Below are 58,330 nucleotides of genomic sequence, written 5' to 3' on the forward strand. Positions count from 1 at the left end.
CCAACTGTGCCGTCCGAGACACTGAATGGCCGGCAATTTTACGTGAACCTAACGCCATCTGCGTCCGACGCAAAATAACATCCCCAAAAAACATTCAGGAGAAAGGAATATTAGTCTCCGCGGGGCCATAATCGAAGCCAATCGGCTCACCGAGAGGTACGACACTTTTATTTATACGGAATGTCATTATATCAGTCACGCGCGTGACTTTTTTATCCAACTTCATGCAAGCATGTCGAATGACGATCCTCAATGGTTAATAGATGTATAGACTAAGATAACGCGGCTAAAATAGCAATAAAAGTTTATGTTCCTAATTATTCATCACTAGGAACATGAACTAGCTTTTCTGCGGTTCCGCGCGCTCTCATATTCACAGGAAACTTCGATTAGAATGAGATGTAATACCACGGTAAAAAGCCTTAATCATATTAAAGAATAACAAACAACAAAATACTTTCGCATTTATACTTTACAAATTAGTAAGCATCAAACGTAATTATAGTCGCTCATACCATATTAAGACATTAATTCTTATTCTCCGACTCTACTTTCTTATCTCTATTTCCATAATCCATATATTATAAATGCGAAAGTAACTCTGTCTGTCTGTTACTCAATCACGCCTAAACTACTGAACCAATTTGCATGAAATTTGGTATGGAGATATTTTGATACCTGAGAAAGGACATAGGCTACCTTTTATTGCGAACTATGTACCACGGGCGAAGCCGGGGCGGACCTCTAGTAAAACATAAAACTACTACGAGTATGTACATCGCCCTTAATCAGTTTGAAACAGTTTGCAATGACAATGACACAATGCACGTAAAATTCGTCTCGTATTTACCAATTTCTCCCTTCATTTCCCCCAAATTTTTTCAATACGCGTTCAGGATCATTTAACATTTTTATGTGTAATCTTGCTCGGTGGCGATAAGACAAGGAGATTTTTGCGCTTCTCACTTTATTTTATCGGCGACGTTTTACGGGCAAATCTAAACAGATTAAATCTAAGAGAGGGTGGGTGTCATATTCGGTGCACTTTTATGGCTTTGTATTTTGGCTTTGTAAGATCAGCTATAGCTTATCAAACTATACACAAGTGATTGTTTCTCGCATTCCAGATCTGCCAAGCTAACATTACCTAGATTCTATTAGTCCATGCCTATACTAAGGGCGCTTGTGCACTACAAGGAATTTTACTGTCCGGCATTCCGATTTTTTACGGTCCGGTTTGGCATGAAAAAACCGATGAATTGCTTGTGCACCTGTCCGTCTTTACTCGGATCAGTGCGGTACAGTTCAAGGAAGTATGGCGGTATAATGCTATCATAAATGATTGTTTTTGCATTTTACAAGTTAACGAGTAAAAATATAGAAGGTGAAATATTATATTACTTCGTTATAATAAAAAGTAAAGTTCCGTAAGAGATTTAAAATGCGTGTTTCACTTATTTATTTTAATCGGTGACGAGGAGCTAAAGCTATTCCCACTTGAACTTTAACTTACCAACACTTACTTAGATAATAATTATAGGTCAATGCTTAGTCAATGTATATAAAATAACAATACCGACTTCTCAAATCTCATTGCCAGCTAAAAGAAAGTAAAACAAGAGCTTGCTTTCAATTGGCATATGCAATAAAAAGAGTAAAATCCAAGCAAGTGGGCACTCGAAAACAATTATACCTACAGCGACTCGTAAACTCAAAAAACCATCCGGAATAGGGAAAAGTAAAATGTCGGACAGTAAAATTACGTATAGTGCACAAGCTAGTATTTAGATTAATTGCGTGCCATACCGGACCGTAAAAAATCGGAATGCCGGACCGTAAAATTCCTTGTAGTGGACAAACGCCCTAATCCGACTAGTTCTAATCACGGATAGATAAATTTTTTTTTCACGCGAAATTACTGAATTTATTATACTTACACGTTACCTACTGGTTATTTACAGGACATTAAACAAATGAATAAACCCAAAGACGCAGCTTAATATCTCTTTTCTATTTATCTTATTTATTATCTACACACATACAAGTATCTACACCTTCATGTTGCCTAAATAAGTTACCTAATTGTTACTTACTAATAAAAATAGTATGTGATAGTAGTATAGAACAAAGCTCGCATACGTCTGTGTTTATAAAGAACCTCACAATAAATCCCATAAAACACGAATCATAAAAGCAAAAATGGGCATCAAAAACTTCCTTTTAAATTATGCAACATTTGTATGGAAATACAAGCGTCACCCCAGGCCCTCTTCGCCTCTTTAAAAATACATCCCGAGTTATATTTTGTTGTGTCGGTTTGACGGTTGTTTGTGATTTGATTGCTTTTTCATGTAGATTATAATATAACGGCCTATCTCGTGCGATGCACTAAATTGTCTTTTTATGTTCCAGAATAAATATTTGTTTTAAATGATATCCTTGACACATAAAGTATCCATGGAATAAATAAAATATCTATTTATTCAAACAGAAGTGTAAAAAAGTTAAGTAACTAGGTACATATTATAATAAATTGTTAGTAAGATATGAGCATTGAGCATGCTCCATTACTATCACGCGGTGTAAGATGTTACATTGAAATATAATTATAATGTTAATTGTAAACTTGGCGGGGTTAAAAATATTTATCCCTTCAACTTTCTATCTAAATAAACATCCGGCTTGTTAATTAATCCTATTAGGTTCTTCCGCAAGTGACAATTTTGCGTGCGCTACCATCGTAATAATAGAATAGAATAAATCATAAAATATATTATTATGTATATCTAATTTAGTACCTAGGTAATATAAAATATTGCTATTTTTAATAAAAAATGTTTAGAATGTTTTTGCATAAGCGGCGTAAGAGTACCTAAAACATCTTTAAATAGTGATAATATATGCAAGGAAAAACGTGGATTCAACGTTTGATTTTAATGGTAAAAAAAGAAAAATTGTACCTATTTACAAAGTTAAAAAATAAACAAGACAAAAGTCAAGTAACCTCGAACCCCTTAATTTAAATTTTATAGTATCGAAGTGTGAAAGAAAAAAACATGTTGTCATGTTTATATCATATTTTCCACCCGGCGGAGCTTATTATTTTAAAGCGGAACCCATTTGAAAGATTTTGAACTTTAACCCATAGGCTTTGATATCAATTTACCTTGTCCCCCTCCCGTTATAGGTGAGCTCGCCATTCATACTGGGCTAACCTTATTCCTCGAAGAATTGTTGGTAAATTTTCAATACCCACTTTATTAAGGGCGAAGCGGAAGGAGGGTGAACGAAACTGCCTTTATTAGATTTTCTAGAAACGTGAGCATACAGCCAATTGCCATAGGCTGTGAGTTGCTATTGACACGTTTATATCGAAAATTTTAAATTAAATTGAACCGTCAATTCCAAGCGATGAGGATAAACAACAGGCTCAGTACTTATATTTGCAGTGTTTACCGTTTAAACGTCTGATACCTAGGTATTACGTTGAAAATATACATTCCTGAATTTATTATTTTACCCATAAAATAGGCACTGCTTGAGATGCCTACCGACTCAACGGAAAACTAGAGCAAGCTAAGTTTCTTCAAAATACAATAAATAAATAAGTTTTAAAATGTTTCATGTAGCTTAACAAAACGATTAAATTGGAACGATTGAAAAAATATTTCCTCAACACATCAAAGAATATTGTTTGCCGCGCGCGACGTCTTAGACCTTGTATTATGAAACAAAACCAAAACCTATTAGGTACATATTTACTTACGTTACTTACCTATTAAACTACCTCATTTAACGACGTCATTGCATCAATTATATAATCGTTAGGCACTTTCAGTTTCAGGTTTATTTGAAGGAAAGGTAGGCAACACGTAGGCAAAGATTTCAACGCTGCAGCTATTTCACCTTTTACCTAGAAAGTCACATTTATTTTAAAAATTTATTCAAGAAAAACTGACTTCGGCAATTAATAAAAATGTTTATTATACATACACACTGTATCCCAATTTGATAGATCATTGATGATTGATAAAGGTAAGTATTTTGTTATTTTATGTACCTTCATTAACACACAAATTTAAAACCTAATCAAACCAAAACAAATGGAAATGGATTTAATAAACTAAAAATTAAAAAGCAATAGCTATAACAGTTGCATGTATTAATTTTATTGATTAGACATTATGTAACAGAAAATTATATTTATATCTACACAGAAAAACCGCCAAAAGCGTATTTTATTATCGTTTTAATTTTTATTAGTCAGTTCTTTAAAGAAACGAATCTTCAATGGCGGCGCTTATCATTCCCTCTCGCTCACACACGGCCGTACGGTATGCAAAAAAAAATGGAAAAATAAAATCACTAAAATGTATTTGATTTTCCCTATAATAGTTTTTATCATAAATTTACAATGACAATTATGCATTTGCGAAAGTAAATAATGTTTTCTTGGAATTTGACAAAATATGTTCTTTGGGAAAAGTTGTTCAGTTTTATGGGCTTATTACAAGTATTATGGGGATTTTATTACATTCTGTATACGTAAATATGATAATTCATATAAATACACAAATACAATAACAAAAAAGTTTGTCAACAAACAATTTGAAATAATTAATAAAATAATTATCAATTTACGTTATTTTTATTTTCTTCTTTGATGATCCTACCATCTGTCAAAGTCAGCTTTGGCCGCCATTGAAGATTCGTTTCTTTATTGAACTAGCTAATACACTTTTTTTTTTAATTCTTATATTTTTTAACTGCCATCTAACGACTGAAATGAAATCTTCATCAACTTGCATACTATACCGATATACTAGTTTTCTATAGAATCTACAGATGTCGCTGTATTTATGATACTTTGATGTTAAAAATATTTTTGTATTATTATTTATTATTAATATTATCTTACTTTAACTGTAAAATATAATTTTATTATAGACTCCACATTATATAAATTATAAACACATTTTTTTTCAAAATTTTAAATATGGCAATGTGGACTGCAGACAAAAATGTCAAACCGTTGTCAATGTCAAACATTCAAATAGGTTATAATTGAAGCTTTGTGATGTGTCTGATTTTTAAAACCTTTTGCAATAATTAAACGCTTTATGATTTACACGTATAAAGTTAAAAATAATGGCAGTAGTAATAGAAACTACGCTTGGTGACATCACTGTGGATCTTTACTTAGATCAAAGACCTGTCACTTGTTTGAACTTTTTAAAACTATGCAAAATGAAATACTACAATTACAATCTATTTCATTCCATACGAAGTGGATTTATTGCTCAAACTGGTGATCCGACGGGGGAAGGATCTGGTGGAGAATCTATTTGGGGTATACTAGAAGGGCGAAGCAAAAGATTTTTTTCTGGAGAGAAAAGGCCTAAAATTCGTCACACAGAAGCTGGTTTGCTATCCATGGTTTGTACTGACGATATGATGGTGGGCTCACAATTTTTTTTCACTCTTGCCCCGGATCTGGACTCGTTAGACGGCACACATTGTGTGATTGGGGAAGTAACAGAAGGACATGAAGTTCTAGGAAAATTAAACGAAGTTATCTGCGATGAAGCTCATCGGCCATACCGTGATGTGCGTATTACACATACAGTTGTTCTAGAAGATCCCTTTAGTGATCCCCCTGGCTTGAGAGCACCATCCCGGTCACCATCACCAAATCCTGAGCGACTAAAGGGTGGTAGAATTGCGCCAGATGAAGAAATTGATGAAACTGAAGGTAAAACTGCTGAAGAAATACAAGAAATGATAGAGGAGAAAGAAGCTAAAGCCAGAGCTACTATCCTTGAAATAGTTGGTGATTTACCCGATGCTGATATTGCGCCACCTGAAAATGTACTATTTGTTTGTAAGCTCAATCCTGTCACAACAGACGATGACTTGGAAATTATTTTTAGTCGCTTTGGAAAGATTGTAAGCTGTGAAGTTATTAGAGATAAGAAGACTGGTAACTCCTTACAATATGCCTTCATTGAGTTTGATAATAAAAAATCTTGTGAGGATGCTTATTTCAAAATGGACAATGTATTAATAGATGACCGAAGAATTCATGTGGACTTCTCACAATCAGTTTCAAAAATGAGATGGTTAGGTAAAGGGAGAGGTGTTCAATATTTTAATGACGATCAATCAGAAGTATCTTTTGACAAAATAGAAAAGTCCAATAGAACTTCAAGTAGAGATACAAATAAAAATAGCCATAGAGAGCATAACACAAAGCATGAGGATAGGAAACATGAAAGAAATGAAAGTAGTTATAGGGATAGAAAAAATAGAGAAGATAGACACCAAAATAATAGGTCACAAAGAGATAGAAGTAGGAGTAGATCTAGACAAAAAGATTCAAGATCTCATAGAAGTGAAAGAGAAAGCAAGAGACAAAGCAAAGACCGTGATAATGGTATCAGTAGAAACTCTCATAGACACAGAAGTGAATACAATGGCACTGAAAGATCTCACAAATCTAACGTTTCCAACACTGAACGAAGGAACAATGATTCCTTTCCAAGAAGAAGTGATAAAGAATCTTACGACAAACATGATCGTAGTAAAGACCGTGATAAGAGAGACAAAAGCAAAAATGAAGAAAGGAGAAGTGAAAATAGTGTAACTAGTAAAACTAAAAAGATACCTAGTAATGAGGAACCTAAAACTCCATCCCCCATTTTAGATAGAAAGAAACATGAAAAGGACGGTAAATCAAAGAATAAGCAAGCAAAAGACAGTAAATCTAATAAAAAGAAACGAAAGGTATCTACATCATCATCAGAGAGTTCTACAGAAAGTAGCTCTAGTACAGAATCATCAAGTTCAAGTGATTCTGATAGAAAGAAAAAGAGAAGAAAAAAGAGGAAAGTATCCACATCCAGTAGTTCGAGTAGTTCTTCCAGTAGTTCAGAAAGTAGTAGCGATTCTTCAACATCTAGCTCTGATAGTGAAAAAGATAAGAAAAAACGTAAAAAGAAGGTTCATTCAAAAAAGCCTACAAAGAAATCTAAAAAATAAATCAATTATTAAGTATTAGACTGGGTTGTTTCTATCTGTAATCATTAATCTTAAAACAAATACGTACAAATGGTACAAATTGTTCGCTTTTGATATAACAAAGTATTACAAATAAAATTTAATTAAAAATTATGTACTTTGTATTTTTATACTTAATATTGAATGAACTACACTGCAATAATTAAAAATGAAATTGTTTTCCTTTGATATAAAATTGAACTCTAATTAGAATCACTTTCAATATTAGTTAAGACATGTTTCTTTAATTTATTTGTTTTAAAAAATATCACAATAAAGCTTATTTTTTAATCGTTTTTTTATTTATTTTTCCTTCATTAAATCATTATGTTTGTCTATGATTAAATTCACAATAATTTTCCTGATAAATAATTTAACTTAACATAAATATGTATGTATATTTTATTATAGACTGTACATTACAAAACTTAATAACTTTGATACTTAAGTAGTAGTTACTGAAGAGAGGAAGATTCAATGTTATATTTGTTATAGATGAACCGATAGACCGACCGCGACGTTGAAATTAAATAAATGCATATACCTACCTAGGCATGATTAAGGCTTTACAATTTACTACCAAATTTTGAAACTTACCTACATCATGGACCCAATAAATATCTAGATATTTGTCCATGCCCACATATAGTTATTATCAGCCCATTATGTAAGCACATGGCCCTCCTACGAGGGTACAGGCCATCAAATGCAGGTTGGTAGAAGTGTGGGTAGAAGCATAGAATATAATACCTACCTATATATTATATAGGTACTATAGCGCCGTAGAACTAAAGCTGTAGAGCATTATACATATTTTGTTCAAAGATTAACAAAATGATTTTATTGCTTAGAAGTCTGCAAACTTTGCAGTGCAAAGTCTAGTAAGCTGGTTATAAAATAGTTGTAACTATGTATTAGATAATTTAATGTCACTTAATTTATGTGATTATTCTTTAGAAATCGTCCTCAAAGCAGATAAGTAATGGCTGGCGTCCACTAGTGACTAGGCGGATCGGGTCGGGCCGCATCGCAACGCAAAAATACGCCGGCCTATGTTTTGTATGAAACATCGTCCATTAGCGACGTATCGGAGCGCGGCCGCGGCGGGCCGCAACGCATTGGCGGATCGCTTTGCAGGCGTATTTCTCCCGGCGGTGCGCTGCGACCCGCCCCGATCCGTCTAGTGGACACAGGCAGACGGATTTTAGCGCACGTGCCGTGCTAAAAAATAAACGAAAATGAACGAAGAACTGCTTATTTCTATAGTGCAAAAGTATAGAGAACTGTATGATCTAGGAGACCCTAGATATCATGATGAGCAGCGGCGCATGAATATATATGGCAAGAAATAGCACAGATTTTGAATGAAACATGTAAGTTATAAATTTATAATTAATATAAAAAGCATTTGAATGCCATAAAGAAATGTTGTGTGGTTTTATGAAACCACGGTAAAAGTGAAACTGTTCGAACGGTTCGGCAGCAGACCGTCACGCGACATGCGCTACACAGACCAAAAAGTTTGAGACGATGTCATAAAACTTTCACTTTAAAAACCAAAAATATCAATAAAATTTCAACACGTGTAAGTTAGTTAATTAAAGGCCCTGCGCAGACAGCACACTTTTTGTGCGATCGAGTCTGCGGCGCACAAAAAGTCCGCATGGCGCGCAAAAAGTCGGTCGCGGATTTTTCACAGACTCAATGCACACGACGCACATGTTCCATCATTTTGTCGGCAGATCTGTAGGGATGTAGACGCTATGGAAATCGTGCAGGGATCGCGAAGTATTATTTTGTACATGAAGTTCAGAAAAAGAAGAAGAAATAGAGAATTTTGGGTACATCCTATACTTTCGGAAAGATTACTGAAGGGGCAGTTCCATACTTAACATTCAATTCTGAAACAACATCCGGCAATTTTTTTCAAATTTTATAAAATGTCTGTTACTACATTTGATGAGTTGCTATTTATTTTGAGACCTGCTTTGACTCATTCAGAAACAACAATGAGGAGGTGCATTGGTCTAGATAATAGATCTCTGGCGCAATGATAATAGTAAATTCTTGTAAATAAATGAAATTTGAATTTGAATTTGAATTTGAATTTTAGATCGCGTGCGTTACGTCCACCCCTAGCAAATGCAGATTGCCGACTAAAGTGTGCGCCGTCTGCGTTAGCGCGCGTTGAAGCAAACGTTCAATTCTTTTCACACACTTTTTGTGCGGAGCGGCGCGGTGCGGTCTGCCCGAATCACGGATTTTTTGTGCGCCGGACTTTTTGCGCGTCGTGTGCGTTACTGCATATAATTGCATAGGTTCTATTTTCACAGACTAAAATGTGCGTCACGGATAGTCTGTCGTCTGCGCAGGGCCAAATAATTCATTTAAATTCTAGGTTTTTAACTGACTTCAAAACGGAGGTTATCAATACGATCCGTATTTAGGTATGTATTATTGTATATTTCCAGAAATGCCCAGTTTTTGGATATGTTAATCTATATCAGCTTCTAATAAAGACCTGTGCCAAATTTCAAAAGTGTTTGTATATTTGTCCACGCATATCTCCAAAAGTATAAGTAAGTCCGATTTAAATAATTCTTTTTTTTTTGTTGTACCAGATATTGTTGTATTGATTTGAAGTCGTAAAATCTCTTCTTCGGAGCTGTCCATGGTAGCGCGATGTCAATTCAAGCACGAAAACACGTCTGTTAGATAAAATTCGCTTAGGCGGTCCGCCGCGCCCCGTACAGATGGACGCAAGAGCATAAGGCCGGCCACATACATCAGTTTTCCTGATTCGGAAACCGTATCACGAAAAATTCTGTATAACTACCACACACATCCTTTTTTTTCCGTTCGGAATATCGAGATTAGTCTTGGAGTAGCTTCAGTGGAGTGCACACGTTTGGAAGAAGCATGAATTTTGTACTTATATAAAAGTTGTTCCTCGAAATACAATCTACAAAAATGATCTGATATCATTTCTTCGTAAAATGATAAAAAAAAAGTTTTATAGAAAAATATAAATTACTCTAATTAATGAACATTTTCTATTTTTGATGGCACCCCACAAATCACCCCACAAACTTGGTTTTAGCTTCACACTGACCCCCCCCCCCCCCTACATATCAAAAAAATAAAATTACGTCCTCTAAAAAACGCAAGATTAGGCCTAAAAAATGTAACATTTCAATGGACTATACAGGGTGTAATCGTTAAGTGTGCGCAGGCGATTTTTCCGTAAGTATTACAGATAACAAAAAACTTTAAACTGATATCGAAAGTACTTAACCTAATGAGTAAAATGGCCGTAATAAATTTTTAAAAATAAATCGAGAAATATAAAAAAAATTATCTTTAAACCCTCCCATACATTAAGTATGAAATATGAATATCCCATATACATTTAATATGAAAGATTTTAGCTTTCTTTTTCTTTTTTGGTTTTCTGCTTTAATTACTTCGCAAATTTGAAGTGGCATTTTCCACGCTTTTTCCGGACATTTTCACGCATTTTCTAGATATTTTCCGGGGATTTTCCGAGCATTTTCCGGGCATTTTCCACGCTTTTTTCCGGATATTTTCCAGATATTTTCCAGGCATTACCCATTCATATTCCAGAGATTTTCCAGGCATTTTCCAGACATTTCCCTGGCATTTTCCGGTAATTTCCCAAGCATTTTCCGGGAATTTCCCAGGCATTTTCCGGGGATTTTCCGAGCATTTCCCGGGGATTTTCCGGATGTTTTCCAGACATTTTCCGGACATTTCCCTGGCATTTCCCGGGAATTTTCCAGGCATTTTCCACGCATTTCCCAGACATTTTCCGGACATTTGTCAGGCATTTTCCGGGGATTTTCCAGGCATTTTCCGGATATTTTCCAGGCATTTTCCAGGGATTTTCCAGACATTTTCCACGGTTTTTTCGGAAATTTCCACGCATTTTCCGGATATTTTCCAGACATTTTCCGGATATTTCTCAGGCATTTTCCGGGGATTTTCCAGGCATTTTTCGGATATTTTCCGGACATTTTCACGCATTTTCCGGATATTTTCCAGGCATTTTCCAGGGATTTTCCACGGTTTTTTTCGGAAATTTCCACGCATTTTCCGGATATTTCCAGACATTTTCCGGACATTTCCCAAGCATTTTCCGGGGATTTTCCAGGCATTTTTCGGATATTTTCCGGTCATTTTCACACATTTTGACATTTTCATTTTCCGGGGATTTTCCGAGCATTTCCCGGGGATTTTCCAGGCATTTTTCGGATATTTTCCGGACATTTTCACGCATTTTCCGGATAGTTTCCAGGCATTTTCCAGGGATTTTCCAGACATTTTCCACGGGTTTTCCGGAAATTTCCACGCATTTTCCGGATATTTCCAGACATTTTCCGGACATTTCTCAAGCATTTTCCGGGGATTTTCCAAGCATTTTTCGGATATTTTCCGGACATTTTCACGCATTTTCCGGATATTTTCCAGGCATTTTCCAGGGATTTTCCAGACATTTTCCACGGTTTTTCCGGAAATTTCCACGCATTTTCCGGATATTTTCCAGGCATTTCCCATGCATTTTCCGGTTATTTTCCGGGAATTTCCCAGGCATTTTCCGAGCATTTCCCGGGGATTTTCCAGACATTTTCGAAACATTTACAGGCTATGTCAGGGAAATGTCCGGAAAATGTCTGGAAAATATCCGGAAAATGCGTGGAAATTTCCGGAAACCCCGTGGAAAATCCCTGGAAAATGCCTGGAAAATATGCGTGAAAATGTCCGGAAAATATCCGGAAAATGCGTGAAAATATCCGGAAAATGTCTGGAAAACATCCGGAAAATCCCCGGGAAATGCTCGGAAAATCCCCGGAAAATGTCTGGAAAACATCCGGAAAATCCCCGGAAAATGCCTGGCAAATTCCCGGAAAATGCTTGGGAAATTACCGGAAAATGCCAGGGAAATGTACTTTCGATATCAGTTTAAAGTTTTTTGTTATCTGTAATACTTACGGAAAAATCGCCTGTGCACACTTAACGATTACACCCTGTATAAGTGTGTAATAACAATAGTTATGAAATAAATAATTATGTTTATTTTGTAAAAAGTTTTATCATGTTCATTTTATCGCCTAGAGAATTTTGTTGCCAAGCAAGATCTTTCATATCCCTGTTATGATAATCATCGTTATTAAGGTCCCACAGGCATGGGTACCCCTCTACACCAATTAACTGTTATTAATTATTAATTATTAACTGTTCAATGTCACTCATCGTGAATAATAATTAAATATTACGTATTCGTGGGTGTCCCAACAATAACTACGGTACGGGTCCGCTCAGCTCGATCGCGCTGCGCTGACTGATGTTCCGTTCGGAATTTCGAATGTGTGTGGCGGGCCATACAAAATGTATGTAAGCTTTGCATCCGTTTCGTTTTTTTTCCGTCAGGAATTCCTGATGCATGGGCTTGCATTTGGAAAGAACGGACGGAGAAAAAACCGTACGGAAAGTTATCGAATGTGTGTGACATTCATTGCTTTTGTATGAATTTACTGCGTTCGGAGGCCCTGATTCGGAAAACGGATCAGGAAAACTGATGTATGTGGCCGGCCTAACAGTGCCGCGGCCCGTTCCGATGCGATCCGCCCCGATCCTTCCCTAATGGACGCCTAGCTTAACGAAACGCACATATATTACATTACGCGGATTGGAGGTTTTTAATTTTTTTAATCGACATTCCCAAAAACGATGGAGATCTCATATTAACGGTTATATTTTATAAGGAGTTTATATTGGAGTTTATTTAATTATTTTTGAAACGAGTTTATTTTATTCTCCATACAAAATTCGTTGGTCCCACTAACACATCTCGTACTTTAAAGACACTATAATTTTTTCTTTGAACCTGTTTTTGTTGGTATTTCTAAATTATTTTATCAATAATATGTGACGCTATGGTGACGCTAAATTAATTTGAATATTATAACCACAGACTAATAATAATATACTACGTTATAACGTAAAATACCTATGTCTCATTTTTGTTTCCCGAATGAAACCTCACGTAAGTTACCATAAAATAACAAGTATTATGAAGAGATTCCCGGTCCGTCAAACATAATTTTTGATATATAGCAACACCATGGTACAAGTTGGCCAACCTAAGGAAAGAAATCGCCAGTTTGTTTCCTGTCAAAGTGTTGTTGAAGGTGATCGTCATTTTTGTCTCGGAAGTTTTTAATGTTTTTATGCGAGGATATCCACGGTAAGAATGAAAGTTTTACATATTATTTCAAAGTTTGTGTGTATATTTGCAATTCCTTTTACGAATTGAACTTAAGGGCGTCCTACTACATCAAAAGTCGTATATTATGTCCACGAGTATTTTGATTCACGAATGATTCCATGTGTTACCATATTGGTACGGGAGCTAGTAACGTTTTAAAAAAAGTCATTTTAGTATAGTTGGGTTTTTGGTATACTGTTTCTCTTGCTATTTCGGTTAGAGTCCGGGCTGTCTGGCTAATTTCACTTATTTCGATGACATTTTAATTATTTTGAAATAAAAAATTGCGTATGGCATCTATTTAACAACGAAAAAAACGTCTTGCAATAAAAAAATTTATGTCTGATGGATCTATCTAAAGGCAAAAGATCAAAAATTACGCGTTAATAAATGACTTTAAATTACGTATATTTTCCTGTGCAGATAAGATGCGCACTAATAAACGCAACCACTGCGGCCAGCCAGATAGCCCGGACTCTAACCGAAATAGGAAGAGAAACAGTATATCAAAGAACCAACTATACTAAAATTCTCTCTTGTCAACGTTGCTAGCTCCTATACGATATGCGTTACGTAACATTCGTGAACAGTTGTAAAGAGTACCTAGTACACACTATCAAATTGACAATTGAAAATATTTCAAAATTTTAAGCTACTTATTTTTTTATTTTAATGAAAACTAGATCAAAAATTATGATACATGTATTTTTTGCTTGTTCTAAATATGGAAGTTTTCATTCATCTTTTTGAGTTTTAAAATCATCTAATTCTAAAATTTCGTAAGCGCTAAATGACGTCATACATACGGAGGAATCTTGGGAGGAATACATTTTTTCCTTTGCCACATACCTAGTTTACACTTTAAAAAAATCTTGACAGTTGACATTTTGGCACATTTGTCACTTTGATTCGTCAAGCTTTATAAATATTGTTATTTATTATTTGCTGATCCAAATTTTAAACAAAAGAAACTTATTCACAAGTACTGATGATGATGACTTTATGCAGGATTTGTTAAGGGGCGCTGAAAATTTCTGGGAAACAAATATACTATCCCAAAAACGTTGGAAAGTGTTAAATAAATACAACTTTTAGTAAGTAAACAAAGTCATAATATATCAAGAACATTATTAACACTATAGGCACTGCATTTTTATTCCTCCGTATGTTCATACATGTATGACGTCATCGTCATCATCACATTTATCGTTTTTATTTAATTTCTCTTAAAATATGCGATTAAAAAATGAAATTTTTTTTTCTGTAATCGCAAGAGCAAAATAAAGAAACGGTTTTTTTCTTTCATGGCCTTATAAAAAATGAAATGTTGTCAATTATTATCAAAAGCACTACCAGTAGTTTTGTGACAAATATTGACACTTTTTACCAGTCAATGTCAAGGAAGGGTTGTTTTTCGCGCGTATCTTATATGTATGTATGCATGTATATGTATATGTACTGATATTTCTTTATTACCTCGTAAGTACCTACGTTGCGTGTAATCCAATAAAGTCGAAATTTACATTATTATTTTTAAATTATTTATTTACCTTTTAGATGGCACTTACGGCGGCAGAAAAACAAAAACGGTATAGGGAGCGAATGCGAACCAACAATCCTGAAAAGTTTCAAGAAGCTAAACGAAAAAATTCGGCGCGGAATAAAGAAAGAAAAAAAATTAGCGAATGTACAGAGGATGAAAAGAAGAAACTACGGAAACAGTGGCGAGATAGGAAAAATAGGCAAAAAATTAAACTTGAAAATTGTGAAGAAATCAAAGGAAATGAAAGCGAGACCATTGATGATAAAATTAAGAAAGCACGATTAGCAGAACGAAAAAAAAATTTGAGGCGGTTTGCTATTGAAAAGGAAAGTTTTCACACCAAAATAAATAACTTGTCAAATACTATTAAAACACTTAAAAAAAAATGTTGTCGCTTGATAAAAAATCAAAAATCATTACTTGAATGTATAGAAGAACTCAAGGCAAAAAATACAACCACTGAAAAAGTTCCAACAACTGTGTTAAATATATTTTTGTAATTTTGAACTTTGCGCCTTGCAACGCCAGCTTACGCTTGCTCTGTGGTTTTTCTCTCTGCTCTGTGACATTATAGTGACTGTATAATATGTTCCCGGTATTTTTATTTAGAAATAAAGTTAATATTGAAATAATCAGTATTTGTGTCTCATTAACCCATCAAACTGAAAACACAGCCAGTATGGTTCCAATAACTGAAATGACACCACTATCGAAAACAGAAAATTACATAGAAAACAACTTACCCAACATAACGACGCCCAAAAAACAAAAAGTTAAAAAGCAACTACTGACCTTCAACGTTTTAACTACTGCTTTGCAGGATACATATGCAAACACAAGGAATAATAAAGACCGCAATATTTTCAAAACTGTAGTTGAGAATGAAATAACAAAGAAATACAAAGTGAAAAGCGCAACTGCAGCTGCATTGGGTTTAAAAGGTAGTGCTCGTCGCAGAAAAAACATTTTGAAGAAAAATAACATAATTATAAACGAAATCAAACAGTTAACAATAAAAACATAATTTAACAAGAAAACATTAATATGATAAGTGCACAAAAGGCGGCCTTATTGCTTAAAGCAATCTCTTCCAGGCAACCACAAAAATAAAGGACATGTACGATGCTGGTTCAACGCGAAGACGCAATCATAAAGAAAATAACTAAAATCAAGGTTATGAAAACAAAATCAAAAACTATGGGAAATAAACAATATACAGGGATATAATTATAACATAAATAATTATGTACACAAAACTCAATAATATCAATATTAAATACACACATACATCAATACTTAAAAAATTGATAATAATAAATACAATTAAATAAATATAAGACATAAATATGCTAATACATAAAATATAAAATATTAAACATGGTATATACAAATACAAATTCATATAAATATATACATATACATAAGATAAAAAAAGGAAACTAAATAGTGGAAAAAAGTGCTCTTTGACAAGTGCTTTGAACATAATTATGCGGTGATTTGGCGCGTCTGATGGTCTCAGGGAGAGAATTCCACAGTCGAATTGCTAGGACAGTATAGGATGAGTTAAAAAAATTGGAATGGTGAATAGGGGTGGATAGGAGAAGGAGATCAGAAGAACGAAGGGAAAGGGAACTATTGGAATGTAAATATTGGAACTGATTCTTAAGATAGATAGGAGTTTTCGGGTCAAACAGGATAGAGTACAAGAGTTGAAGGATGTGAATACTCACGACCGGCGAAGACGAATAGGGAGCCAGTGAAGTCTTTTACGAAAATCAGAAACATGATCGAACTTGCGTAAGCCGAAGATGAATCTGATGCAAAAGTTTTGCAGCCTACTCAGTACACGATACCTCAGATGACGAAATTTTCATACCCGATTATGACTCTTTTTTGGATGATACCCAAGAAATTGAAGAGAACACTGAAAACAAAAAAAGCATGACTAATGACAGTGAAAAGTAATCCCGGCTGCGAACAGAAAAAGGTTGAAGAAAGAACTGAAAGAGAACAATTTATTAAGACTAAAATAAAAAATACTGAAGACCCCAAAATCGCAGATACCATAGAAAACAGACAGTTTAGTGTGGATGACAGCGTAAAAGTACCCGGAAATGACATTTTTGTAGAATATCCAGAAGAAAATAGTACAGAAAGCAATGAAAATATGCAAATAAAAAGAAACAGTGATAGTTAAAGATAAAGCAGGAAATGACAAAGTACAATTTGAAAAGACTGAAATAAAAGAAAAGACTGACAACAATGACACAGAAATCCCAGATATCGATAAAGAAAGATTTATCTGTCTAGGTGATAGCGTATTAGTAAGGTATTTTCAAAGACAATCTGGGAAATATTATGTAGGGTTCATAGATAGTATAAAAGAAGATGAAACCCTAAGATATTCTGTTCGGTTTTTAAAAACGACTCATAAACCAACACTTAGGTTTGTACCTACAAAAAGAGATCGTGATGTTGTTTCCGATCTAAGTAAAGTAAAAAAAATTGAATTAGAGTTACATGAAAAAGCGTACTTCTTGAAAGATTTAAGTAACGATCAAATTTATTTTTGATTATTATTTATGTGCTCATTTGTAAAATTGTAATAAGATAATCCCACCAAAAACAGAATTAAACTTACTTACTTTTACTTTTATTAGTACTTTTTAAAATGTCTATGATGTTGTAAGGAGTTCAACTCCCATCTCAGTTCAATAACTATTTTTATGTCGGGAAAAAGGACGATAATGCTAAAATTATAGTACGTTTAAATTAAAGGTAAGAAATGCTAAAAATATAAAAGAAAGTCATGTTATACCTAACAAAAATAAGTCTGATTAATGATTATTTATGACTGATTAACATGAGCAGGTATTAGTTCCATTACGGACAGTTTTGTTTTGCTATATTATAATAATGTATGGCATTCTAAAATAAAGAATTTTAAATGATTATCTTGTTTAATTTTTTTTTTCATATTTTATCTGAAAAGACATAATTTTTTTCTAGTATGTACACTAGGATTTATAAAGTTCACATGTGTTACCGTCGTTCACGAATGTTACCATGTGTTACTTATTCACGACTGTTACCCTACAATTTTTGGCGGCCATACTCACCTGGTGATACCTGTGTTGATACTCTCTGACCTATGCTCTGCCCATTGACCTCTATTACAATAGTCAATAACAGAGGTATATAGAATTAATTTTAGGTAGTTACCTATAACTATCTAAAATAAAGTTAAAATATTATAAATACTTAACTATTGGGTTTTTTATTTGTCAATTAGATACCTATAATCAGCCATTTTAACAACGCTCCCAAGTCCCAAAGAACGACGCATTTCGTAGCGTGTGAATTAAAAAAAAGTTTTCCATTATATGTACGCATCTAACTAGGTAATAGGTATCTATTGTAGTCATACAAACTCTTCATTTGGAGTTTATAAATTTGTACTTTAAAATCCTAGGTGAAAGGAAGCTATAAACATATCAAAGTATCAAATGGTACCTAACCTGTTAACAGGACGTTGTTGACTCGGTCGCGAGAATCTATTAGCTCTCCAGTCTGCCTTTGTGCCTATTGTGCAAGTCATAAAGTATCTGAACAAGCAGATGATTGCCGTTAGCGACTTATTGAGCGATATACAGCATGGATTGGTAGTAAAATGAAATCTGGGAGAATATATTTGTTAAAAGAAAAAAATATAAACCTTGGAAACTTTTGGGATAGCTACAAATGATAACTTGTTTGTACCATTTATTATTGTTCCGTATCCTTGCCAAGAATTCATAACGAATAGATATAGGTAACTATAATTATTGTGAACCTATTATTTTATTTCTAACAGCGAAGATGTAACCAGTGTACGTAGGTATCTGGATAAGAACTGAAACGAGACTACACAATCCAAAGCTGCGATATCGTACTGATAAATTCATAACAATTCTATTGATTAAGTATACTTAATAGTTATTACTTATCTACCCATAGGAGTATCTCTATGCAACTGGCAACAAAACGATACGAAAAAGTTTTAATCATGCATTCTTTATAATTAATAAGAATTATTTATGTAACACTGCCAAAATTATTGACCCCGAAATCTTGTTATGAGGAAAATTTTCCAGAAACAAATATAAAAACTGTAAATTAAAACGAAATAATGTTCAATGTATTGTAATTAATGGGCGTCTCGAGTCTCGACGCTTCCATCTCATCTCTTTCCACCATTGCGATATTTCGTCGAAAGGTTTATTTATTAAAGTAGCTTTTGCTAGACGTCATAGGGTCAGGGAGGCATTCTTTTGAAATAAAATTAAGTAATAATAAAATATATCAATTTTATGGAAAAATTGATTTAGGTCTTTTTTTAAATACTAATTCCGAGAAATGGAGTTTGTTTAATAACTAATATGAAGAACATAGTTAATAGGTATATTTATTTATGTTTTATCCACAGTTTTATCTAATGTCTTCCATCATATTATTGCAAAGGAATGTTATATTTATCGTAGGTATTCCTTACCTTCCAATATACGTAATATTGCAATGACATATCGCTAAATTGAAATGTTAATTGACTTTATTTTTTCGAGCCCCCAAAATATTTGAAAAGAAAATACAATAAAATACTAGATATTGGAATATTATCTTCAAATCTATTAGCATCAAATTATTATTTTCTAAACATGTAGAAGGCATTATCGATCTGAAATGCGTTTGAATAAGTGATAAGAAAGCTTAGATAAAAACTCCAGCCTGTGTTATGCAATATCTAGATTACTCGTCGAAGCTATCAGTTCGTCCCTGCATAGTTCACTGCGCATGTTCGCACAATATCGACACCGACGATAGCTTTTTCTCCAGTTGATGCTGGAACTCGTCGCTCGCCATCCGAAGACAGAAATTTCCTCCCTTGTGACCTAAATATTAATTAATAATTTCTTATTCGAGTCGTGAATATGTTGGTAATTTCGCTGACCGCGTTTGTCGCGGTAATTCTTCTGAGCGATGCGCTACCAACGCCTTCTAATAACAAAGGTAGGGTAACTGTTATATTATTTTTTTCTATACTAGTAGGTATATATACCATTAAAATTATATTATCAATCAATTATCAATTAGAAAAAGGATTATTATGTTTTTTCTTTATACATAATTTTCATAGTCTATCACTGTTTGTATCGATCAGCCGGCTCATATCCGCGCAGTTCTATTTTTAGCAACAGGTGTCCTGCGCGCTTCTACGTTTTTCGTTCTGCCTCAACTATGACCTTTACAAGCCAATTGAATTTCAACAATTGAATTTCAGTGAAAAAATTCAATTTTATTGTTAAGTATAAGCATACTTTACAATAAAATTGAAATTGCTTGCTCTTACATAAAATACATTTTTCTAAAAGAAATAACAAGCTATAACACAGTATACCAAAAAATATGAATTAGGTATCTTCCTTCCTATATTATAAACTTATAACTTTACGATTAGCCATTATTATACGAGTAATATAACGTATGGAAATAGCACAGTATCGATGTATATTCATACATACATAACTAGATGTATTCATACAGTTATTTTCGTTAAATTTAAATTTATAAATAATTAACCAATTTATAGTTTATTCATTATTAGAAAACGGTCCAATTGCTGAGCTACCCGAAAATTGGGACCAAACAAAAGACGACACTCAGTCATTATTTTTGAATAAAAGCGACAAAAATGATCTGGAACCATATCCACTCGCTCTCAGTGAGGAAGGTAAACACTTCACCATACAATTTTGACTTGCTTCCATAACCTTCCATTCAATATTGTTTTGAATGACACGGCGATTATTTCAGGAAATCAAGAAGGATTTGAACAAGTAATTGATCAAAGATATGATTCGCCTCAATCAACAGGTGAACTGGATAACCTCATATTGAGACCAGAATTGTATGGAGAACCACCGGCCATAGAAGGGCTGTCTGCTGGATACGACGCGCGTCGCAGAAAGCGCGGCACAGGAACAAAAGTTGTAGGCGCTGGTACTGCAACGAAAGTAGCTACCAAATCTAATTCTGGGAAGAAAAACCTTAAGTAAGCGTTTTGCATTCACAAGATGAATTAGGTATATATCGGATTTTGGAAATAGATTTTAATCTTATTTTCATTTTAGGCAGCAGGGAAGTCTTTCACCTGTAGAAACTGCAGCCGAAGATTACGAAACCCATCGTCTTAAAAGGGGTAGCGGAAGCAAAGTTGGCGGTGCTGCGGCTTCTGCTAAAAATGTGGGTAAGAATACTGGAGGCAACAAGAAGAATTTCCGGTAAGCAATTTAAATAAGTGTTATGTCCTTAATCAAACGAATAAGGACATATATGTATACATATTTCGTCTTTATACACATATTCTAATTGTATTTTTGTACACAGGCCAATATCAGAACGCCGTAAACGTGACTCCGGTCTCAGCGCTGCTGATGTGCGTGCTCTACTCAACATGTGGGAAGCGCAAGAACGCAGGAAACAGGAATGGAATGCAAACCACTGGACTCCTAATGGTTATTATGGCCACGTAAACACGCTTGATGAAGAGCAGCCAGAAGTCGATGAAAATGGAGACGTATGGTACAATGAACCCGTTGTAATTGGAGCACGCGAAAGAGATTATCCTCGTCACTCTTACTTCTCTGAACAGAACCGAATGGCTTTGGCTCAAGGACTACCAGACTTGTACCAAGTGGATCCGAATGAAGTCGCTCGCCGATATGAGGAAGCCCGTCGCAAGAGAATGTATGCTAATAGAATGAAACGCTTCATGGTTGCACGTAAACGCTCTGATGGGATGATACATCAAAATAACTACAGACCTCGTGATGATCTCTATACTCTTGCTGAATTGCTGCGTTCATCGCCCCGTGTCCAAGAACAAGACCTTCCTGTGTACCGACGACTTATTCTTTAAGCTGTTCTACATTGGGTATCCATTCGAAGGAAAATATCTGATCTTTACTGTCCTTTCCAAACTTTAAAATACAACATGTATGTAAGGGCTCCTCTATTTTTTATGATATCTATCTTTCGACTGGATATCAACACTTTTAGTTAGGATGGGCTATATCTCTGCATTTAATTATTCTGCTATATTTAGGATATAGTCAGTATTTTAAGTTTGTAAGCAGGTATTGTAGCAGAATCGTTTTCAAATTTAAATTAAGATTGGCCTAATATTACAATATTTTAAACACGTACTTTCCCTACCTCAGTTACTTGCATATCCATTAATTTATGCATACGAAACAAAATACATTAAATTCCTCTAATATTTACACAAGCATCATTATTCGTGAAGTGTGACTTCACAAAAAGTCGAAGTCTAGTATTAGTCAATGTGTATATGTATACTTGCTGTATTAATATAGCATAATGTAATAATTGCTGTTTTATTTCGAAACCCTATACAAGACACTGAAACTCAATAACTTTTTTAGTTGGTCTTTTAAGTTAATAATATAAGAATAGTAATTTTTTTAAAGACTATTGATTCGGAATGTGCTATCACCAACGATATAATTTATGTAATAAGTAATCACCCAACTACCACCAAGAAGAATAGGCAAGGAACTCGATAGTAAATCAGGCAATAATTTATCACAATATAAATTCATTTTTCCGTTGTTGCTTTATGTCTGTCGCAAGCAGAAAAACACGACAGTAAAAACTTTTAGCTGCCTAAATTTTTAAAATGAAAAAACGAAAATGTATAACTCATGTCATTTTCATAATATTTTCATTAATTGAGCTTGACAATGTTATATTAAATGTTAATATGAATGAAAAACAAACACCTAATATAAGTAAAAGTTTTGAGGAAACACAAAGTAAGAATATAGTGACTACAGCTACAGCTTCTACGAGCCAACCTGAAGAAGATGTCCAATCCACGGCGAGGGCAACGTATGAACTATTTTTATGGTTATTTAGCTACAATAAGATGTTTCTATGTCGGTTAGGAAAAGATTTGTTTCGATCGCTTACCTACTTTTTCTATCCGGATCGAGCATTACCAAATCATATTGAGGAGCTGATAAAAGCGCAAAGGAATTTACAGCTTCTTCGTGAACAACATGCAGCAGCTTATAGCAGATACAACATTATTAAAAAAACCTACTAGTTCGAGAAAACTCACAAAGACATAGATCAAAATTTTCACATGATTTTCACATGTTCGATTATTATAAAAAAACACCTGTACCTATATGTTCTTTCCAGCGATAATGGATCTGAAATACAATGTTCTACAAAAAACATGCATGTAGAATCTACTCATATTGAAAGAGATCAGATGTTTGTTATTGTGGATTCAAGCTGCATAAGCAATCCAAGTTCAAGAGAATTATTAATCAATAGTATTCCACATTCAAGAGAAGTTGCAATGCCAAAACATTACAATCGAAATGTCCTGCCCATTGGTATTCCATCAACCAGCAAAGATATTATAATCGAGCCATTTCATTCTGCATTTGTTGATATAGATTCTAGGGACGAATTACAAATGATTGAAATAAATCTACAAAGTGAAAGTTGCGAGTTACCTATTAAAATTGAAGATGAAGAAGACAACGACTCAATTGTAATAGCCTATTTAAAAAATAGAGATAAATTTGTTGAAAGAGATGGTTTAATAGTTTCTACAAAGAAGAAATCATCACTGCTTGACGATGTTCCAAAAATGGAAACTATTTTAGAGGATGAACAATTTGCTTCATTCGTAATTTCACAAAACATTTCTAGTAACTCCCTTCCGCCTAAAAATAAAGACAAAGTGGAATAATATTTAGTTGCTAATTCAAAATGTCTACTGTTAAGGCCCTTCGCTCATGGAGCTACTCAAAAAGAACTAGTCACAAACTCAAATTACTAACGAGTTGCCTGAGCGTCACAGCCCATACATGTTCTATGGAGATTCGCACACGACGCGACTAGTTACTAACTGGTGAGTAACGCGTTAGCAACAAATCACGTGCGACGCGTCGTGTCGGTCTCCACGCTACTGGTTTCCCGAGTTTCTTTGTTTTTTATGATAAAAATGAACGGGCAAACATTGACAAGTGACTGAAACCTTATAACTTGAGTAGCGTTGTATGCGAGATACAATTTGTAACTGGTTTGTAATCGTAATTACTGATTAGTTCAGTCATTTTTGAGTAGCTCCATGAGCGAAGGGCCTTAACAGTTATGACGAATATTTCAATTATTGAACGTATAATTTAATAAATAAATACCTACGCATTTAATGAATTTTCTTTTTTCTATATTTTACCAAATGAAATTACCCCATTATTTATATTTATTCAAATTGTCTAGCCTTCCCCGAGGGAGTTGTTTAAATAATGCCTTTTGTTTATTGTGACTGTGATGTGTCATGTGACCCATAATAATTATCTATTTAGTTTAAATTTAATTAATATAAACTACCTATAAAGTGACATCACCTCGATAGTACCTAAAGAAATAAAATTAGGTATCTTACTACAAATTTATAATCCAATTCAGAAATATCGGAGCATTCACTGGACTTACACATCCCATCCTATCCTGGATCTCCTAGATCAATAGACATTGGATCTAGCCATTCGTATGAATCAGAACAGTATCATAATGATCCACAACTGAGGGAAGCAATCGAGTTTCTCCATGCTGACAAGGATTTACTTATAGCTGCTGAAACTGGCAATGATCAACTTTTAGAGATTATTTTAAGGTGATTTTGCTATTTTTACTTTCCTAGGCTATACTAATATTCCATATCCTCTTCGCACAAAATAATTTCTACGAACGAAACAAAAATCTGGAAAACGTGTAAGTAGTGGGAATTTGTGAGAAACGTCAGCATTCAAATATTTAAAAAAAGACGGGTTGCACTCCGGGAGTGCCGGCAGAAGTGAAAACTTGATTATTAACGTTGAGTATGTTTGATATTTTGGAATGGTATCCGTCTTACGCTTTTTCGATCAGGTCACGTGTCCTGACGCGAGTTTAAGATTTTATAATACCCATTACAGAAAAAGTGCTCAACGCCGCTAAAGAAGTTTTCTCTTCAAAAAACTATAACACATTCGATACCATTTGAATTTTTACGTTATCGATAATGACTAATATTCCTAGATAATTATTAACTTCGACCTCACCATGATTACTCAGTTCTTTTTGTTCAAATACCTCTATTCAAAGAATCATTTATGTAAACGTTTCAAACGTTTCAGACGCACAGATACCAACATTCAGGAAATGGACCATTTGGGAAGAAATGCTCTCCATCTAGCCGTTTGCTCTGGCAATATTCGAGCAGTTGAAATTCTGTTAAAGGCTGGAGTCAATCCAAACATTAAAGATAGTGTTGGTATGACACCACTATCACTATGTTTAATGAGGAGGTGATGATTTTAAAATTTTAGTTCAAGAAAAAGACCATTTTGTGAATATTATTAGTTTACAAAATTTTAAAATATAAACACAGTATAAATAAGTACTTATCAGTACTTATACCATATTATTTTCTAAAAAATATAGGTAGGTACTTTTATTAATAAGTAGTTAGGTACCTACTTATGAAGTGTAGCTAGTAGCTACTACAGATCAATAATCACGAAATCTCTCCAAATACAGCCCTTTGTTAGCAGTGGCACAACTACTGTTTGATTATGGCGCCAAGATATTACCTCGTTCCAATCCAATGGATACTGGATTATTCATTCGTTAGTTTACAATAAAAAATATCTCTTTTTATATTATTAAGTATATGTAATAATATCATGTCCATTGGATTTTTTTAAATAATATTGCAACTATAGCGATATATATGTAACTAGGTATATTTTAACACGTTCGCTGCGAAACAGGGCTTGAAACACCCTGTCCGTGTCTCGTCGTTATAGCGGTAGGAAAAAACTTAAACTTCTCTGTCGTGCGGGAGGCATAACTTCCATCTGGTTCAGTGTAGGAAAGTGATATCTATATATCTGAGATGTGCTATTGATTCCTAGTTCAATGGTATACGGACCTTAATACCGGGTTTCTTAGACCTCGTGCCGCACTGAACAAATAAAAATTCTAACACAGTGCGGAACGAGGTTGCGAACACCTCGTACCACCGCGCACCTCGTACCGCACCCTAAGCTAGCTTCACGCGGCTAGTGTTGTGCAACGCATTCGAGACTATTTGTGGAACAACTTATTGAAGCTTTTACAAAGAAGGACTTGAATGTGGATACAGGTACCTAATTTTCAAACTACTCGTTATAATAAATATCGTTAATAGAAACGTGAATGTGACATGTTGAGTAACTTTCTTCAAATAGGTTGATAATCATGATTACTATTAGTGTGTTTGTTCATTGAATCAACTAGCGGCAAATCCAAAACACCCGGCAATCGGTGTATGGCTCATCAAAATTTAACTCTTGCCCAAGTCAACAAGCCAACAAACAAGGCACATCATCTCTTAAAGGGATCAAAGAAGAGGAGATGTGTAGGATGTTACGAAAAACTCCGCATCTTCTTAACAAGTCGTGAGGTCGACAAAAAAAGTAAAGGAAATTCTCACAGAATGCACTGGTTGCAAACAATATTCTGGTTTGGCCCGTTTTAATAAAAAGCATCCATAAGTTTGATAAATAAATACAATTAAATAAAATCGATATTTCTTTTCCCATCACTAAATTATATGAAAAACTGCTATTGTTCAGTGCGGTATGGGGTACATCAGACCCCACATTTTATTTTACCCATAGAATCTAAACTAACTAATCTAACCACGGGCGGCGGTAGATTTAGGTTAATGAACTCATTGTTAATAATAATCACGACAAAAGCCGCACACTTTGTCTTATTTGGCGCCAAAAAAAGGATTTTGGTCTCCTACGGGCGGTAGGGTTTAATATGCCTCGTGCCGCCACAATCTCTGGTATAGGACAAGGTTTAAAACGACCCGTAACGCAGTAATGGAAAGTACAGATATATCTGTGCCGCAGCGAACGTGTTAACAAATAAAAATTTCAGAATTTGTAATGATGTCAACTCCGACTGAGGAAGAATCCAAAATTATGCGACTTCTTGTCGCTGAAGGTGCTCTCATAAATGACCCCAAGGCCCCTGGTGGTCGCCAAGCCTTACATTTTGCTGCCATGAATAATAATTGCACGCTAATAAAAATTCTCATGGATTTAGGAGCGCATTTATTTGCAACAAACCACAGAAATGAAACACCCAGAGAAGTTGCTGCTACCTTTGATTGTGTAGAAGCTTATAAATTATTAACTGAATTAGAGGATATCGATATAAACAGTCCTTCGACGCACTTTTTCAACTTGTGAATCAAATAGGTAAATGTTTTATCTTGATAAAATGTTTATAATTTTGTTCAAATAAAAGAAAATGTTACGTAGACTATGTGTAGACTATAAAGTATATAAAATACAAATGTGTTTTTTTGTTGTTTGTCTTTTCACGCCGCAACGCGACGGAGCGATTTGCTCGTATGATTTTTGTCTGGAGATATAGAGAGACTAGTAGTTGGTGAATTATTATTTTAACCCATTGACCACCGAGCGGCCCGATCGGGCCGAGACACAATAGATTTTCTATTGTGTCTGTGATCCGAGGACTGACGGATTCCCATAGGAATTTCCTTTCTCCGCGCAAGAAATATACATCTTCTTATATATAAAATTCTCGTGTCACAATGTTAGTCTGCATACTCCTCCGAAACGGGTGGACCGATTCTCATGAAATTTTCTGTGCATATCGGGTAAGTCTGAGAATCGGCCAACATCTATTTTTCATATGTACCACGGGCGAAGCCGGGGCGGACCGCTAGTACTTAATAAACATTTAAAAATACACATTTAAAATTAAAACAGTTGCTTTTAGTTTCTATACCTATGCTATGACACAGTATTACAATATTTCCTATCCATCAAGCCAATCACAAAAATTAATAAAAATAAATGTTTATCTCCTTGAATTGATTATAATAATAACAAGCTAACAAGTTATTAAAAACTTAAAAAGTATTTTTATATAATTTTATAAATGATATTTTCCTTGGTCACGGCATCACGCGTGAACGGGTGGACCGATTTCGATAATTCTTTTTTTATAATATTCCTTGAAGTACGAAGATGGTTCTTAAGGAAAGAAAACATAAACATGTACCAAGGGCGAAGCCGGGGCGGACCGCTAGTTTCTTGATGAACAATATGCCTCGGATCCGAAGTTGCAAAATACATAGGTAAAAAATATATTTGACATTTGTTCTTCAGTTTCAAAGATGGCGGCCTTGTCGCAGTTGCTATTCTTTGCCAAACAATAACGAGAAAATTGATTTAATCAAGTATTTATAACACTTCTTAGAAATAATAGAACTATATTTATATATAAATTAATACCTCAAGAAGTTAATTCTATTGATAATGTGATAATAAGTTAACCCATGGCTTCAAATGTGCAAGACTCGTCTGTCGCTCAACAGACATTTGTTGAGGAAATTGATTACAATGAAATACAGGAATTGCAGGTATTTATTTTTCGTTTGGGTAATATTATGTATTAAACGTATTTATGAACATGTTAATGTGTGTGTGAATAGGTTGTAGGCAAAGGTGCGTTCGGTGTGGTATGGAAGGGTTTATGGCGGAACACATTTGTTGCTGTAAAGCACATAAACTCCGAGGCAGAGAAACGGGAGTTTGCGATTGAAGTTCGACAACTGTCCCGTGTGTCGCACCCAAACATTGTGAGATTATATGGAGCCTGTACTAAGGGTGCTCATGTGTGTCTCGTGATGGAGTATGCAGAGGGAGGCTCTCTATACAATGTTCTTCACGTCCGTCCAAAACCTAAATATACTGCAGCGCATGCAATGAGTTGGGCTAGACAGTGTGCAGAGGTAACGTCCTTATGTTGTTGATAATAATTCTACTTATTACTTGAAAACATATTTGTTGAACAGCAGCTCCAAAAAGTCCTTTGTTATTCCTTATTTTCAATTTACTTATGCATCTGCTTATATAAAATCATTCAAAGAATGATATAGTCAATATTACATTGGCATTGTCTTGAATCAGTCTAAATGTCTATAATCTATAAAAATTATAAATTGTAAAATTTCTAATAATTGTTAACAACATACAATCATTGGTAACTACCATTAATCCATCAGTCCCCGGAATCACAGACACAATAGATAATCTATTGTGTCGCGCCCCGATCGGGGCGCTCGGTGGTCAACGGGTTAATTACACTAGATTTCTATTTACATTTTATATTTTTAATATAATGAAACCTTTTAATTTTCAGGGAGTGGCATACTTACATGCAATGAAACCGAAACCCTTAATTCACAGAGACCTAAAACCACCAAATTTACTCTTAGTAGCGGGTGGTCAGAAGCTGAAAATTTGTGATTTTGGTACAGCAGCTGATAAGGCTACTTATATGACGAATAATAAAGGCAGTGCGGCATGGATGGCCCCTGAGGTGAGATTGAAATTATGAAGTTACAAAGTAAAGTTTCTGCGAAAGTGTTTGAATGATTGAAATAAATCTGTCACAGTAACAATACATACTCACGTAAAGTTAAATAAAAACAAGTTGTCTGTTGAGAAATAGTGTTCATATTATTTTTCAAGTAATTTTTTATAGTTATGGATATAGAAACTATGCTCTTTTATGCAATGAGTAGGGTCAATGATCTCTTCAAAACCAGGCTGTTAACCACAATAATTTGCATAAAAATATCTACTAAAACAACTGTTACACAAAACTATTATTTTTTGTTTTAAATACATATCCAGAATGTCTTGTTCCAAATCATAAGATGATGTAGTAAAGATCACATAGTTCTAAGATTTGTTTTTATAATCAAAGCAAGTTCATTTCTTTTTTTAATTTGTATAACTTAATATCTATTTGTTTCAAAATAATTCCTAATATGAAGTTGTGATACAGTAGTGTAGATACAGTATGATTCAAACTTAATGGCTCGAAACATTGAATGATCTGATACGCAGAAAACAATTTTAGATATTAACGGAATGTTAAGGGTCAGATACAAATCGAACTATAAACAAAGCTGATTAGCTTCATGGAGGAACTGGGGCAGTTTCAGTTTAAGCTGGTTCCCCCCCCCCCTCCCCTCACCCTCACACGTAAAGTACGCGCTTACCATCGAGTTGCGGAGACATGCCCATATATTATTATAAACTAAATCATTCCTTGAATTATTTTTGCTGACATAGAAATGAAATTGCAGAACTAATTTTTGTGTTTGTTTGTTTGAACGCGCTAATCTCAGGAACTGGCCCGATTTGAAAAATTCTTTCGGTGTTAGATAGCTCATTTATAGAGGCTATAGAATATAGGCTATATATCATCAGGCTAAGACCAACAGGAGGCACAGCTAGTGTTGTATAAGTCAGTAAATCAGTAATCAAATTCTATTTTCTTATTCCAGGTGTTTGAAGGATCATCTTATACAGAGAAATGTGATGTATTCTCTTGGGGTATTATTTTGTGGGAGGTTTTGTCTCGGAGAAAACCATTTGAGGAAGGTGGATCAGCGTTTAGGATAATGTGGGCTGTGCATACAGGTTTAATTTTTATATTTACTATTAAATTAGGTATTAAATATGTTTTGTAATTCCAGAAGAACTGATTATTTTATTTATTTATTTATAATACTTTTATTTTATTGTACAAAACAATGTAAGTAAATCTAGTAAAATCTAACAATTTACAAATATTTTGCACAATAGGTGGCCTTATTGCTACACAGCAATTTCTGTCAGGCAACCCGGTAGGAAAGTAAATGTAAGAATAATAAGGATAACAATTAATTTACTTGTAAAATTTTAAGTTTATTTAGCACATGTTGGAAATGTTTTTTTTTTATGAATAAATAAAAAAACTTAAATGAACAAGTTAAGACAACATACTGAACCACATCTCGATTAGAAACTAGCTGCCATGGCAGACGTTGTTCTGCCCTATGGCACTTTTACGACTTTTTCTTCTCCATAAGAGGTTCTTAGGTTCCTTGTGATTGTGCTTGTGCATTGTTGCTTTAACAAAAATGTTAGGAAAAAAAACTATGAATGCTTTCCATGACGTTTAGTTTATTAATCAAAGACTTCTAGAATTTAAAATATTCAAGCTTATAAGCATACTCAATTAGAGTTATTTTACAGGTCAAAGGCCAAATTTAATAGAAGGTTGTCCAGAGCCCATAGAACAACTGATGACCCAATGTTGGCATAAAGTACCAGCAGATAGACCCAGTATGGCTAAAGTAAGTAAATTTTTACTATTTTCATACTTAAATTATTTCATTTTATATTATACTAGCTGTTGCCCGCAGCTTCGCTTGCGTGGAAAAGATAAATTTTCATGGTATAAGTTTTCATCCCCTATTTTACCCCTTTAGGGGATGAATTTTCTAAAATCCTTTCTTAGGGGACGCCTACGTTATGACATCTACCTGCATGCCAAATTTCAGCCCGATACGTCCAGTGGTTTGGGCTGTGCGTTGATAGATCACTATATCAGTCACCTTTGAGTTTTATATATATAGATTATGATGAGATAATATAATAACAAAGAAAGATATTCAATATCCACATATTATATGAAAAAAAATATATTCCATATACATACATACATGTATATATCATACTGTTTGAAACCCAGAGCACAGAATACATAATACATAGTAGCTAAACGCTACAGAACAGACACTCTCCGCCTCCCGCCAAAATTAAACTTACCTCACCCCCGCACGATCAGTCTAAAAATGGTCCATATTTTTCTACAGGGACAATACGCAACGAAGATTGACAACATTAATCAAATTGACTTAAAGTAATTTTATTATTTTGGATTTGTGATTATCGTTTTTCGTAGAAAATGGTTAGATATTGTGCTGTTTACGGATGTATTTCATCAGAAAAACGCGAATTTTTTTTACGCTAGTCACAAATGTGCCAACCATAAAGCGTTAACACACACATTTGCAGTCTCTGCAGTGTGACTGTCAAAACGATAATTTTGTATGGAGTGTCCGGGGTGTGCCCAGAGTACAAACGCATGGTTTAACTGTAGAAGTCACAAATTTGAAAATGTAACTTGTAACAACAAATTTGAAGTAACAGCAGTGACAATCTAAACCATCAGGGGTCTCGTATAACGTTACAATGACTTAAAAAAATGCGTTACGTAATACACAGGCTCCCACAGAATCAGTCTTAACTTATATAATTCTTATTAATAATCTTATTAAAATTGTAGGTAGTGGAGATAATGAAAGCACTGTGTGAATTCTTCCCTGGCGCTGACACGCCCATCAACTTTGATGACCTCGAAGAAGACGACGAGGAATGCTCCGAAGACGGTTACATGATGTACGACACACGGGATAGCTTCGAAACGGAAACAGAAAGTTTAACACAAGCACACAAACCCATACACTATTCAAACGAAACATCGTCCAATTCGATATATAGGAATACAGGGAAACCACTGTCGCCCAGAGCGAACAGTTTCGTCGAAAGCCAAGTGAATAGGCTCCAACATCTTATGTCGGAACCGCAAGCTAAACCGGCTGCGTCTCGAGAGGACGAAAGAACTCTGTTAAAGATTCCGCAAGTGAAAAAACCTGAACAAGAGCCTGGTAGATCACCAGTAGCAGTGAACAAATTAAATTCGCCTGTCCTCTCAGACAGGACATACATGCCAAGTGAAGGAAGCACACCGCAAGATACATTAAGAGTCTTCAGAAGCCCTAACATTTTCAGTGAATCGTCTTCCCCTCGGGGGCCGTCTCCGTTAGTGAATTACAATGTTGGCAATATGAATCCTCGGCATATAGATATAGAACAATATTGGAATAGGGAGAATGAGAAACTATCACCGGCTCGGACTCCCTCGGCTTTAAGTAATAATTCTTCGAGGAAAGAGGACTATAATCAGAATTACTGTGATAGATTGAGCGCGACAAACAGCCCGATGACGCCAATACGGGAGTACAATGGAAATATGAGGCCAGTGGATTCGCAGTATCAAACTCCGCTGCAAATTGAAGTGGATCCGGTAAGATCGAACAAAACATATCCTTATTTTTAATCCTTTTATTTTTTTTAATACTAATAAAAGAAGGTTAAAACTTAAAACCTTACCATTAAGTATGGTATGTAGATGTTTAAAAAGCACTGATTTTAACACTTACCTTACCTCAATAAAACATGCAGAGAATATTGTAAAACATAAAAAAAATCACTTAACAAATCTTTTACAATACCAGTTCAGCTTATCGGCTTTATTAACCCTTATTTCTATATTTATAGTGAATTTATTTCATCCAACACTAGAAATATAATTAATATCTGTTAATATAACAGGTGAAATTAAGAGTAATTATTTAATACCAATATTTTTTGTCAGCGCGCAGTTGAAACTGCTCTCTGACAAATTCTAAATAATTTCTATGTATAATTAGACTTATGTATTTGATGATACAAAAGCGCTAAAAAACTAGTACTTAGAATAAAAGTTCGAGTCTGAAAAGATCATTCAATATCAAAAAATATAATATTTGAATGGAACAAAATTTCAGAACGCGTGGGAGCTACGGGATCTGCCGCTACAAGACATCGACGGTTACGTGGAGGTTCGAAATACTGGCGGCTTTGATAAGTTCGTGCCTATTGGTGAGTTGCTTTTTATATTATTATTGAAGTTAAACTTCATTAGGCGCATTGAGAGTAAAATTTCAAGGTCGCTTCATGGCAATACCGTCACGTCATAGAGTAAGGCGACGATTTTGATATCTTTGAATCTTTCCAAAGAAGTTTCACTTCTGCTTTTTTTTTCTATGTATGCCTCTGCGATCATAGACTATGAGCAGAACAAATTTATGGTTCCGGTTTCACCACTTGCTGTTAATAATTATCCTGATATTCAAAGCTTTTTGATGTATATTTTCATACATTATTTTCGTTTTGACGGATAAATAAGCTGAACAGAATGTATCCAGAAATTGTGAATCCAGCCATATTTTATACAAATCTAGATGAACTGTTGTTATAAGAATTATTAACAACTAGCGACCCGCCCCGGCTTCGCACGGGTGCAATGCTGATACTAAATACACTACAGAAAAACTGTGAACGTTGTTTATAAAAACATAGCGGCCCGCTCCGGCTTCGCACGGGTATAAAATAGATAGCCGGGCGGCCGGCCGGTACCGCCGCAAACGCTAAGTCCCGCAATTTTTAAATCTGTAATATCTTCGAAAATATTCACTTAAATCATACGGTGTAAAGGGCCATATAGATCCACAACCACATGCTAGCTAGGGATGGGACTGAATTTACTATAATTTCTTTGTTCCCTTTGTTTATCGGGAGTTTTGATTGCTTCACTGTGTCTGTGTTTTAGTAAGTTTTATAATTAGAATGTTCTAAGATAATTTGAAGCTTTAATAGTGAATGATGGTAATTGTGTCTTCAGCTAGCGTCTATGGCTTTTCCTGGTGCCATTATGATGAGTAGTTAACATTTGTATTTCTTGAATAGTGCTTTTAGTAGTACTGATCCGATCGTCAAAATTCTCTGAAAATTACCCTTCAAAAACATATGATATTGAATAATCACACGTTAGATGAAGTAGTTTCCAAAGATTTCCACAATCAGAAGGTCTTACTATGACAACTATAAGTGCATTTCATGCATCAAAGAAAGTAACACCTGAATGCCATTATTCAACATATCTACAGAAATTTAAATCTCTTGAATAAATTATCCTATATTTCATATCAGTTGCAGGTGATGAATTGAAAAATCATTCTTATAAAATTCACATTTATTCTTATACTAGCGACCCGCCCCGGCTTCGCACGGGTGCAATGCTGATACTAAATACACTACAGAAAAACTGTGAACGTTGTTTATAAAAACATAGCGGCCCGCTCCGGCTTCGCACGGGTATAAAATAGATAGCCGGGCGGCCGGCCGGTACCGCCGCAAACGCTAAGTCCCGCAATTTTTAAATCTGTAATATCTTCGAAAATATTCACTTAAATCATACGGTGTAAAGGGCCATATAGATCTATATTAAATGAACAATGTATTCAAGGTATTTAATTGGTTAAGGATTAATGCTGTATTGGTTAAAATCGCATCGAAAATTAGCCATTATTTGTCGTAAAAAGTAAATGACAAAAAAAGTTATTGTGGGTTATCCATAAGAGATAGACCATCGCGGACTTTTCTGTAGACCTTTTCAATGTGTATAATACTTAGAACATTATTTTGATAAAACTCGTAGGGTTCAGCCTGCGTTTGCAATGTAAGCGGAAAAAATGTAATTTTTTACGACATCACATTATAAACCTCAAAAATAACAGTACTTCTCCACTATTTAATGGATGTTATTATACATATAAACCTTCCTCTTGAATCACTCTATCTATTAAAAAAAACCGCATCAAAATCCGTTGCGTAGTTTCAAAGATTTAAGCGTACAAAGGGACATAGGGACATAGGGACAGGGAAATCGACTTTGTTTTATACTATGTAGTGACTAGCTTCCGCCGCTTCATCCGCGACTCCGTCCGCGCGGATGTCGGTCTTCGCGTGGATGGTTTATTTCTCCATATAGAGTAACTCTGACAATGACATCTTATAAAAAAAAATTAATCACATATTTGGGTTTGGTATCGATCCAGTAACAACTAACACCCCCCGCTATTTATTTTTTCAATATTTTCAATGTACAGAATTGACCCTTCTACAGATTTATTATATGAATAGATTATTGTCGAGCCAATTTAATAGGCAACATTTGACGTCTATCAATTTTATCTTCGAAGGGAGGTAACCTGCTTAAAAACATCGATTAAAGTGAATTAATCGATACGGATTTGAAACATTTGTCAATCGAATTTATTGATTTATGATAATTTTTATTCACCAGTAATCAATGCATTCGATTCTAGATGTCAGATTTCGATTTTTAGAGTAACGTCTCTGGTATTTAAAAAGAAAAAAGGTTTATTGACACAAAATTGTAGTGACGTCAGTTCTTCAATTCAGAAATTGTTTATTATGTTTAAAATGGTTTATCAGTAAAATGAAATCTTAAAATTACTTGTATCGGTCATTGTTATTATAAATATGTAGTCGTAATTGAAAAAAGTCAAGCAAATGTGCAGTTCTAACAAAACGAAATATCATGTTATTCTATGTCGTCGTTACTAGGTTACGTTCTTGAATTTTGTTGAACTGTCAAATGTTGCCTATTAAAATGGCTCTACTATAGTTATAATATTGTCTCTTAGGTTTATGTATGAATTACCCGGTTATTATTATTTATAGAATTTTCGTACGCGTTTACGTTTAACTCACATCTCTGTCTGTTTGTGTCATATATGTTTTACATTTAAACGAAAGAATTTGGTTGAATTTGATGTATGGATGGTACCTTGCCAAATAGCAGTTTCGTTGCGAATATAAATCTTGAAAGTAGTGAAAAGAAGCATGGAAATTCGCTTGAAATGGAGGACGGTAATATCGCGAAGTGCATATGAGCAAAACTGCGGGTGGGCATTTATTATCGGATTATCCTTTGTCTAATTTGCATTACAGCTAATCATCGTTTTTCTTTCACGGTTTGTTTTCTTTTACAGGGTGTAATTATAATAACAACTTTTTCCGTTAAATACATTTTGTAATATTAAAGTGCTTGAATTTTACTAACAAGTCTCTGAACCTCGGCGTCGTAGATTTAAATAAAACGTGAATTAAAATATTAAAATATATATATATATATATATATATATATATATATATATATATATATATAAACGTCTGTTCAGATAAAACAATGACAAATCGACTTTTGAATCAGTACAACATCATGTATCGCATCACTATTGTGTATTAAGTTTTACGGATTATATAATTCGACGGTCATTTTTGTTTACCGCTTATATAAACCATTGAAAAAATTATTAAGCAGCAGGAAGTATTTTTTGCAGTGCTCTTTATTTTGTATTATTTTTATTTTTATTTCAATCACACGTTTTTACTAATCATCACATCATTTGTGTTCATGGTTTTCTTGTGTGCTGATTACAAGTAAAAAACAAGAGTCAATCGAAGACATGTTTTTACTCAAACTCAAACTCAAACATTCATTTATTCAATTAGACTACTATTTAGTAGCACTTTCGAATCGTCATTACATAAGTATTTTTAACATTTACCACCGATTCGGAAAGCAGTATCTATGGAGAAGAACCGGCAAGAAACTCCATAGTTGCTCTTTTAAAATCATGTCAATATTACATAATATGTAACTTATTTCTAACTACATAATATATCATAATATGCCAAAGAACTGTCCAGTGGTTTTTACGCGACAACCCTCCATGGGTTTTTATCGTCCATATATTCCTGAATACTGTAGTACGCTCTCTGAACTAGTACAACTACGTCACTTTGAAATGGGCAACAAAAACTGTCCATACATCCTTAATTACTCATCTCTTTATCCTAACCATTCAACAAAAAGCGTACAAAACACCATAAAGAAAAGAAATACCATGAAACGTACGATGATTCAACTGCCAAATAGTTCGCAACGCATCGCTCGGATGAGCAATGTTATAGAAATAGCGGAATCCTTGCCAGGACATGCGCGTGCGCTGATTCATATGTAATGTTGTTTATCTGTCCTTTTTCATTTGCTATATGTATGTATCTTTTCTGGCAGACGTGTAGTAGTTCGTTTAGGATGTGGTTCTTGGGATTTCGATAAGTTTTGGTTGGTTTGAGGATGTCGGTTGAGTAGGAAACAAAATTGTCATGAAAACTTGATAATAATGGGTTTTTTGTAATTGGTTCAGACTTCAGAGTTTTTGGTGTTCTCCTGCGGTTTTCCCTCAATAGCTATCCAAGTCCAATTCAGTTCAAACTTACGAACAATTTTTTGTCTTCAACATTCAATTGATACAAGTGTGTCTAAATGATATTATTAGTTTAATTTTTTATGTCCTGTTATTAATTTATTCAACAGATTTTTCGATTTTTATACATATTAAAACATTGATTTCACATATCGAAATGCTATAAATGTTTTACTGAATGCCGTCTGTATCCATATATATATGTATACGTAAATATTTCAACATTGCCATATAATAAAATAATAGGTATGGCAACCCGCAACATTGTGGTACGTGTGTCATAACTATCATTGCTCTGGCCGTCTTCAGCTGTTAAACATATCAGCACGAAAAGCACTTCAAAAGTACCTATTAAATACATAATACGTATATTATACGCAGTTTTAGTTGGCCATACCTTGGTACCGTGTGTATTGATTTATACTATCTCTAAATATAGGGAGTCGTGTGAACTTAGTTATGTAAAACTTGAAATACGGTTTAAAAACGTACATTCGGCTATAGATGACCTTTATCTAATAAAGATATACAAATAACTAACATTTTATTTATAATTATATTTTCTTATTTATAATGATATTTATATTCTTATTATGGTGTGTCTGGCTTAAAAATATTCATTATTATTGGATTCAGTAGTGCTTTCACAAACTAAAAAGTGATAATATGACATAAATTCTTAGTCTCTTACTAAAAAAAATATGTAATGTGGACTCTGTGACAGACGCAATTTCAAATATTTCTCAACAAGACCACATCTAAGCTTCTCGACTGTAAAATTTAATTATGATGACGAAAATATGTATTCATTCTATTGCTTCCTTTTAAATATAACATGATTATATTTTAATAATTATCACAGTTTGTTGACGGTACACGCTTTATACGTTGCCATTTATAATCCTGAATTAAATTCATGAATTTTCATACGATGCAGATTTAGATCACTATTTTAATATCCATACTTAATATATTAGGTCATACAATTATTACAACCTACTGTACTGTACTAAGTTTTCCATATTGTCTGATTTATTAGAGTGATTTTAATGTTATTACGAATCATGGAGATATAGATATAATAAGTGGTACATTATTTATGTAAGAGTCCTAAGCTATGTCGTAACTCGAAGTTAACAATGTCAGTGGACATAAATCCAAAACACTCGAATTTTAATAGGATGTTGTGGTAATCTTCCATCGTAATTCCTGTTATATCATTGTAAGAACATCACGGTTAATTCTAATAGTTGAATCATTATATAGTCCTTGTATTGAACTTATAGGAAGAGTATCATAGTTTATAAATGTAATTAATATTGAATGTTGCTCATTCTTTTGAATTACGCTAAAATATATACTCGCTATCAGAATCACATTAAAACGATCGTATAAACTAAGTATCCACGGGTAATCGTTCTGAAATTTATTAAGTAAACGAAAGAAACGATAAAACAAAACTCAGCTAACCGTTTCGCAGAAGCTCTGGGCGCTGGTCTAACCGTTTAATCATTTAAAGATAAGAGCTGAGAGACGGGGGTTCTCGGAACCATGGCAACAAACAACTTTGCCATTTGACAAGATGCGTTTGCGAATAGTTTGGGCGTTGCTCAGCGTAGTACAGTCGGCATATTTGATTTTCGTGCTATGTTTTATGCGACAATTTTGATGTATTTTATATTTAACACGAAGTTTTAAAGACATTTAAATTAGTATTTCGTTTATACGCAAACGCACACATTTAAAGAATCGATGAGAAAGTTTTTACTGGAATTATGGAAGGAAAACAGGAAAATGAAAATTGTTTAACGATAAATATATTTGACTGAAAAAAGTTTGGGATTTAAAACAACAATGAAAGAGATAAAAAGGAAATGACTAAATTTTTCTTCATATATTTTTTTAAGAAACTTATATTTTTAAGTGGCCTGTTGTTTGCTGTGGGTGTAAATAATAAAAAGCATCTTTAGCTTAATGTAATTGCGGCGTTGATAGAAAGTCCGGTGTGTTTTTCAGCAATGTTTATTGCCAATTTCCGATGACCCATTTGATTAGCGGTAGCAACGATATTCTCATTTTATACGCGTGCTAAAAATCTAATTTTCCTGAATTAACGCGAGCGACCTATTTCACTTCAAGGTCTCAGGTATAAAATTAGAAAAATGAATGAATAACGATTTTTAGTCACATGATTGAGGTGGTGCGTGTCTAAACGCGTTATAATGGAGGCGATGGGTATTTCGGTTGCATTAAATTCGACTAGGGGATTGTGTGTGCTCGGAGCAGATGCGTTTCAGGACGGTCCCGTGTGAGTCACGTTTCTCGGAAGAGGCCAAACTATTTTAGACTGTGTCCGCTTACCTTCTAGGAACCGCGATGTGGGACCAACGACCGATCTAAAGTATTGTTAGATCGTGAACGGGGTTGTTCGCTATTACGAGTTCCTTGTTTTATTCCCGCTAGTCTGTTTGGGTCTGCCTCCAGGAAGTCTCGGCTCGATTAATCAACATTTATATAATGATTCACAATACATCTGGGGATGTATTTTAATGAGCGTATACGGAAACTGTTGTGGAGATAAATTAAATTCTATCAATAACGGTTCATGGCTAAGTAAATACTTATTTTAAATACGTTTTTGCAATAAAACTGCCCATTTTGCAAATAAATTATTATATTATTAATATTTTAGTAACGAATTAAAAATTAACACCAACATTGTAAAAAGAAAAGTTATTTTTGATAATCATTTAGAATAAAAAAAAAACTGTGAAACTATTGTGAGAAAAAATTACTAGGTAGGTAAGGTAAATTATTCTCGAAAAATGCTTATCTTAATAGAGCCGTTGATAGACAACTCTTATCAGTTACATATTTACATTTCAAGATTTACTTTGTCCACTACTAGTGTTCAAATCCATTTAGATTCTTCCATTCAACCATTTAACACATTCAAGATATTCTTCACTTTTTCTTTGTTCAAGCTCATGTTGCTCCTCCATTCAAACTAACACACGGTCAAGATATTCTTCTCGATTTCATTTCTTTGTTCACTACGACTCTTTGACTCTTGGTGCTCTCAAATTCCATTATCTAGGCGTTGAAAGCACGCGTTTCCTGTCGCGTCAATATTGACCGGCGCGGCGTCCGCGCAAATGGCTAGACTGTTCCTGTTTATATTGTGCTTCCGGGGAAAATGATGGCTCCACAAAGACCTGTTTGTTTATGAATCATGGTTTTAAGATTTTGTCTGTTTGTAATGGGCATTGACAATGATGTGATATTATAGTTATCGTACTTTTGTTAAATAATGGTCACAAACTCTTAAATAAATGTTCTTGATTACAAAGTTAGAGTTTCACCAACATATTACTTAATAGTTACCACTTACCACATTACTAGTAATATAAAAAAAAATTAAGCGGCAATCGTTTCTTAGTCTATATCGCATTTTGTCCTATCTACTATGTACATTTAATTATAGACCAATATTGTAGGTACTGTATAATGAATTGTGACCATGTTATTCAACGCAAGTGTAATAACAGTATCGTAATGTAAATAAGTCGTAACACTCCCATGGGCGGCAGGCCCCTTGCTTCTCACGCGCTGATATAAACAAATGTGTTGATTTTTATATACTTTCGGCCTTTGAGAATCGATTCGTTTTCTGCGAATTCCACTAAGTGATTACATGAGGCAGTTACGTTTTATGACTAAGCGCTACTACAATTATCTGATAAGCATCTTTCTATGCATATAAATACAATGGCACAATCGTTTAGTTATTTTAACTGATATGTGTTCGTACTAAATAAGTTATTTCCCTTGTATAAGTTGAAAAGTAGCTGATGTTCAAAGTTCCATCTAAGTATTTATAAATTTATTCAGGTGAACGCGACAGAGTAACTTTTGCATTGATAATATTAATCTGGTTAGATTGCTAACAACTAACAAATCTTAACCATTTCATACAATTTTAATGTATACGACGAACCTAAAAAATTGAGTATTCTCTATTCGATATTTTAAATAAACATTTCATTTATTAAACTTATGTATAACATCAAAAATAAATTTTGCTCTAAATAAATATAGGAAGTTATGAATCAAGAATATAAAAAAATACTAGTGCCTAGTAATATTTATTTTCACATCAACTAAATGTCACACGGCTATTTATGTGTTTATCAGTTACTATTTTCATAGCATCGATTCTTATTTTAATCAAGCTCTAGTAATCACAGCCAAATTAAACGTAGCAAAACACGTAGGTACACTCACGCGCGATTTTTATAAGCTCTTAGCTTTCTAGTTGTTTATAACTACATTAACAGCGGGCACGGAACGTGACGCGTAATCCCCGATTGTTAAATTGATCCGACACATTTGTCCGATGTCAACAGAGACGCATCGCGCGTGCACGCATGAATCAGCTCGCTACAATTAATCTAATTTAGGTTTATTGGGGAGGCATGGCGCGGGCTCGACGTCGCACAGTCTCGCGCCGCCGCGGCCAGCCGGCGCATCGGTGCAACCAGATGCATTCGTAGTCGATCTGAGGGTTTAGCGCTCTACACGCGTGCTCGTACCGAACTAATGCGAAACTAATGTTCCCATGTGTGCTATAGACCAGTGAGATGCCGCAAACGGATTGCTCGGTTCAAGTTTCGATAACAGTGCAGCCGAATAGCAATAAATTGCAAGTGTTTGTTGACGTTTTCATGAGTGAGTATCATGAGTGTGGAAAGATGCGTTTTTTTCGTTGTTATGTATTGTGCAATAGTGCAAGGGTAATATTTATAACTTGAATCAAACATCACACTTATTTATAGGATTATAATATGTAATACATATACTTACATTGTAAATTACTAACAAACGAACTGTACGGTTTGTTTGTGTTCCATGGTGTATTAGTTATGTAATGGAGAAAATGTAAATTTCACCAAATAATCTAAATCTGATTGAATTGCATCTTACGCTATTAAATTATCATTTATTTTTCTATCAAATTATGTTATTATTGAATATTAATCCAATAATCGAAAAACGAGTTCAAATTATCATAAGTTACTTGAAGAAAATGATAGGTAATATATAAATTAATCAATCAATCGAAACATCATTGTAAGAACAAAATTATATTTCCGATAACCTAACACTCAAAATATTCGAATCATACGTATAATAATTAATACATTTCACAAGGTACTTCTTCCAACTTCATCTTTTACCAACCAAAATAAAAAGCAGCCAAGCGTCGCGCACTTGTAGTAAATTTATAAACTATCAAACACTGGGATCATTGGCTGTCCAAAGGCAATGCCAAATCTTTCGACAAACAGCCACCCGGCGTCGATAGAAGTTTTCGTTGAGACGATGAATCATTTCTAATTATTTTGTGAGCGAGCATTAAAATGAACAATTAGGATGTACCTTCAATGAGCACGTTACACTATTTCCTAAGCGTTTTTGTTTCGACGTCGCTCTCTCGAGATTTATGCTCGACCTGCTGGACCAGCTGTGCTCTTCCAGTGAGGTCTTTGAAGTCAAAAATATTCTGTTTACGCGACTGTTTATAGAGCTAAGCGGCCCTCGGTGATTACACATGAGTTACGACGTTTGTTTTGATGTTCCATTTAAAAGAACTCATCGATAAGTTATCGTTTTATTTGGAATAGCGTCTCGTCCGACTCCGCGACTGTTTAGACTTTGGCGAAAGTCGAAAGAAACAAATGAGGAGCGGTGAGACATTTTGCAGACGGCGCTTAGCGGTGATTCAGCCTGGAACACAATTGCCTTTATAGCATCGATGGTGGTGCGCAACCGGGCCGTTGGCATTGGATCGTTATGACTAACCACCGCTGTAGATATAATCAAAATACACGACAAGTTTATTTCTATTTAGAACAGAAGCCCTCCCGATATAATCGTCTAAAAGAATATCGCTGATTTTTTGACAACGTAAGTAGGTCGGGGCTCGTGCCTGCGTCACTAGCGAGCCAGGAGCGGTCGCACATTGCTTACGCAAACTTGCTAGCGCTCCCATAAAATCCATGGTCTTGCAGTTTTTATGCGTTTCCACTACTAGACTTCCGATAATAAATTTAAAATATTAAATTTTTACACTGCCTATTTCCGCTATATTTTTTCGCAGTAATAACAATTTCTAATTTGTTTGTCGTGCTCATGTTGAATAGGTTTTGTATCTTATTTATTTCTTATCTCACTATTTCGCACCCTTTAAATTTTCTTAACAATACCTGCTTTACAAAACAAATAAGCAATAAGTAACTAAATAGTTTTAAGGTCAGGTCATTTACTACTTCACGTGTTTACAAAACTCTGAACACTAAGGGGGTATATTTCCACGCTGATATAAATATCATGTTTTTATTATTAAACTGTATGTATGATTGTATCTATTTATACTTAGAGCTTTCTGTCGTAATATACTAATTAAAAATTGAATGGTAAAAAAAGGAAGTTTTTCGTTAAACTTGAGATAAAATTTCAATTTATTTATTAACTACAAACGTCTAATTAATTTCATTAACTGTAAAATATTTTGAAATAAAAGCGCGATTACTAAATATATATCGTAACGTTCGTTCAACTTTAATCAATTTTGCTCTCCATTGAGAATGATCAGATTTGATATCAAATCAATATATCACAGAGGAACTATTTCAGTGTGAAAAACTAAAAGTGTCTTAGTTGCTAGACTGAAAAATTGCAAAAGAAGAAGATAAAGGAATCACATGACTTGTTTAATTTAGCTTGGTATAAGGTGGTGGAATTCGTGAATTATTATTATTATTTCACCAATACAATAAGAATAGGTACAGGCCATGTTAAGTCTTGCTGCAAAAATTCAAGTAAATGCGTTTTCATTGTGACGCAGCATATTAAAATTAGACAGAAACATTTTTTTCCAACATTGTTAAAATCAGTTTGAGTGCCGTAACGTATTTGGGAGCGCACCTCCGAAATACACGCGTGACTCAGCCCGCGCTATTTCACAACGATGCCTTTGCCAATCGCTTTTGTATTGCTTCCTGTTGCTGCCATTATACTACACTTTTTAACTCTCCACTAGACTGTTATAGCGTGAAATATTAACTGTGTGAGAGGCTGATTCAGATCCCGTTGCATCATTCATATTTCATGTTCAATGGCCTGCTGGCAAAAATTTGAACTGCGTATTGTAATATATTTTGTTTCGTATGTTTGATCATCAAATCTTATTGATATTATAGGTGAAATAGATAAGCAATATTTAAGTACAACATTGTTCGATTTAGTTATAATTGAAGTACCTACTGCGTAAGAATCAATAATAATGCCAATGATATAATACTACATAACATGCAACGGTAATAATTAAGTAACAATATGTTCTCGATATATGCTTTTTCTTGTAATTCACCTCCAAAGTTTGTAGGTTTCTTTAATCCTTGACCTGTCGTATTCTGTGCTCAACCGTGAAACTATAACACACGTTCAAGGAAAATGGTCTTCATAAATATTATTCGCTTTTCCCTATTCTACAAAGATTTCTGGGAAATAGATATTCATAGCCAAGAACTTGAAAAAAAGTCCTTCGAAGTGGAAATCGTTTTGAATATCCTCTATAGATAAAACTGTTTAGTCACCCAATATATCAATTAATTGCTACTGATTTGTGTCTCGATGTTGTTCTTTGATGTGATCTGGATCCGATCACGTACACAGAGCGTTAACGAGGATTGCCCTAGATCTTATTTTGCCGTAGAAGTTGGCACGAAATTGTAAACTGCCCTCCTTACAATAGGCGCTAAATACCCAAGTAGTATTTCACTGACAGCGCACATTCGTTTGCTTTTAAGACGTATATTTCACAGTCCACGCATTTCTGTGGCCATCAACTGTGCTAAGTTTCTACCCATATTTAAAGAGCATCAATATATCACCACAAATTTCGTCTCATATTAAACTACTTTTTTTAAATTTATGTGTCACTTGTTTTCTGGCCACTTGATTCACAGAAACAAAATTAACCCCAGTCGTATATTTTTAATAAAGTTCCTGCCATATGAAACGTTAAAGAAAAATATGAACGTATACACGCCAATAAATTATTTGGATTGTCTCATCACTAATTTAAAATGTGAGTATTATTGTCCTTTATATATTTGTTTAAAAACAGCGCACAAGGACACCTAATTTCGTACTGCAGATATTTCCGGATCGAATGAAAGTGTCTTGGGTGAATCAGATTTTTTTTAAAGTTGTATGTTCTACGTAACTCCCTGTCATCTGCTCAACGTTAATCTAAGATTAAAAGTTTGTACATTCAGTGACTTTCTGGCACACGACTTTAAAGTAGGTGTCAGCTTTTCAATCTTCCCTAGCTAATTACAGTTGTCATTATAAAATACATGTATTCTGGTTTTCTTTTATCCGTGTGCTAGTTGTACATCTTAATTAAGCCGCGCACCATTTCAATCTCTTTAGTTGGGGATTTTATCTAGAAAATGCGTAAAACCGTCAACGATTGAAAAAACTATCAGCCAATAAAAAGTCTGCTTATAATGTCACCAGACTGACGCAATTAGAAGAGTCTGTGAGCCGTCCCGACTCTTGACGTCGAATCGAAAACATATTAATGCCACCGATCAAAGAGATCCAGTGACTCATGAATTTACGAGGTCACCAAAATAAAACACTGGGACATCTGTTTCCATAGCGGAAAACTTCTCGACTAGAAATTGTTTAAGTAAATAGGCATATAGCAAGTCTATATCATTTTATGTATTCAATTTATAAGGCACGTGATGTTTTGACGTCATGTTTGTTCCAAGTCAAGTCAATACTACTGTTGTGATATTGATGCCAATTGTGCAGGTAAGATTTGGAGGTGAAACCCTTTAAACGACAAATATTACAGATAGAGCTAAAGCAATACATGTAGGTATTCACCAAAGTAATATTTAATTTATAGCTGTTTAGTGCAGCTCGATTGTTTAGACAACGTTTCCGTTGCCAAAACCAATTTCACCCATTGTCATTTTTCGGTGTACAGTATCTAACCGCCCAAACCATGTCTGCGAGTCTGTTTTGATCAAGTGTGACACTATTTATTGATACTCTATCTTATTCTTTTACAAAAATGGTGCTCCTTAATAGCCTCTTTTCAATGAAAATTTTATCGGTACCATATCCTGTACACAGTCTGCGAAACTAAAATACACCCGCGTTAACTGTTGCTAGTTAAAGTTTTATGGTTCATCGAAGTCCGCAGTCGTAAAATGTGTCGTGTATTAGTCATGATCTAACGAGTGCCCGGAGACGATCAGTCAACAGCTTCCCCACTATGCCAGATGCCTGTCAGCGGCGTGTGAGCGCGTTAATTATCGCACCTTTGTCACAATTATCTTTAATACTCGAATATACTTGATATATCAACAACGATACTCGGATTATTGCAATTACGTCTATCGGGATTACAAAGAATCCCATCAGTATACAGTTTGCGCGTGCAAAATTAGCTTACATGATTACTTTTTAAACGGCTTCCATGAATTCGTATTACGTATGATTAATATAACATTACATAAATTTCAAACAATCTTCATTCAATCATCGAATGATATTGCAATCTACAGTTGTTTATATTATTCAGGCAAAAAATCCATATGACTTTGCTTTTTATGTTTATAATAATACTATAATAATTGTGATATTATAACTTAGTTATTCTAAAAGAATATGACTGTTAATTTCGAAATATTTTTGCATATTTGCAAGTACATGCAATTTGTAAATAATTTGTTTTGTTACCTGTGTACCTCACCCCTAACGACGCATCATGTTCTTGTCAGTATGTTATGACTTCATCACATGTCATTAGGCAGAAAAGCATTTGTTTATGTCTAAAATACGTGGGTTTTGCGCACTGCACCTTGGCTACCGTGTAGTGCAATAATCATTCTATGAATTAGGGCCGACTGCGATGCTGCAATCGCTCAACTGTATTCCGTTACTCAATGGGCACGCGAGTAGTACTATCGCGATATTATTAGCTGATGCGATATAACGTCGATACAACGTAATAGATTTCGGTTATTTTTCTAAGTCATCGTGTATGTAATGTATCGGTAATGGCGCACAAGCAGCGACTATAGAAGTAGTATGTCGGGATGCAAAGGCGAGCGTGGGTGCGGGTCGTCGACCGAGTGCAGAGCGGTGCGCGTACGCCCTGCCAGCAAAGATGGCAGAAAACCTCACGAAGGGCGGCAGCGCACGGCGTCCGCATTTAGCTCGGCCTGACGCGGCTGAGTCACCGCACCGCGAATAGCGGCGGTTTGTTGTTGCATCGCTCCCGGCTCTCCCGCCGATTCAGTGCTGCCATTTTAGCGTATTCGGCGCTTGATTTCTCGCTTTGCTACGTTTCTTGGACATCTAGCTATTTAAGCGCCTCCCAATTACAGATATAAATTGGCACACAAATTATTGTCTACAGAAATATGTATTCAGATTCTATTTATTTCCTTGAGACGTTATGGACAAATGAAACGGTCTTTGGCAAGCTTCGTGGAGAGTATAAGGACGATAAAATTATTATGCAACTTTAACGTAACCCTTGTAGGTATCCCAGTATTTACACATATTATATCTCTTAAAATTAATTGACTCCAGCGATTACTTATTTCTTTGTACCCTTATCTACGGAAAGGAATAGTTTTTGTGCGATCGAGGGTGCTTGCTACAGTAATTCTTTATTTCTATTTTTTTTTTCGTATTCTTTACACGTCATAATATATATTTTGGGTTAAAAACAGATAAATTATTTCTATGCATAGATTTTGGTATTTATTTTTCTGCACTATGTACAGCACCAACCCTCGCGTAGCTTCCGAAGCTTTATCACACAAGCTCGCTGAAAGCGCTGTACAGTTTTTCCGGCGTAGCGGCGCGTGTGGCGTGCGGCGATATTTCGAGCGGTGGCGCGGTGGCGCGGGCAGTGCTGGGCGCACTGTCTCGGCGACAAGACGTGCGCGATGCCCCCGCTGCCCGCGCCGCCGCGCCGGCGCTGCGCCGACGTCGTCACCGTCAGGGACACAGTCAGCTGTAGTTGGATATTTTACAGTGAGTGTCGCTCGGCTCGCCCGCGTCTGCGTCCGCTTCCGTGCGCTATACGCGGAAGCGATCCCGATACACCGTAGGCCACGTTTTACGTCAGTGTATCGCGAATATTCGTGCATAATACATTTCGGCAGCGGCTGCCGATTTTGTGCGGTCCTTTTGTGAGTTCTCCTTTTTCGAATTTTATTTACGGGTTGTGAATTTTATGGATTCGGTTATTACCGATTGTGCGTTACGCTCGTGTTTAGGTTGACACCTTCCGCTGGTATTATTATTGGCCGCTTTGTTTTATTCACTACCGCCATCTATGTGCGGGTGGGGTGATCGCATCGTGGTCGACGAAATCTAGGTGAAACGTCTGACATCAGCACCCGGAGTAAATTTAACTCTTGACGTATTTAACCCTGCCGTGGTACTGCGTTTGATTCTTTCGAAGCAAGTAGTATAAACACTTCTTATTTTCGTTGCCCAACTGTTTATTACGACATTGAATTGCTATTATTATAATTGGCCGTGCTATTGTTGTACGTATGTTACGGTTAAAATCTTGGCTACACGTAATGAGCGTATTCATGTGATATATGTAATAATAAAGTGATGCGACGATAAATGTTGGCGTAATTGTCGTGATAAATATAAATAATATTGAATCATAGTACATAAATTATTATCATGCTTAACATCACGAATAATTAAATAACGTAATAACCAGTATAAACATAAAATTAAAAAATATATATTATCTGTGAATAACCGTTGCAAATTAATCTACAGTTTCATTAAATACAAATCGTTTAATAAATCTAAATTGAATAATATGTTTCTAGGAATAGTGATTTGTTTTATAATGATAAATTAACATATAGTCACGAAGACATCGTTTTGAATCAAATATTTCCTTGTGTTTCTAGGCAAAGTCCAAATCATAATAATTGAGATGTATGAATCCGGTTATTTATCTTAAAAGAATACTAACTATGTATGTACGGTACTATAAATCTAGTATGAAAATTTAAATGGAGTAAAACTTATAAGTATAGAATAAAACATCATTAGAAAATATAACAGGCAACTGTGACCCATAATGAAGAATTACAAAAACAATTTTATATTAATCAATTTATAAGTCTTTTAGTGTACATAATATACATACCTAAGAATAATCTAATTCGATGAAAAATAAAACGCTAGTGTTAATAAAACAAGATTGCTAACTCAGCTATACAGAGCACTTTTCCTCTATATTTATGAATTTTATAAAGTGTGTATGTGTTATGTGTATACTCTACACATTAAGGTCCTAGTATACAATTATAATAAGTACATATAATGATATATAACAATCAAAACAAAAACATGAGGGGAGGGGGGAAAAATGATATGCCATTTCTCATCAATTCTTTATTTATAAAAAATATGTGTAGACAACGGAAACGCTGACATGTCAGTAACAAAACCTTTTCCTTCCACGCTTCAGAATAGAATCTTCCATGTCGCCCAATTATTGTATTAACCATCTTGATCATAAATAAATCCGTTCCTATAATGTATCGCAACATATCCTCTGTAAATTAACTCTCCCAACCGTTCTACTTGACATTGTCATTTTAAAAACATTTTATTATATGTATTAAAGTTTCTTAGATTGAAGAATTCTTCCCAAGCATTCTACTTTATAGGCCCTCTTCACAACGAATGTCTATGATTGGCCATCATTGTAGGTGTTTTCTCTAAATCGTCGTAATGACGGCAAATATCGACGAGCATTTTGTTGGGTCAACGCTGTCCATTGTGAAGGCCTTCATGATGTGAAGAAGTTTCCATTTAAAAAGAAGTCTTTTCAATTTATTTTATCGATTATATTGTACTAGCTTACCGCCCGCGGCTTCGCCCGCTTTGTCTAAAACCTAATAAATTATATACTAAAACCTTCCTCTTGAATCACTCTATCTATTAAAAAAAAACCGAATCAAAATCCGTTTCGTAGTTTTAAAGATTTAAGCATACAAAGGGACATAGGGACAGAGAAAGCGACTTTGTTTTATTCTATGTAGTGATGATTGGCGTGAAAGGATGCGGGTTCGAGTCCCGCCTCGTGATCGAATTTTTTCTATTCTTTATAAATTAATTATTACTTATATTGTTTTTGTCTTGTATGTTAGGTGAGAGCAGCAGCTCGGGCTCGGGCGCCGCGCCGCACTCGCCGGACCCGGACCTGGACTCGATGCACATGATGCTGGACCCGCACCTGCGGCCCATCTCGCCGGACCTCGCCAACGACGAGTCCAAGCGGATCTTCGAGGAGCACAAGCAGCTCGCGCAGGAGTACCTTAAGGTGAGATATCTTGGAGATTACTCTTGAACTCTTCTAGTATAACGCGAATCATGTAAAAAGAACGCTGGATGAAAGTGATGGCGTGTGTTTTGGCATGTATCGAGTTTAGCACGAAAGATATTTGCTGCTTATTTTATTTTTGAAGTAGGCTCTCGAGTCGTGGCTTCGCAACTATATATTTGTTATTCTTATACCACCTCATAACACCAAATAGACCAATAAATCGCCAATGCGCAGCTTAACCGTCAGCGTTCTTTTTACATGACGCGACCTATATATGTGCCGGATTCTACCCCGCATTGCTCCGCTCCTATTAAATAAATCTTAATGTACATAAATCTCGTGTCACAATGTTTGTCCTCAATGAACTCCTAAACCACTTAACCGATTATAATAAAATTCGCACACCATGTGCAGTTCGATCCAACTTGAGAGATAGGATAGTTTTAACATGTAGGTACCACGGGCGAAGCCGGGGCGGACCGCTAGTTGTATATAAAGCAAATGTATAGCCGTCCTCGATAAATGATAAATGGATAATATAGCGGGCAGACTGAAAATCAACGCTGATCGGGTGCCAGCCCACAGCATGGCTGAGTCTGTTCCAATTGCCTAATATCTATGTACTTTTTTAAGTTAAGGTAGTCTAAGTTTTTGTTGGCAATAAAGCTTTTTTTCTTTCTTTCTTTCAGTATATCTAACACTGAAATAATTGTTCAAATCCGACCCGAATCCCGAATAGTTCTTCAGATTAGCGAGTTCAACCAAACTTACAAACTCTTCAGCGTTTTATATCGTATCAGCGTATAGATGTCTCGCTGTTATTCATCTACGAAGTCAAAGGTATCCCATGGGAATGAGACTTTTCACTGCGGTAAAAAGTAGCTTACGTCACTCTATACACAGATCTGGGACCGTATTATGACCTCTTATTCCCAGTCAGTTTACGCCGTGAATTGAACTGACTGGCAAATTCATATGCATAATTAACCATTGCTGGTTATTGCGATCATAATATGAATTTGCCAGTCAGTTCAATTCACGACGTAATCTGTCTGGAAATAAGAGGTCATAATATTGCCCCAGAAGACATTAAATTATTGGCTTTGAATTCGGCATCAGCTATTTATTCTCTATCATATTTTCCCTTCCAAACTAATTTCCGAAACGTTTGTAAATATTTTTTTATGTATTCTATTCAAAGGCGCGTTTATAAGAAGTCTGGTTAAAAATAATTTCTATGATTTCAAAGGAGCTTAAGAAGTCTGGTTGTAATAAATGTTTTAGTGTAAATTTGAGTAATGGGAAATGACTCAGCACTCATCCGGTGAGAAAAATATTTCAGATAGGCCTCTTATCCAAAGATTGTGTAGTTTCGCTTAAATGAACCAAACAAGATTTTTATTAATATAAATTGATCTTATACAAAATTTGGTACAAAACTTGGTCGTTGAAAACCTACTATTTTGATTTTTCATGGTTTTCCGTGAGAATAGACCGATGTCATTATACCTAGACAATAAAGTCGAATGGTCCGTGTGAAAAGTGATTACCAAATCATAGGTTTTCCCAATTTTATTACTGTTGTGAAACAATGAAATCAAAGTTCAAAGATCTTTTGACTAAACAACAACCTTAGAACAATATAATTTTTAACTCTTTCACAAAGTTTAAATATTAAACTGTTTAATTTCAGATACAAACAGAATTAGCATACCTCAGTAAGCACAAATCAGAGTTAGAAGAGAATATGGACGACGATGAGTTACGGCAAAAGAGAGAGATTATACAACTGGAGAATGAGAAGGTAATTTATTCATGTTCCTTATATTTTACTCGTTTTTACAACAATTCTGAGAATAAATACGAAATTAAAACTATTTTATTTATTACTCTATAACAACAAATAATTTAATAAATAAAACTCAACATTGTTACCCAAAATTTGAATAGTTTTATGATAAATATCTTTAGACTGTAAGAGACAGGTATACTCAAATTTTAAGAAAGTAAATTATAAGTTTAATCATGTTTATTAAATTCAACGGCTGACTGCTAAATCAATATTTTCATACTTCTTTTTGTCAAAATTTCTATCTATTAAACTCCATTAAATAATTATTTGTATTTTCTTCCAGGACTCACTAATAAAACTATACTGCACGTTAAAGAAGCAAGTGGCCCGCGCTGAAAACGAAAGTTGGCTGCTCGCTGAAGACGCGCCGCACGAGTGACACTTACACTTACACTTGCACTTACACTTATAATAGAGACACTTTGACACTTAACATGTTGGAAGTGTCATGAAAGGGTGTTTTAGAACATCTAAACATGTAAGACACTTTGATAATAAACTATAAAAATGGTTATTTCGTAAAAGGGGCTTAGAAAATATATATTGTACAAATGATCAGTTGATTATAGGTTATTTAAAATTGTTCAATTGTATAGAATTTGTTACTAAAAATATGATGAATTATGTAGGTCACATTTATCATTTTTTTTGTATACTTACTAGTCAAAACTAGGTGAAGATTGCTTTAAAACATCTATTTTATAATTTATTTTTTTAAATTAATGTAACATACAGATTGGTAGTAAAATTTTATAACTGTCATTTTTTATAAGTGTCGTTCAAAATGAAGTGACTATTACCCCTACTAAAAAAATTGAAATATAAATCGAGTTTAGTGTGAGTTTGCGACGCGATAAGACTTGCGAGACATCTGTGAGTACTCCGTTGTAACATTGATCTCAAGTCGCCAAATGAGCCTTCGTTATATTGTACATTTGTTGGCGTAGCTAGTTTTATTATTTATTTTATATTAAGGCCAATTATGTAGTAGTTATAGATAAATTACAGATTTTTTTAAATTGATGTTTTTTTTTATAAAAAAATTGGTTGTTTGTAAAGTAGGTTTACGATCGAGATGTTTACGTGATAACGTCTTATTGGTGGCAGCGCTCGAGATGAGACGGGAGATCGGTCCGTCTCTCTCTCGTTATACCTGCGATCGCGCTCGTGAGGTTTTGGTGTGACACAAGTTTCTGAACATGTCACCCGACTAAAACGATTTTAAAAACGTTATCACGTTAAAAAAATATATGGAAAAATATTCTTCTAGATATGTATGATTTTTTTTGTTATATTGACTAGCTACGCCTATGTTTCAATACAGGTTTTTTTGTGTATGTGTTTAACAAAATGTAGATGCTTAATGAATTTATAATTTCACATTCAGGACGATAGAAAATTCTTCTTGTTAACTCCAAAATATCACTATTCATTACTTATAAAAGATAATAATTTTAGTATTCAGTGTAAAACATACATTTTAACAGAGTTGGAGATTTTTCTATCATTCTCAATGTCATTGCCATTTTAGATTTTATCCAGGGTTTTTTTTATGTTTTTGGTATTTAATATGATAATTTTTGGTTTGTAAGCAGTCAATGGAAAACAAATGTTTTGCTTAGCAAGCATAGGTAATATTTTGGGTTCAAGATAAATAAATCATTGTATTAAAACAAAAATTATATATACTTTGTAAACATCGGCGCAAAGCCATAAATTGCGACTGCTTTTAGTAAAATAGAATTTTTCTCTCGGGAATTGAGCACAAATAGATAACTATAACAATATTGTTATGTCCGGATAGCGGAGATGTTATCTGAGTTTGTTTTGTTTTACAAATCGTAAATAAATAATATTCAAAAAAGCACGTTTTAGTGCTTTTTGCAATTTTGACACCTGTGGAAATTCAATCTATTTTGGTAAATGGAATATTTGTAAAAACTAAATTCGTTTTGTATTTGTGTGTATGTAATCGATTTTATTAAGTTAGTATTAGTAGTATTAAGTATTATGTAAATGTTAAGTTTAATAAATTATATACTGAAATATTTTGTTTTATTTTTAACCTACATTTATTGGATTCATTAGTAGAAGATAGAAGTACAAATTGATAAATAATTACTACGTAGCAGACGAATCAGTTCATACTAAAACATCCTATTGTGCTCTAAGAGCCGGTGTGGGACCGAATTTCACCGATATGATAAATAGAAATTAATATACTTATAATAACTTGCCTATCAAAAAGTGTTATATTGCGACGGAACTAAGAATACCACTAGTCTAAAAATCATAAAGCAATCATAATCATAGCTTAAATTAAACTAAAACGATCTAAAACATTATTCAAAGTCAAGCATTTATTTATTCAATTAGACTTCTTATAAAAGCACTTTTGAATCGTCATAACATTACATTACATTTACCACCGATTCGATATTGAAAGAATACATTGTTGCATACTTTTTCTAAGTTTATTATTAGGTATTAGATAACATAGTTTAAATTTACTTTAAAAATTGATGGATGATAATCAGAAAATAACACAATTTTACCAGTTAGATTAATATTAATCGATACGTTTTTAGGGCACCCTCTCATTTCCACAACATAAGCGTTTGCATTAGAGCCACATTACGACTTTCGCGATGTAGATATTTTACTGTGACCACAACGCATTGTGAATTTTTTTTCTCTCAATGAGCATTTTCGTCTACGAGCATAACATATAGAATATTATTTCATTTCATTTTATAAATACTTATGTAACGCTTCGTTACACACAAGAGTAGGAGATAGACACTGTTATGACACAAGGAACAGAAATAAAATTGAAATGCCATTTTTCCGGCTAGCTAAAGTTAAAAATTTATTTATGGGTCAAGGTAACACTTTTACAACAGAATTACATAATTTAAGAGACCTTTAGTAGATTTAGTAGAACTTATTAGACTTTATTAAAAAATGTACTAGTTCAGATAGCCCATTATAATAGTATTAAGGTATATATGGAAGATGAAAATGTCGCGTAAAAACCAAAGGACAGTTCTTTGGCATCTACTTATATATAAAAATGAATCGCAAAATGTGTTGGTAAGCGCATAACTCGAGAACGGCTGAACCGATTTCGATAATTCTTTTTTTATTATATTCCTTGAAATACGAGGATGGTTCTTATGTAGAGAAAACGTAAACATGTACCACGGGCGAAGCCGGGGCGGACCGCTAGTATTATGATAATTATGATGTTACATATTTTGTAAAATTAAATTGTAATAGTGACATAATTTAAAAGAGCAACTATGGGAGTTTCTTGCCGGTTTTATTCCATAGATACTGCTTTCCGAATCGGTGGTAAATGTTTAAAATATGTAATGACGATTCAAAAGTGCTTCTAGAAGTCTAATTGAATAAATAAATGTTTGAGTTTCAGTTTGAAACGAATCTATTTTGGGAAAAGCACCCTGAATGTGTGTTCTCGAGAGGATATCACTCGGAAAATCTGGTTATAATGATTTATATTATGTATTATTAATTAAATGATTAGGTAATGCTTAAGTAAAGGAAAATAAAAGAAAAAAGTTCAGTCAAAATATTTTTATTAATTTACCGATTCTTACTATTGGAATGGTGACGCGTTACAGAATAAATTATAAAAAATGAATTTGGCACGTAAAAATATTTACAAATCAAAATATCTTCGAGATTCTGTTTTTAATAAATAAATGCTTTTTCGATGCAATCATCGATTGGACGTATATTGACGTAACAAATTATTTACAATAATTACATAAATAACTGCATATAGATGATTGTAACTTGTAAGAATATGAATTTTTATTTTATTTCTATTTTCTCAAACTTTAATCTATTAACTATTAGGAAAAATAATTCGTTTTAAATGTATCATTGTGATGTGACAATCAAATTTTTAAATAAAATAAAATAAAATTTCTATAACAAATAAAATATGCCAAATTTCACAATAAAATCGTAAACAATAAATCACTAACTCGAATGAATCTCATACGTAAATAAAATTCGTTATTATCGTCAATTTTAACATTTATATAGATACCCTCAGTATCATTGTAATCTCGTTTCTATACTGGCGACACCAAAGTTTTTCTATTTTAGTTTTCACAACAATATTGTTATTTATGAAAATAACGCTATTATTTTTAAAGAGAAGTTAAGACGTAGAAACTTTCGCACCGCCGTATCAATTGACCTATATAACACCGTATCGAGGGCCGTCATATATAATTATAAAATATATTTATTCCTAGTATAGAACTATAATATAGGCAATTCCATCCAGCCCTTTTACTCTACTCGATATGCACTAAAATTATTCTCATTCGTTCTTACATAATATAAAGAGTTGTAAATTCAACATTTGTAATAGTACAAGATATTTGAGACATATAAATTAAGGCAACAGTTACAATTATAATATTTTTGTCAAACTTGCAATATGGTGAAAAAAAAAACACTTTATTTTATTATTATATTGGTCGCAAAAAAAATTGCCTTCAAGGAATATCACATATGAAACTCTATTATTTTTATAAATTTTAAAGTGAAATGCGGATCAATTTTTTTTGCGGACAAATTTATAATTCTAAGAGCTAGCGCGCACGAGCAACTTTGTCTCCGCAACTATTTTGTCTCTCCCATCAATTTGTATGGGGAGTTGCGTCGCTACGTGCGCGCACTTTCATACTAGCCCATAGGTGGGAGAGACAAAATAGTTGCGGAGACAAAAAAGTTGCGGAGACAAAGTTGCTCGTGCGCGCTAGCTCTTAGAAGGCATTCATAAAATGTCAACCGTTATACATTTATTTGCAACACGCAAACTCGCATCTATATATTATCGAATACACGCATTTCATTTGTATGGATAATCGATTACGCATAAATAAATGCATGTAATCGATACATAACAATAATCGATGCGTGATTCCGATAAAATCACATCTCAGCAAATAATATATGTATTTTAATTTATTTTTTGCAAGTTTAACAATAATATTTACATTATAAATCACATAATATCAAAATCTATAGAATATGAATAATGAATCAAGCTTGCAATGTTGCAACAAAATTAA

The 58,330-nt window shown here is 34.2% G+C and overlaps 4 protein-coding genes across 7 annotated transcripts; all 4 read left to right on the plus strand.

Annotated features, from left to right (window-relative positions):
- The first annotated feature begins 5,042 nt into the window (after positions 1 to 5,042).
- On the plus strand, positions 5,043 to 7,056 carry LOC149901131 (peptidyl-prolyl cis-trans isomerase sig-7). The gene has a single exon (XM_090111798.1). The coding sequence runs from the start codon at positions 5,149 to 5,151 to the stop codon at positions 7,036 to 7,038; it is 1,890 nt and encodes a 629-aa protein (XP_089967924.1). The 5' UTR covers positions 5,043 to 5,148; the 3' UTR covers positions 7,039 to 7,056.
- Positions 7,057 to 13,261: 6,205 nt separating this feature from the next.
- Positions 13,262 to 22,038, plus strand: LOC149901132 (putative neuropeptide precursor protein). Of its 4 annotated transcripts, none has more exons than XM_090111615.1 (5): positions 13,262 to 13,321; positions 20,512 to 20,652; positions 20,736 to 20,973; positions 21,053 to 21,202; positions 21,309 to 22,038. In XM_090111615.1, exons 1-5 carry the CDS (start codon positions 13,297 to 13,299, stop codon positions 21,838 to 21,840), a joined length of 1,086 nt encoding a protein of 361 aa, XP_089967741.1. In that variant the 5' UTR covers positions 13,262 to 13,296; the 3' UTR covers positions 21,841 to 22,038. The 4 variants fall into 4 exon arrangements, with proteins under 4 accessions (XP_089967741.1, XP_089967739.1, XP_089967742.1 ...); XM_090111613.1 differs by lacking the exon at positions 13,262 to 13,321 and adding an exon at positions 19,713 to 19,931; XM_090111614.1 differs by lacking the exon at positions 13,262 to 13,321 and adding an exon at positions 19,714 to 19,931 and having other exon boundaries at positions 20,527 to 20,652.
- Positions 22,039 to 22,807: 769 nt separating this feature from the next.
- On the plus strand, positions 22,808 to 27,250 carry LOC149901133 (nuclear factor NF-kappa-B p105 subunit-like). Its single transcript, XM_090111997.1, has 5 exons — positions 22,808 to 22,832; positions 24,432 to 24,639; positions 25,142 to 25,312; positions 25,545 to 25,633; positions 26,937 to 27,250. The coding sequence occupies exons 1-5, from the start codon at positions 22,808 to 22,810 to the stop codon at positions 27,248 to 27,250; spliced, it is 807 nt and encodes a 268-aa protein (XP_089968123.1).
- Positions 27,251 to 28,209: 959 nt separating this feature from the next.
- On the plus strand, positions 28,210 to 55,262 carry LOC149901134 (mitogen-activated protein kinase kinase kinase 7-like). The gene is made up of 10 exons (XM_090111492.1): positions 28,210 to 28,452; positions 28,525 to 28,824; positions 29,235 to 29,414; positions 30,391 to 30,526; positions 31,124 to 31,224; positions 32,220 to 33,020; positions 33,544 to 33,637; positions 51,189 to 51,361; positions 53,058 to 53,168; positions 53,500 to 55,262. The coding sequence occupies exons 1-10, from the start codon at positions 28,369 to 28,371 to the stop codon at positions 53,593 to 53,595; spliced, it is 2,076 nt and encodes a 691-aa protein (XP_089967618.1). The 5' UTR covers positions 28,210 to 28,368; the 3' UTR covers positions 53,596 to 55,262.
- Positions 55,263 to 58,330: the final 3,068 nt, after the last annotated feature.

The sequence above is a fragment of the Colias eurytheme genome, chromosome 17 (genome assembly GCF_061535395.1).
Source record: "Colias eurytheme isolate Ceu_HAF_F1 chromosome 17, ilColEury1 Martin Lab GWU primary, whole genome shotgun sequence".
In the NCBI taxonomy this organism is placed as follows: domain Eukaryota; kingdom Metazoa; phylum Arthropoda; class Insecta; order Lepidoptera; family Pieridae; genus Colias; species Colias eurytheme.

Bases quoted from the DNA above. Each gene is read 5' to 3' on its own strand.
- LOC149901131 (XM_090111798.1), top strand. From the start codon at position 5,149: ATGGCAGTAGTAATAGAAACTACGCTTGGTGACATCACTGTGGATCTT.
- LOC149901132 (XM_090111613.1), top strand. From the start codon at position 19,853: ATGTTGGTAATTTCGCTGACCGCGTTTGTCGCGGTAATTCTTCTGAGC. The intron at 19,932-20,511 runs GTAGGGTAACTG...ACCAATTTATAG, and splicing joins AACGCCTTCTAATAACAAAG to TTTATTCATTATTAGAAAAC. The intron at 21,203-21,308 runs GTAAGCAATTTA...TTTTGTACACAG, and splicing joins GGCAACAAGAAGAATTTCCG to GCCAATATCAGAACGCCGTA.
- LOC149901133 (XM_090111997.1), top strand. From the start codon at position 22,808: ATGTCCAATCCACGGCGAGGGCAAC. The intron at 25,313-25,544 runs GTGATGATTTTA...CTCCAAATACAG, and splicing joins TCACTATGTTTAATGAGGAG to CCCTTTGTTAGCAGTGGCAC. The intron at 25,634-26,936 runs GTTAGTTTACAA...TAAAAATTTCAG, and splicing joins GGATACTGGATTATTCATTC to AATTTGTAATGATGTCAACT.
- LOC149901134 (XM_090111492.1), top strand. From the start codon at position 28,369: ATGGCTTCAAATGTGCAAGACTCGTCTGTCGCTCAACAGACATTTGTT. The intron at 29,415-30,390 runs GTGAGATTGAAA...TTCTTATTCCAG, and splicing joins CGGCATGGATGGCCCCTGAG to GTGTTTGAAGGATCATCTTA. The intron at 51,362-53,057 runs GTGAGATATCTT...GTTTAATTTCAG, and splicing joins TCGCGCAGGAGTACCTTAAG to ATACAAACAGAATTAGCATA.